This window comes from Salmo salar, chromosome ssa25 (genome assembly GCF_905237065.1).
Source record: "Salmo salar chromosome ssa25, Ssal_v3.1, whole genome shotgun sequence".
NCBI classification, from domain to species: Eukaryota; Metazoa; Chordata; class Actinopteri; order Salmoniformes; family Salmonidae; genus Salmo; species Salmo salar.
In genome coordinates, this window is record NC_059466.1 from 11,967,126 (window position 1) to 12,039,214 (window position 72,089).

At 41.0% G+C, this 72,089-nt stretch overlaps 1 protein-coding gene across 1 annotated transcript; it reads left to right on the forward strand.

Annotated features, from left to right (window-relative positions):
- The first annotated feature begins 5,169 nt into the window (after nucleotides 1-5,169).
- LOC106586167 (G protein-activated inward rectifier potassium channel 1) lies at nucleotides 5,170-42,424 on the forward strand. Its single transcript, XM_014173099.2, has 3 exons — nucleotides 5,170-6,817; nucleotides 7,384-7,600; nucleotides 39,252-42,424. Exons 1-3 carry the CDS (start codon nucleotides 5,978-5,980, stop codon nucleotides 39,887-39,889), a joined length of 1,695 nt encoding a protein of 564 aa, XP_014028574.1. The 5' UTR covers nucleotides 5,170-5,977; the 3' UTR covers nucleotides 39,890-42,424.
- Nucleotides 42,425-72,089: the final 29,665 nt, after the last annotated feature.

A 72,089-nucleotide genomic window follows, 5' to 3' on the forward strand; every position in this document is an offset into this window, starting at 1 on the left:
TGATGCTGCCACCCCCATGCTTCACGGTTGGGATGGTGTTCTTCGGCTTGCAAGCCTCCCCCTTTTTCCTCCAAACATAACGATGGTCATTATGGCCAAACCGTTCTATTTTTGTTTCATCAGACCAGAGGACATTTCTCCAAAAAGTACGGTCTTTGTCCCCATGTGCAGTTGCAAACCGTAGTCTGGCTTTTTTATGGCTTTTTTGGAGCAGTGGCTTCTTCCTTGCTGAGGGGCCTTTTAGGTTTTGTCAATATGGGACTCGTTTTACTGTGGATATAGATACTTTTGTACCTGTTTCCTCCAGCATCTTCACAAGGTCCTTTGCTGTTGTTTTGGGATTGATTTGCACTTTTCGCACCAAAGTGCGTTCCTCTCTAGGAGACAGAACGCTTCTCCTTCCTGAGCGGTATGACGGCAGCATGGATTTTCTGGAATTTTCCAAGCCGTTTAAAGGCACAGTCAGCTTAGTGTATGTAAACTTCTGACCCACTGGAATTGTGATACAGTGAATTATAAGTGAAATAATCTGTCTGTAAACAATTGTTGGAAAACTGACTTGTGTCATGCACAAAGTAGATGTCCTAACCGACTTGCCAAAACTATAGTTTGTTAACAAGAAATTTGTGGAGCGGTTAAAAAACGAGTTTTATTGACTCCAACCTAAGTGTATTTAAACTTCCGACTTCAACTGTATCTACTACTTGTTGCATTTACTGATTTGTTGTCAATTTTTACATGTTCCACTTTGTAGGATGGGGCCCTGCTTCAAGAAGTTTTATGACATGTTGTAGGCTAAATGCAAACACACAAGTGACAGTGTGACGTGAATTTGTCCTACAAATCTTTTAAGGAAATTGTCTCTGAACAATAGTTGTGTTTTTTATCTTCTCCCTTTATCTGTCTGTATAATACTTGTTGCATTCACTGAATTGTTGTCAAAGTAGGCTACTGTATCTTCATTTTGTTTCAGGCCAGGTCTGTACTAAATCTTATTGAGGTTATGTACATTTTTAAAGTCTCTGAATAGTTGTTTGCATTTTTACATGGTTACACATAAGAATCGTTGTTAATGAAACTTTGTGTGGAAATACTTTCTGAATATTGTTCTCCGGTCACATTTTTTATTATTTTAAAAATATTTATAAGTACAGTCGTGGCCAAAAGTTTTGAGAATGACACAAATATTAATTTCCACAAAGTTTGCTGCTTCAGTGTCTTTAGATATTTTTGTCAGATGTTACTATGGAATACTGAAGTATAATTACAAGCATTTCATAAGTGTCAAAGGCTTTTATTGACAATTACATGAAGTTGATGCAAAGAGTCATTATTTGCAGTGTTGACCCTTCTTTTTCAAGACCTCTGCAATCCACCCTGGCATGTTGTCAATTAACTTCTGGGCCACATCCTGACTGATGGCAGCCCATTCTTGCATAATCAATGTTTGGAGTTTGTCAGAATTTGTGGGGTTTTGTTTGTCCACCCGCCTCTTGAGGATTGACCACAAGTTCTCAATGGGATTAAGGTCTGGGGAGTTTCCTGGCCATGGACCCAAAATATCGATGTTTTGTTCCCTGAACCACTTAGTTATCACTTTGGCCTTATGGCAAGGTGCTCCATCATGCTAGAAAAGGCATTGTTCATCACCAAACTGTTCCTGGATGGTTGAGAGAAATTGCTCTCGGAGGATGTGTTGGTACCATTCTTTATTCATGGCGTGAGTGAGCCCACTCCCATGCCTGAGAAGCAACTCCACACATGAATGGTCTCAGGATGCTTTATTGTTGGCATGACACAGGACTGATGGTAGCGCTCACCTTGTATTCTCCGCTTTTTTCCGGATGCCCCAAACAATCGGAAAGTGGATTCATCAGAGAAAATGACTTAACCCCAGTCCTCAGCAGTCCAATCCCTGTACCTTTTGCAGAATATCAGTCTGTCCCTGAAGTTTTTCCTGGAGAGAAGTGGCTTCTTTGCTGCCCTTCTTGACACCAGGCCATCCTCCAAAAGTCTTCGCCTAACTGTGCGTGCAGATGCACTCACACCTGTCATTCCTGAGCAAGCTCTGTACTGGTGGTGCCCCGATCCCGCAGCTGAATCAACTTTAGGAGACGGTCCTGGCACTTGCTGGACTTTCTTGGGCGCCCTGAAGCCTTCTTCACAACAATTGAAACGCTCTCCTTGATGATCCGATAAATGGTTGATTTAGGTGCAATCTTACTGGCAGCAATATCCTTGCCTGTGAAGCCCTTTTTGTGCAAAACAATGATGACGGCACGAGTTTCCTTGCAGGTAACCATGTTTCAATAAGCATTTCTCAACGGCTGGCCATTCCTTCCTCCTGGCTACTCCAATCCCGGCCAACAGCTCCATCTATAAGTCTATGCTAGGTAAAGCTCCGCCTTATCTCAGTTCACTGGTCACGATAACAACACCCACCCGTAGCACACGTTCCAGCAGGTATATCTCACTGATCATCCCCAAAGCCAACACCTCATTTGGCCGCCTTTCCTTCCAGTTCTCTGCTGCCAGTGACTGGAACGAATTGCAAAAAAAAATCGCTGAAGCTGAAGACTTTTATTTCCCTCACCAACTTTAAACATCAGCTATCTGAGCAGCTAACCGATCGCTGCAGCTGTACATAGTCCATCTGTAAATAGCCCACCCAATCTACCTACCTCATCCCCATACTGTTTTTATTTACTTTTCTGCTCTTTTGCACACCAGTATCTCTACTTGCACATCATCATCTGCTCATTTATCACTCCAGTGTTAATCTGCTAAATTGTAATTATTCGCTCCTATGCAGGGGCGAAAATCTGATATCAACTTTGGAGGGGACAATTACATGACATTTTCTCAAGAGCAATTCCTGAGGGGGACACCAAAAGTAGTGCTGTAACACATAGCCTACATTGTAATATGGTAAATGTATATTGAGGAACCAAAGAAATAAGGTGTTTGCCGTACTCCTAACTACCGGTACCCAAAACTAATCACAACAGCAATACCATTGGCTTTAACAAATCTTAGTTCAGTCACCAGTTTAAGTTGAGAGTGGGGGTATCCATGGCATTTTCCAATTATGTTCCTATTTTACAAGTAAAAAAAATTGAGAACCTTTCATAATGTTGCCAAACAAAGACTCAACAAACTTACCTGAGACTCCCTGTCTCTGCCAGTCTGTCCCTACATATCTGTCCCCAACTCTGCTGTCTGTGTGCCATCTGTTGCCTGCTCTGCCTAATGACATCATTGTGAAACATTTCCATTAGAATTTCATTTCTTTCTTATGAACATTTTATCAACTAGTCTTTGAGATATTAGGCTACTAGGGTTCTTACTTTGCGTTTTGGTGTACTGAAAAATACTCTGATGTCCGTCTTTTATTTTTCTACCTGGCTGGCTGGCTACACACACACACAGTGTGTAGGTTATTTACAGTAGGAGATGGGCTTCTATCATCTTATCTTTTATCATTCTATTTGGGCTTCGATCTAAAAGGTAGCTAGCAAATGTGAAACGGATTAAAATGACAAGAGTTGACAGCTGTATGAGTTCACCATTTACACAACATATGCTGCAACCTTTTGTAATTTTAATAGTTTGTTTCATATTGGCTGACTTCCAACAATAGCTGAATTTGCAAAGCTAGCAAGCACCAATTCCGTTTCAGTGGTGTTTGCTATAATCTTTGCTACCCGGGTTAAATAAAGGTGAAATAAAATAAATAAATAAAAGTTCCCTTGCGACAATTTAGCTTTTGCAACGAGACCATTAAATATATTTAAGACAATGGTAGAAGAGAGTGTAGTTCTGTTCAGTTTGGACTCCAGTTTATCGCTAACCTTATCACAGGGACTTTGAAGCACTAACTTACATCATCTGCATGCTGATCTTGGAATAAATTGACGATGTCAAAGATGGAATCTTTGCTGAGGCCACATAAATGGAATAGGTACTAGCTAGCTTAATAGTTAATATTTGCGCGCTAGCTCTGCATATTCAGCTAGTGTGTGTGCGCGATTGACTGGATTAACCTCACGTCAGTTACGTTCATTGAGTGCCTTTCAGACAGTGGATACGGCCCCTCTGTTACCTTGCCAACTAAGGAACTGTCAGTGGATCGAACCATTGTGAGGCAAAGGGTGGGGGGTCGCAATCTTTTGAAACTTAAAAACGCGTGTCTATAATCAGCACAGTTGCTTTCATTGCGTATTATTAATATTATTTAAATTACATAGTTATGTTTCAGTGATATATTGGGGGGGACAAATCATATTTTTCCCAGGATGGGGGGGGGTCGTGTCCCCCCCGTCCCCCCCGGGATTTCCGCCCCTGCTCCTATGGCCTATTTATTGCCTACCTCCTCATGCCTTTTGCACACACTGTATATAGACTTTGTTTTTTTTCTACTGTGTCATTGACTTGTTTATTGTGTTATTGGCTGGTTTATTGTTTATTCCATGTGTAACTCTGTGTTGTTGTCTGTGTCACACTGCTTTGCTTTATCTTGGCCAGGTCGCAGTTGTAAATGAGAACTTGTTCTTAACTAGCCTACCTGGTTAAATAAAGGTGAAATAAAAATATATAAAAAAAGAGGAAGAACAATGATTCCAAGCACCACCCTCCTTTTGAAGCTTCCAGTCTGTTATTCGAACTCAATCAGCATGACAGAGTGATCACCAGCCTTGTCCTCATCAACACTCACACCTGTGTTAACAAGAGAATCACTGGCATGATGTCAGCTGGTCCTTTTGTGGTAGGGCTGAAATGCAGTGGACATTTTTTTGGTGATTCAGTTCATTTGCATGGCAAAGAGGGACTTTGCAATTAATTGCAATTCATCTGATCACTCTTAATAACCTTCTGGAGTATATCCAAATTGCCACCATACAAACTGAGGCAGCAGACGTTGTGAAAATTAATATTTGTGTCATTCTCAAAACTTTTGGCCACAACTGTATAATATATTATAGTTTGTACATTTTTAGTGAGTAATTTAGTCAAATCTACTACAATTGAAATACTCTAATTCTGTGTTGTTGTGTTGAGTGTTAATAGTTTTTCGATAGTGAGTGTCTTTACACAATGGTAGACAAAATTAGTGTTATTCCTATTGACATGAATGTGGTGTCATACCTGGGGCCTCTGCCTGGGGCCTGCAAATCACTAAGGCCGCCCCTGTTTGTAGTACCAGTAGGAAATAGTGAGTGCATCGTTGTATAAGGAACGTGCAGTGCGCAGGAGCCGTGAAGGGGAAAATCGAGAGAAAGAACGAAACAGCTACTGTTGGATTCTTAATACCTGCGTCCATAAGAACATCACAAGACAAATTCCACCAGAAGAGGAAAAGGGGACGCAGGAAATACAGCTTGCTGGCATCATCGGTAAGGGGAACCACATAAGTATGAGCGGACAGTAAATTGTTCCCCGAATCCTTAATTTTACATCATATTCCACTGTCATTGAACTGAATGCAGATCCTATGTGCGCCCGCAGTAGCACAAAGCGGAGGTTTGGGAACCAAATTGTGTCCAACACCAACGCTGAAATCGGATGTACAGTACGTATTGTGCCGTTTCATATTGACCACGGTTTCTAATCACATTTACCAACGATTAATTCATTACTTACCGAATCCTGATTGCTTGATGGGGCGTCGAAACATTTTCAACTTTTAACCCAAGGTGTGGACTTCACGGAGGAGGAAAGTGTTGAGCCAACCTGCATCAGTCTAACCTGGGAGGGCGATAGGTAATCAGCAGCGACTCACCAAAGAATAATCTGTTCAAAACCTGAAATGCAACGGACGCGTTTGGATAGCAGATGATCCTGTGCGTAATTGTTTTATAGCGGACTCCTTTTCGGATGAAGAGCTCTTTGTTGTGATTGAAGTGACATTAGCCCTCTCTTATTTTCATGGCTTTGGAGTGCAGTAGTAGGAACAGTATGTGGAGCGAGGGGACAGTGCATGATTAGTTCGTTACAGAACGCACTTTCCTCGCCTTATTTCCAATTCCAAGATATTGGACACAACATAAGGCCAATTGCTGCAACTACAACGAAGTCCTGTACAGAAATAGACTTTACATTAAACCCTTCAGATTATTTCTCTCGCTGCTGTCATCGTAGTATGTCTGCACTCCGAAAGAAATTTGGGGACGATTATCAGGTAGTGACCACCTCATCCAGCGGGTCTGGATTCAACCAGCCAGCACCAGAGAAGAAGAAGAAGAGGCAACGCTTCGTGGACAAGAACGGACGATGTAACGTTCAGCATGGAAACCTGGGTGGTGAAACCAGTAGATATCTTTCCGATTTATTCACAACACTGGTCGATTTGAAATGGCGCTGGAATTTATTCATCTTCATCCTTACATACACGGTGGCATGGCTCTTCATGGCCTTCATGTGGTGGATCATAGCCTACATAAGAGGAGACCTCCATCGAGCCCACGATGACAAGTATACGCCATGCGTTGCCAATGTCTACAACTTTCCCTCAGCGTTTTTATTCTTCATAGAAACGGAAGCCACGATAGGATATGGCTATAGGTATATCACGGACAAATGTCCCGAGGGGATCATTCTCTTTCTTTTCCAGTCAATCCTGGGATCAATCGTTGATGCTTTTTTGATTGGCTGCATGTTCATTAAGATGTCCCAGCCCAAAAAAAGGGCAGAGACTTTGATGTTCAGTGAACATGCAGCTATTTCGATGCGAGATGGAAAACTAACTCTCATGTTCAGAGTCGGCAACCTGCGTAATAGCCATATGGTCTCCGCACAGATCCGCTGCAAATTGCTGAAAGTAAGTGGCACTTCTATGCCTCCATATAGCTCAACAATATTTATGTATTAAAACGTTACTAAACACTTATTTCAGACGGTGTAATGCATTTGTTTTCTTATTGTTTATTTACGCACAATTAAATATTAAACACGGTTGGAAAAGATAATGAAATACATCGTTATTGGAATTAAGGTATTATTATAAAGTTTATTATTTTTACTTTCTTTGCAAATGGGCTCACCAATGTGAATTAAAAGCATAAAGCTATTCATTCCAGACACATTTAGTGGCAATGCTATGTTTACATTTTAATGAATCTAAACTATTTGATTAATAAACCCATAGACCCCCTTGAAGTTGGAGCGCTGTAGTGGTGGTGGTCACTGGGTTAACAACCTTTGATGTGGCTTGATGTGCCTGATTAGCTATAGCCCTCCTCATTCAATTTACTAACTCTGTCTATTTACTGATGATTGATCGCTTTGATTGCTCACAAATTGTGGATGGCTGTCAGTATGGCTCACTGGGTTGCAGTAGTTAAACTGTGTCTCTCTTTCAAACTCCATCTATGTACGCTTCCATAGTCTCGTCAGACGCCCGAAGGCGAGTTTCTTCCGCTGGATCAGTTGGAATTGGATGTGGGCTTTAGTACCGGAGCGGACCAGCTCTTCCTCGTCTCACCACTCACAATCTGCCATGTGATTGACACCAAAAGCCCATTCTACGAACTCTCCCAGAGATCCATGCAAACAGAACAGTTTGAAATTGTGGTCATATTGGAAGGAATAGTGGAAACCACTGGTAAGTTATCACAAATACATATTTTTTCTTTCTTGCAGTATTAGTAAAGACCATAGGCCTAGGCCTATTTCATGTCTATGCCCAGAGATAAAGTGGTGGGCTATGTTTGGCTCAGGCTAGAGTATATGATAGCAAAAATAAATGTGTGTTAGTATGAGTGTAATAATATGAGGATGAGTATAAAGTGAATCAGTACAATGTGAAGTTGCAGGGTTTTACTCTGAGTGGCCAATGTTGACCCAGATGGGCTTCTCCAATGACCCCTGGGATGTTAGTGAATGTCACTGATTGCATGTTATTGGTTTTATGTGACACAACTGGATAGGTTTATAAATAATATCTTCTGATATGATTTTATGTATGCAGTGGAAATGGCAAAAAAGAAATAGTAATTTGATATACAGTAAGTGAACATTGACAGTGGTCCTTGGTAAGAAATACAACTAAACAAGAATGCTGGTAAATTGAATTATTTTAGAAGTAATTTACTCTGTTTTTATGAGATCTCCTAAAACATATTCCAAGGAGTTGATGTCTAGGGAACATTATTGCTGTTTTACAATACAAACCTCAGTCTTCTGGGGGGTACACTGTAAATAAAACATATGGTGATTACAATTGTAAGGCAACCAGCTGCAATAGGATTGTGAGTTTGCTCAACATTTGGGCATATAGCTGAACCAACATGCATTCAATATGAGAATTTCTTGGACCTTGTTTGCTTACCTACCAGACTGCCTTGAGTTCCGAGTGAATGGTAGTTACCACCCATTACTGTATTTGTTAGCGACAGAGACATGGTTGTTGTATTCAATGGTTTTCAGTACTGCAGCCTTCACCAAGTGAGTGTCTAAGTGAATATGTTATCTTTAATATTCAACTCTTTATGACAATACTTTAGATTTATCATAAGGCCTTTTTTTGAGGCCCTATTTACACCCTAACACAATGGTCTCAAACTCCTGGTTTACAGGCCACAGCAAGTCTGCAAATCAGATTATGCTGGCTTGCAAAGTGCTGTGTAATTCCTATTGGAATCCAGCCAGAGTGAAGATATCCAACAACTGGAACTTTTAATATCCCGAAACCTGCATTCAGAATAACTGAAGATTGATTATTGAGACTACCTAAATCATATAAACTGGAACAGACATCTCAGTAATGGGTGCAATAAATCCAACTACTATATTGGATTAGTTTAGGAAAAAATGTATGCTATCTATGTTTGTGTAGGATAATATTAATCAACCAGTCAAAGTACATGCACAAACAGGTATTGAAACAAACAATTCAGAAAATCTACCTGCAAAAGAGCATGCTGAGCATGATGGGGAAGGTTGAGTTCTTTTGAGAAAACATGAATTTCTAATTTTACTCAACCGTTTTCAAATTCAGCTGACTTCGAGCAGAGTTTGTTGAGTAAACAGAATTCAGCACATTCACTCAAATTCTTGTCCTTTTGAAGCCCACTCAACTCGCATAATAACGCTGAATAAGCAATTGGTTGAATTTACTTTTTTTTTTTACAGTGTTGCCTTCCAAAGGCAAACATGAGCATGCTGAGCATGATGGGGAAGGTTTTGAGTTGTTTTGAGAAAACATGAATTAGGAATTTTACTCAACAACCGTTTTCAAATTTAGCTCACTTTGAGAAGACTTTGTTGAGTAAACAAACTTTAACACATGAGCTCTAATTCGTGTCCTTTTGAACTCCACTCAACTCACAGATTAACTCTGACTAAGCAATTGGTTAAATTGGCTTTTTTTTACAGTGTATACTTCGCATTCCCCTGTGCTTTTTGAAATTGGAAGCATAAATTCAGCAAGAACAGTATTGCCACATTTGATCATGGTGTGTAGGCATTTTCAAACTGTTCCCTTTGAGACAGTTAATAAAAGGTTTTCAGGGAGGGCCTTTAAGACTGTGGAGTGACATAACTTTGTAACAATCCAGTCTGACGCAGAACTGAACACTGCAGATTTACTTTGATCATGAAAAAGTTGGTCCTGTACTGTACGTATGTGGCAGTAGCATACTTTACAAGTCATGCCATTAGATATCCACAAAAAAAAGTCAAATTGTATATCAAATATGAAATATTTTCAGTCCTCAGATTTGATTCAGAATCCAAGCGGTTTTAAATATAGTTTTTATGTGTTGATGAAAAATCTGTAGCAAGTGACACAGAACTCGTATAGTATATGAACATTTCATGGGGCTATTTTATTTATGAGGGCTTACATAGGGATGTTATATAGAAAAAAAGGTGCAGAGAAATGACTGTATGATAAGTCTAACCTACAGGAGCTGCCTTTTAAGATTCATCCTAAGAATTAGACATGTCTACATCTTCTCCCAATGTTTGGATTCATCGGCCAGTCATTATTACAGAAGATTCTAGAATGGAGATAAGATTTCTTAAACTTTCACTTAGGAGGTAAAGGTTCACATGCATTCATATGCACTGGGTACAACAGCAAAATTCGACAGCACGTTTTACTATAATTGGATTTTAACATATTTATTAGATTTTCTCAATGTCAATGTTAAATCTAGATAGCACTGTAATCTTGACTGGGTCAATACGAACGTACCGTATGTGTGGTATAAGGTTAAAGAACAAGAAAGAGATGACGATGTGAAAATAATATGTGGTTAAAAATGTATGTACCGTGAAAGTCTAAGCCTCAGACGCTTTCATTTTGGTCCAATGTAACTCTGTTTCCATGGCAACCTCTCCTTGAGCATTCCGGATTGCAGCACTGCACCTAAACTTAGATTTTATTCCTATGGTATGGGGGAAACGGTTTTCTATCGCGTTCATAGACAAATCAGCTCTCTCACCCCGGAGTATTTCTTCATTATTAAGCTCATATTCACACAATGAGCTTCTCAAATCGTCGTCCCACCCGTTCATGATATCATCAACTCAAAGTCAGCAGCACATGACTTCCCATCTGTTAGATTATCAGAGTTTTGAACATAATCACTGCGCGCATGACTAATATACAGTGCATTCGGAAAGTATTCAGACCCCTTCACTTTTTCCACATTTTGTTACGTTACAGCCTTATAATAAAATAGATTGAATCGTTTTTTTCCCCTTAATAATTCACGCAATACACCATAATGACAAAGCAAAAACAGGTTTTTAGAAATGTTAGCAATTTTTTTACAAATAAAAAAACTGAAATTACATTTACATACAGTAGTACCAGTCAAAAGTTTGGACACACCTACTCATTCAAGGGTTTTTATTTATTTGTACTATTTTCTACATTGTAGAATATTAGTAAAGTCATCAAAATTATGAAATAACACATATGGAATCATGTAGTAACCATAAAAGTATTAAACAAATCAAAATATATTTTAGATTCTTCAAAGTAGCCACCCTTTGCCTTTGACAGCTTTGCACACTCTTGGCATTCTTTCAACCAGTTTCATGAGGTAATCACCTGGAATGCATTTCCAACAGTCTTGAAGGAGTTCCCACATATGCTGAGCACTTGTTGGCTGCTTTTCCTTCACTCTGCGGTCCAACTCATCCCAAACCATCTCAATTGGGTTGAAGTCGGGTGATTGTGGAGGCCAGGTCATCTGATGCAGCACTCCATCACTCTCCTTCTTGGTCAAATAGCCCTTACACAGACTGGAGGTGTGTTTTGGGTCATTGTCTTGTTGAAAAACAAATGATAGTCCCACTAAGCGCTAACCAGATGGGATGGCGTATCGCTGCAGAATGCTGTGGTAGCCATGCTGGTTAAGTGTGCCTTCAATTCAAAATAAATCACAGACAGTGTCACCAGCAAAGCACCCCCACACCATCACGCCTCCTCCTCCATGCTTCATGGTGGTAACCACACATGCGGAGATCATCCATTCACCTACTCTGCGTCTCACAAAGACACAGAGGTTGGAACCTAAAATCACAAATTGGGACATCAGACGAAAGGACAGATTTCCACCAGTCTAATGTCCATTGCTTGTGTTTCTTGGCCCAAGAAAATATCTTCTTCTTATTGGTGTCCTTTAGTAGTGGTTTCTTTGCAGCAATTCGAGCATGAAGGCCTGATTAACGCAGTCACATCTGAACAGTTGATGTTGAGATGTGTCTGTTATTGGAACTCTGAATTATTTATTTGGGCTGCAATTTCTGAGGCTGGTAACTGAAATGAACCTATCCTCTGCAGCAGAGGTTATTCTGGGTCCTTTCGTGTGGTGGTCCTCATGAGAGCCAGTTTCATAATAGCGCTTGATGGTTTTTGCGGCTGCGCTTGAAGAAACGTGGTCGAAGTTCATGAAATTCATCAAAGTTCTTGAAATGTTCCACATTGACTGACCTTCATGTCTTAAAGTAATGATGGACTGTCATTTCTCTTTGCTTATTTGAGCTGTTCTTGCCATAATATGGACTTGATCTTTTACCAAATAGGGCTATCTTAGGTATCCCACCCCTACGTTGTCACAGCACAGATCTAGGAAGAGTCTTGTTGGTTCCAAACTTATTCCATTTAAGAATGATGGAGGCCCCTGTGTTCTTGGGGACCTTCAATGCTGCAGACATTTTTTGGTACTCTTCAGCAGATCTGTGCCTCCACACAATACTATCTCTGCGCTCTATGGACAATTCCTTCGACCTCATGGCTTGCTCTGACATGCACTGTGAACTGTGGGACCTTATATAGCCAGGTCTGTGGCTTTCCAAATCATGTCTAAATCAATTGAATTTACCACAGGTGGACTCCAATCAAGTTGTTGAAACATGTCAAGAATGATGAATAGAAACAGGCTGCTGCTGAGCTAAATTTCGAGTCTCATAGCAAAGGCTCTGAATACTTACATTTTTAGAAATTTGAAGAAAAAACCCCACTGTTTTCACTTTGTCATTATGTGATACTGTGTGTAGATTGATGAGGGAAAAAAATACTTTAATTAATTTTAGAACAAGGCTGTAACTTAACAAAATGTGGAAAAAGTAAAGGGGTCTGAATACTTTCCAAATCCAGTATGAGAGTATTATGACAACAAAAACAACAACACCAACGAGCAAAGCACTTTTAGTTGAATTAAAATAAGTTTATTAGAATGGCCTGTTCAATAGAACAAAAATCAAACTCAGACACTTTTCGGCATATCCTCCGTGACGATGAGTAGAATGATACAAGAATTGTAAAATGTTTGTGTAAATATTTGAAATTAATATAACAGATATAATTGTTGACTCCAAATGGTTTAGGTTTAGTTAACTGTTCGTTCTATGAATGTCAAGAAAAGTAGACTTGAAAGGATTGAGAAACAGTCTGTACTTGGGTTGCAAAATTCCTCTTACTTTCCCACAAAATGTCCTGGTTTTCCAGAAATCCTGGTTGCAGGGTTCCCGGATTTCCTGCTTATTCCATCATAATACCAGAAATCTTCCAAACAGGATTTCTGGAGAATCAGGGAATTTTAGGAAAGTTACCAGAATTTTGCAACTCTAGTCTATACACAGCTATTGAGTCATCATTATCAATGTCATGCCAGGGAACACTATACTGAATCACTGAGGTGCAATCAAATTCACTTCACTGTATGTGCAGAAGTGAAATTGCTCAGACTGCAATTGCTTCACCACTCTTCTGTTCGAAATGGTACATGAATTATACATTGTAAATCTAACATGCAATTTTGTACTTTAGGCCAATTCTCTGTCTTAATTTGAGATCAGAAACAATGCAATATTTCTTTGATCAGCTCAGTTAAATGATAAAACAGGCTGTGATGTTAATTTCATGGCAAGCTGGCTTTGAATGTGCGATAGACTGGAGGAAGAATTCTGTCAGCAACAGAATTTCTCCCTGAGAAGTTGTATGGCACTTGATTACCACAACACTTTGCAGTTCTGCATTTAAAAAAATATGTGAAGCACTTCATTTGAGGTTTGTGTTCACTCATCAATTATGTTTAGAAAAACATTGGCACATCAGCAGGAAATTACCTTTATGAGAGGACTGCTATGTGACTATCATGTACAGTTGAAGTGGGATGTTTACATACACTTAGGTTGGAGTCATTAAAACTCGTTTTTCAACCACTCCACAAATTTCTTGTTAACAAACTATAGTTTTGGCAAGTCGGTTAGGACTTCTGATAGGCTAATTGACATCATTTGAGTCAATTGGAGGTGTACCTGTGGATGTATTTCAAGGCCTACCTTCAAACTCACTGCCTCCTTGCTTGACATCATTGGAAAATCAAAAGAAATCAGCCAAGACCTCAGCCCTGAAGGTACCATGTTCATCTATACAAACAATAGTACGCAAGTATAAACACCATGGGACCAAGCAGCCGTCATACCGCTCAGGAAGGAGACGCGTTCTGTCTCCTAGAGATGGACGTACTTTGGTGCGAAAAGTGCAAATCAATCCCAGAACAACAGCAAAGGACCTTGTGAAGATGCTGGAGGAAACAGGTATACAAGTATCTATATCCACAGTAAAACGAGTCATATATCGACATAACCTGAAAGGCTGCTCAGCAAGAAAGAAGCCACTGCTCCAAAACCGCCATAAAAAAGCCAGACTACGGTTTGCAACTGCACATGGGGACAAAGATCGTACTTTTTGGAGAAATGTCCTCTGGTCTGATGAAACAAAAATAGAACTGTTTGGCCATAATGACCATCGTTATGTTTGGATGAAAAGGGGGGATGCTTGCAACCAGAAGAACACCATCCCAACTGTGAAGCACGGGGGTGGCATCATCATGTTGTGGGGGTTGCTTTGCTGCAGGAGGGACTAGTGCACTTCACAAAATAGATGGCATTATGAGGCAGGAAAATGATGTGGATATATTGAAGCAACATCTCAAGACATCAGTCAGGAAGTTAAAGCTTGGTCGTAAATGGGTCTTCCAAGTGGACAATTACCCCAAGCATACTTCCAAAGTTGTGGCAAAATGGCTGAAGAACAACAAAGTCAAGATATTGGAGTGGCCATCACAAAGCCCTGACCTCAATCCCATAGAAAATGTGTGGGTAGAACTGAAAAAGCGTGTGAGCAAGGGGCCTACAAACCTGACTCAGTTACACCAGCTCTGTCAGGAGGAATGGGCCAAAATTCACCCAACTTATTGTGGGAAGCTTTTGGAAGGCTACCTGAAACGTTTGACTCAAATTAAACAATTTAAAGGCAATGCTACCAAATACTAATTGAGTGTATGTAAACTTCTGACCCACTGAGAATGTGATGAAAGAAATAAAAGCTGAAATAAATCATTCTCTCTACTATTATTCTGACATTTCACATTCTTAAAATAAAGTGGTGATTCTAACTGACCTAAAACAGGGAATTTTTACTAGGATTAAATGTCAGGAATTGTGAAAAACTGAGTTTAAATGTATTTGGCTAAGGTGTATGTAAACTTCTGACTAACTGTACATGCTAATGATTAATGGGCTAAAGAGGTATTTACTAATATTTTCTGAACAAGTCCAGCCGAAAGCTGCAGTGGAACATTTTGTTAGACTATTTTAAATGAGAAATTCCACGGGTTGTTGCATGGCAAGCTGACTTTGCACTATCCCCATCTAGGCCGCTCTGGAAAAGGTTATTCCGGTTTTGAATATTTTAATACACATTTTGTGATGTCTTGGCCTGCCCAGCATTTACCAACAAAAACCATTACTCTTGATTTTGTTATAAAAATAGTCATTTCTGGTACAGCTGATTGTAGGGTACTCCACAATGATGGAAAATCACTGAAAAAGAGAAAGTTTTGCTGTGGCAAGTGAAGCTTTTGAGTTGTACAGCAGTAGTGCCTCTGGAGGTGAGCTGGAGGAAGTCTTCTGGTCTTTCATTAATGCCTCTAAAATGGCACCCTATTCCCTATGCAGGGCCCATATGGCCCTGGTCAAATGTCGTGCACTACATAGGGAATAGGGTGCCATTTGGGACAAACACAGGCCATAAATAGTTAGTTGTGCATTGACGTGGCTAGTTGTCTTGGCTTCCTCTCTGCCCCCTCCATGGCAACCCCAAGCCTTTTTACAATTCACTGGTATTGGAGAACAAATTTCATCTTCCTTGTTATTGTGTTTCTGCTATGTGTTCATGCTAAGACGTGTGTGGGTGGCATGAGACTGTTATGAATTGATTTAAAGTGCACTTGATGTTTATTCATATGTATCTGTGAGAATATAAATACAGTTTGTCTGTCTTGTGGACATTCTAGCATTGGATAAAGAAAGTGTTTGAGTTATACGTAGTATCACAGTTTGGCTTATCCTTTCCCAAATAATTTGCCCATTGATTCACTCCTCTTATATATTACAATGCATTTGATATGGAAACCTTAGTAACTGTGTGTTTACCATGTTTCAATGTAAATCCTTATTTATGAGCTTCTTGAATTCTATTGCTGTACTTTCAATGGATTCTCCCATCGTTGGCTTAGTGTTGAATATTGAACAAAAATGCTACATTGGACAAGAAGTACGAAAAATGTAAACTTGTAATGCATAACCAAGACCTAGGGTGTATAAATATAGCTTTCTCATCTGAGATTTGGGGTTAGAGGAAGGGATTTGAGGTAGGTGCAGCAGCTTACAGATGAGCTTCAGGGGAGAATAATTAACATTTTATTAACAAGAGGAGAAATTACTTTTTTGGCCTAAAAGCAAACAATTTTGAGTCATTGTGTGTCTCTTTTCAATTCTATTTTAATTGTTGTAATTAGTTATACATTTTATACACAACCTTCACATACTGTATTATGAATACTATGCCCTTTTGAATATTGAAACTAAAATAAGCAGAGGAGTTTCTTACACAAAGAATAGCAGCAGCATAATAAATTCAGAGGAATTGATATATTTCATGTAGCAGATCAGCCAAGTAGTTGGGAGTGTGCATTGGTCTGTTTTTTATCATTCACTACAGCAATAGAAAAGGAAACGCACAACTCTCTGCTTAAACAGGTATAACAGCATAAGATAAATTAGTCACTCCAGCCTAGGGACTACAGTTTGTGTGCGGTGCCAGGGGTGGCGTAGCATAGGTAAACAGTGGCAGAATGGAGCTTGCGATAAGGCACACAGCTGTGAAAGGACAGACAGGCCCCTGGAGAAAGTGACCATAATTCATTCTGAATAATTACACTCAGAGCGTGTCCCGTGCTGTTCCCCCGCTCTCCATTCAGCCCGCACTCCAGCACTCTGCAGTTTCAAAGGGTTAATGTGGGTTCAGCCGAGGAAGTCAGCCTTCTGAGCAAGTGAGAGCAGGAGTCTCCAATTAAATCTAATGTGCCCAGGGATCAGAGCACGGAAGAGTCACGGCCCTCCCCACGGAGAGGAACCTGTGTCGCCAGGGCGCTCTGATAAGACATCTTTAATAGCTTCCTGTTCTCCGGTGAGTTAGTGTTTTTCATTCATTTGTTTCATTTAACTTCATTAACGGTGGCTCTTTCACTACATGCCTCACGCATTTCATTGCATTTAGAAACTGCTTTGCATCTTTGTGTTTTTAATTACATGTTAATTGTGATTTAGTCACCAAATGCAGTGCTAGAATAGATTTTCTCAGTTTATACACACCAAACAAATGCTATAGTGTCAAATAAGGGTTCTTTGGCTTGTAACGATAGTGGAACCTTTTTTGGTGCTATATGGGACCTTTTTTTTGAAGGTTCTATAAAGAACTATGCTCATCAGGTTATTAATGGAACCTGTATTGTGCTATAAAAGAATCCTTTCCTAAGGTTCCATGAAGAACCATTAAAAGGTTCTACTGTATATAGTCCCAGTCGGTAATCACTAAATACATTTTCTTTTTAAATTCACATAATAATTAATTAATTCCCCTCGACCACGCCCACAAATTGGGGAAAAAAAACATTATTTCCTATTGAGCCCCATTGTAAGAGACAAGTTCATTGTAGATTTTTTGTTATACAGAAATAACAAAATATGCCGAAAAGCTGCTGTGTTGTTAAATGTATTATGTAGCCAGATCAAAAATACCAACCTACGGTTCGCAATGCTTCCATGTAGGGAAATAGAGCCTGCGAGAAGAGCCATCAGGCTATTCCCTGTGGGAGAGTGGGAAATGTGGGGATGCATTGTCCAAGTAGACTGCACGTAGCTATGTGTGTGGAAAACATTTAAATCACAGGTAATACATTTCACTTGTTTAGTACAGGCCGTTTGTAACTTCACTCACTACTTGGGGTCGCTGAGGAGAGAATTGAGAAGTACTGAATTAGTCAAGCATTCTCAACTGACAGGCCATGTGTGAGTCTTTCACAAGACACGGTCACTGGCCATAATAATATATACAATGTAATAGCCTGACATAACAGATTAGATAAACTGGAATGAAACTCTCACTCAGGGTTGCACAAAAGAGCTGTGAGCAAACCACACCCCAAAATATTAGAATGGCCCACCACCCCTAGATTTTAACCTCTCTTGGGTATGCGGGACGCGACCGTCCCACCTGCGGGACACACTATTCAACAGCCAGTGAAATAGCAGGGCGCCAAATTCAAAACAAATCTCATAATTCAGATTTCTCACGCATACAAGTATTATACACCATTTTATAGATAAGACTCTTGTTAATCCAACCACGTTGTCCAATTTCAAAAAGGCTTTACAGCGAAAGCAAAACATTACATTATGTTAGGACAGCGCCTAAAAAATAAAAGCCACACAGCCATTTTCCAACCAAGGAGAGGCGTCACAAAAACAGAAATACAGCTAAAATGAAGCACTAACCTTTGATGATCTTCATCAGATGGCACTCATAGGACCTCATGTTACACAATACATGTACGTTTTGCTCGATAAAGTTCATATTTATATCCAAAAACCCCATTTTACAGTAAGCTACTCCAAATGTAGGAAGCACAACAAAAAGTTCTATTTACGTTCGTAGAAACATGTCAAACGATGTATAGCATCAATCTTTAGGGCCTTTTTAACATAAAACTTAACTTCTCTAGGGCCAGTGGGACGATTTCGTCCCACCTACGTAACAGCCAGTGGAATCCCGTGGAGCGTTATTCAAATACCTTACAAATGCTATTACTTCAATTTCTCAAACATATGACTATTTTACACCATTTTAAAGACAAGACTCTCGTTAATCTAACCACACTGTCCGATTTCAAAAAGGCTTTACAACGAAAGCAAAACATTAGATTATGTCAGCAGAGTACCCAGCCAGAAATAATCAGACACCCATTTTTCAAGCTAGCATATAATGGCACATAAACCCAAACCACAGCTAAATGCAGCACTAACCTTTGATGATCTTCATCAGATGACACACCTAGGACATTATGTTATACAATACATGCATGTTTTGTTCAATCAAGTTCATATTTATATCAAAAAACAGCTTTTTACATTAGCATGTGACGTTCAGAACTAGCATACTTCCGGTGAATTTACTAAATTACTCTCGATAAACGTTCACAAAAACTTAAATTATTTTAAGAATTATAGATACAGAACTCCTCTATGCACTCGCTATGTCCGATTTTAAAATAGCTTTTCGGTGAAAGCACATTTTGCAATATTCTGAGTAGATAGCCCGGCATCACAGGGCTAGCTATTTAGACACCCAGCAAGTTTAGCACTCACCAAAGTCAGATTTACTATAAGAAAAATGTTATTACCTTTGCTGTTCTTCGTCAGAATGCACTCCCAGGACTTCTACTTCAATAACAAATGTTGGTTTGGTTCAAAATAATCCATAGTTATATTCAAATAGCGGCGTTTTGTTCGTGCGTTCAAGACACTATCCGAAGTGTAAATAAGGGTCACGCGCACGACGCATTTCGTGACAAAAAAAATTCTAAATATTCCATTACCGTACTTCGAAGCATGTCAACCGCTGTTTAAAATCCATTTTTATGCCATTTTTCTCTTTAAAAAGCGATAATATTCCGACCGGGAAAGCGTGTTTACGTTCAAAGAGAGAGAAAATAAAAGCATGGGATCCCCTCGTGCACGAGCCTGAGTCTCATAGTACTCTGACCGGCCACTATCCAAACGCGCTAATGTTTTTCAGCCAGGGGCTGCCTCGATATCATTCAGCTTTTTCCCGGGTTCTGAGAGCCTATGGGAGCCGTAGGAAGTGTCACGTTACAGCAAAGATCCTCAGTTTTCAATAAACAGAGCCAAGAAGAACAAGAACTTGTCAGAGAGGGCACTTCCTGTAAGGAATCTTCTCAGGTTTTTGCCTGCCATATGAGTTCTGTTATACTCACAGACACCATTCAAACAGTTTTAGAAACTTTAGGGTGTTTTCTATCCAAAGCCAATAATTATATGCATATTCTAGTTACTGGGCAGGAGTAGTAACCAGATTAAATCGGGTATGTTTTTTATCCGGCCGTGTCAATACTGCCCCCTAGCCCTAACAGGTTAAATAATATTCCAAACGGACGATTCCAATGTCTTGAAAAATGTAATGGAACACAGCTACCGCTCACGTGAACGCCTGCCCAAACTCATGTTCTTTCCTGAGTCAACAACTTCCAACTTCCTTTGTTCACTCTCTGTTCAGCAGAAGCCACAAACAACTTTCTAAGACTGTTGACATCTAGTGGAAGCCTTAGGAAGTGCAAAATGAACCCTAAGTCACTGTGTGTTAGATAGGCAATCACTTGAAAAAAACTACAAGCCTCAGATTTCCCACTTCCTGGTTGGATTTTTTCTCAGGTTTTTGCCTGCCATATGAGTTGTTATACTCACAGACATCATTCAAACGGTTTTAGAAACTTCAGAGTGTTTTCTATCCAAATCTACTAATAATATGCATATCCTACATTCTGGGTCTGGGTAGCAGGCAGTTTACTACGGGCACACTTTTCATCCGGACGTCAAAATTCTGCCCCCTACCCTAGAGAAGTTAATTATCACTTAAGAGTTTTTGGAACTGCAAAGAACCATTGAAGGGCTCAAAGGGTTCTTTGGGTCAGTATGGTTTCACATAGAACCATCACCCTTCCCAAACAACCATTGAGGAACCCTTTTTTGTTAGTGTGTAGTGTAGCACATGCACTCTGTAGTGTACATGTCTCATGTTGGATTTTTTTGTTCAGCTCAGTTCAGATACTTACTGTAATAGACTAAATCTAGATCTTGTTGAATTCCTCATGCACATGACCAGTTTGCATTAAGAGACTCCCACTGGGTGACAGCTTGCTTTGTCTAAAGTCCCACTGTGACAGAAAGTTTTGATTCAGACAATCAATCAAGTTTATTTATAAAGCTCTTTTTACATCAGCCAATGTCACAAAGTGTTATACAGAAACCCAGCCTAAAATCCCAAACGGCAAGCAATGCAGATGTAGAAGCACGGTGACTAGGAAAAACTCCCTAGAAAGACAGGAACCTAGGAAGAAACCTAGTGAGGAAACAGGCTCTGAGTAGTGGCCAGTCCTCTTCTGGCTGTGCCGGGTTGAGATTATAACAGTACATGGCCAAGATGTTCAAACGTTCATAGATGACCAGCAGGGTCAAATAATAATAATCACAGTGGTTGTAGACGGTGCAACAGGTCAGCACCTCGGGAATAAATGTCAGTCGACTTCATAGCCGAGCATTCAGAGTTAGAGAGAGCAGGTGAGTGAGTGAGTGAGTGAGTGAGTGAGTGAGTGAGTGAGTGAGTGAGTGAGAGTCTAAAACAGCAGGTCCGGACCAAGGTAGCACGTTCGGTGAACAGGTCAGGGTTCCATAGCCGCAGGCAGAACAGTTGAAACTGGAGCAGCTGCACGACCAGCTGGACTGGGACAGCCAGGAGTCATCAGGCCAGGTAGTCCTGAGGCATGGTCCCAGAGCTCAGGTCCTCCGGAAGGGGAGGGAGAGAATTAGAGGGAGCATACTTAATTCACACAGGACACCAGATAAGTAAGACAGGAGAAATACTACAGACATAAGACTGACAATAGCCCCCCAACACAAACTATTGCAGCATAAATACTGGAGGCTGAGACAGGAGGGGTCGGGAGACACTGTGGCCCCCGAACAGGGCCATCCAGGCAGGATATAACCCCACCCACTTTGCCAAAGCACAGCCCCCTCACCACTAGAGGGATATCGTCAAACCGCAAACTTACTACACTTAGACAAGGCTGAGTATAGCCCACAAAGATCTCCCCCACGGCACGAACCCGAGAGTGGCGCCAAACCCGGACAGGAAGATCACGTCAGTGACTCAACCCACTCAAATGACGCACCCCTCCTAGGGACGGGATGGAAGAGCATCAGTAAGCCAGTGACTCAGCCCCCGTAATAGGGTTAGAGGCAGAGAATCCCAGTGGCGAGAGGGGAACCTGCCAGTCAGAGACAGCAAGAGCGGTTCGTTGCTCCAGTGCCTTTCCGTTCACCTTCACACCCCTGGGCCATACTACACTCAATCATAGGACCTACTGAAGAGATGAGTCTTCATTAAAAACTTAAAGGTTGAGACCGAGTCTGCGTCTCTCACATGGATAGGCAGACCATTCCATAAAAATAGAGCTCTATAGGAGAAAGCCCTGCCTCCAGCTGTTTACTTGGAAATTCTAGGGACAATAAGGAGGCCTGCGTCTTGTGATCATAGCGTACGTGTAGGTATGTACGGCAGGACCAAATCGGAGAGATTGGTAGGAGCAAGCCCATGTAATGCTTTGAAGGTTAGTAGTAAAACCTTCAAAATCAGCCCTAGCCTTTACAGGAAACCAGTGTAGAGAGGCTAGCACTGAAGCACTGGAGACAACACACTAGAGAGCTTTACATTTCCTGACTATATAGTAATTTCACCAGGGATGAACTCCACATAATGGACATTTTGTTGAACAAGCTATGACATGGAGTATTCATTATCCCCTTCAGATGAACTGTGTTTGCTTCCCAAGGGAAAACAAGGTAATTGTGTCTTTGGGGATTTGTCAGGTCTCAGTTGAACTGTAATAAATCATGGGATGGAGGAAGGGGTGTGGCGGTTGCAGACCTGAGCTGAACTCATTTGGTGATGCCGCTACATCCAAAGTAACTTGTAATGGTCAGGCCATGATGTGTGGAACAGAGTCGTCATCACGCTACTTAGAGTTGGAAATAATTGTATCTTGCATGTGTTTTGGACTTAATATGCAAGTCTAAAACAAATGTATTGTGTATAGTAGTATTGCAAATGTTACTGGATATAGTGCCTACATAAAGTGTCACTTAGATTGTTGATAGAGGTATCATGTTGCGACTTTCACCATCCAGAACTAAATGGAACCAGACAAGGATCTTGGTTATATTAAATAATCACTAAGGAAGGATGGGTAGCCTAGAGCTTGGTCAAAACTGACTGAAGATTGTGGCTCCTCATTAACTGTCTGTTATCGCAAAGTAATAAAGGTTGTGCTCTGCTTTTATTTTTGTTGGTCACTGTGCAGTATTGATCGCTAGCGTCTGAGTGTCCCTGAAGTCCACGTTAATCGATCTCGGTCTAAACACACATAGCCACATTTACATTTTGTTCTTTGGAGTTTGGAGGCGCTTCTAGCAAGACAATCTTTGGGGGATGTCTGCTTTCTATTTCTGTCTTATTGACATGCTGTGGGGTACTGGATCTCACTCAACCCATAGTAAGAAAACACAAGCATAACTGAATATGCAATATCCCGTTTTGAACGACTCCCGGCTAGGGTTAAATAGAGGGAAGTGGGTTACTGAGATTTACTTCCCAAACCCACTCCCTTGTCCATTGTGTTATCCTGCTTCTCTTTATAGCAGCTTTTTGCCCATCCTCCCCATCTCCTATTCCTCACCCACCAACACACGTTTTTCCTTGATAATGTCAGTTTTTTTCCCCCTGCTTGTTAGTGGTCTTGCTGTTGTGTACAGCCTTATGTTCCTGCGCCTGGTCTGTCACCTCACCCTGTGTAGAGGCTTGGCAGGCGATGGCAATCTCCTCTCTCTCTCACAGCCCCTGCTCTGCTCCTCTCTGCTCTGCTGTTTACCTCCACACTGATGTTATTGCCTGAGCATTTTGGCTCCCTCAACACCCATCCCCCATAGCAGTACATTTCAACACCATTTTATTCTCAGCCAGTGAATTTCCTTCTCTGTGTTTTTCTTGCACACATTTTGCCTGGCGCATGTTGTACAGCACATGTGGAATAAACATCTGAGCTGAAAGCTCGAGACGCAACCTTAATTGATTAAATACTAAAACAGTATTACAACAGATTTAGATTCATCTACGAAGAATGAAAGGAAAAACCACATCCCTAAAAGCTACATTTTTTTTCCTTCTCAGCATACAGTATATTTTGATGGTGGTCACCATAGAAACAGATTTGTCTAACAGATCGGAATTGTTCCCATAATAGATGTATCCGTTTCATAATTTGATTTATTTTTCATCCTCAAATAGTCACCATGTGTTGTGTCCTTTCAGGCGTTTTGTTAAAAAAAGGGTGACCATTCAGTTGTTAGGAACCCAAAGTACTGTACTGGGCAGAGTATTGTTACTGTATGTCCTGTGAATTCAACTGTTCCTTCTCCATTAAAAGCCAGGTAGCAGATAATGGACCCTATCAGATATGTATGTAGTTGGTGCTGTACATTATTGAAAATACATGGGTTCTAATTATTTGTTAGTATACAATTTATGCTCCCCGCAAATAAAAACCACAAAGACTGATGGAAAGGCCCGAGCACAAGATCGGAATTTCTGTAGCCTACTGTACATGGTAAGCTGGCGCCTAACGAAAATGACCAACACTGACAATATTGATTCTAAATGTTATTTGTGTAACGACAATGAAATGTGAAATAGAAAATAAACTGCTAAAACTATTGATTTTGCATTAAATATAGCTAACCTTCAAATGGTACAGCTAACATAAGCTGGCTTTTATCTATCGTGATTGCTGGCAAACGAAATAGAAACGGACAATTATAGCTAAAGTACACTGAACAAAAATATAAAATGCACCATGTAATGTGTTTGTTTCATGAGCTGAAATAAAAAAATCCCTGAAATTTTCCATACGCACAAAAAGCTTGTTTCTCTCAAATTTTGGCCACAAATTTGTTTACATCCCTGTTAATGACCATTTATCCTTTGCCAAGATAATTCCTCCACCTGACAGATGTGGTATATCAATAAGTTGATTAAACAGCATGATCATTACACAGGTGCATCTTGTTCTGGGGACAATAAAAAGGCCACTTTAGAATGTGCAGTTTTGTCACACAACACAATGCCACAGATGTCTCAAGTTTTTAGGGAGTGTTCAATAGGCATGCTGACTGCAGGAATGTCCTCAGCTGTTGTCAGAGGGGTGCTGAGGAGTATTTCTGTCTGTAATAAAGCCTTTTATGGGGAAAAACTCCTTCTGATTGGCTAGGCCTGGCTCCCAAGTGGGTGGGACTATGCCCTCCAAGGCCCACCCATGGCTGCACCCCTGCCCAGTCATGTGAAATCCATAGATTGGGGCCTAATTCATTAATTTCAATTGACTGATGTCCTTATATGAACTAACTCAGTAAAACCTTTGAGATTGTTGTGTATATATTTTTGTTTAGTATAATATGTCGAAAATAGCAGTGATTCGTCGAAAGAAACCAGGTAGATCTTTTGTAATGATCAGCTTTATATAGCTTGCTAACAAAGCCAGTAAACTGCACAGGTTCAGGGCTTTATATAGCTGGTCGTGCTATCAGACAGTCCTGTGTTATCCTGTTTGGGGCGTTAGTACTTAACCCATTCATATACGCTAACCATCTTTAGCGTCTTGACTATAGTATCTTCTGGCCGGGGGAGTTAAGAGGCCCGACGCTCATTCTGAACATTAAAACGCGTCGCTTGCGGCATGGTTTTGGAAACATAAGGAACGTATCTTTCATATGAGATAAATAAATATATATTTTAAATAGCTACAATTACTACACACCTTTATAGTGTTAGGGTTCCCACAAAGCCATATTTCCATGTTACAGTGCTTGTTTACGAAAAAAACTAACGGCAGATAGCTAAATAGCACAGGTACACCTAGGAGTAACGTTAGTCCATTATTGGGCTCGTTAAGACGGTACTCATAGGCTTGTATATTACTATCAGCAGAGGCTATATGGCCCACATTGTGGACATCAAGCTATAATGACCAGCATTTAGCTACCAACAACTGGCAGACATGTTTTGCATTTCTTTAGTTTCATCAGTTATTTAGATGGAAGACGTTAACTTAATGCGCCATATAACGTTAGCATAGAGGTAGCAAGCTAGCTCTTTCGCTTACCCGGTTCACCTCCATGCTCACATAAGCCCATGATAATGCTCAGTGCTGCTGATTGAGATGCTTTAGAAGTCACATTGGTGGTAGGGACAGCATCCACCGAAGCACTCCTTCGATTGTTGACAGCAGTTGAAATTCTCAGGGATGAAATGTCCGCCTCATTCTCACAAATGTATCCCACTTCATAAAAAGTTTTAAATTGAATGGTCTAAAACTTTGACAAAAAAAAAAGATGATGGATAAAAATGCAATTGCTAGCTTGATTCTGTTACTGTTTTTTACGCTTACGGAGAAACCCACACGTATTCAAACTAGTTATGCGTTCGGAACCAAGTGGGAGCTGGGAATTTAGCAGTTGTGATGTCGTAAATACCAGTTGTGATGTCGTAAATACCAGTTGGATGCGTTTGTGCTTTGAACTAGTTGAGAAACGCTGATAGGCCAATGGCAGACAAGCTGCGTAAATCAGACTAAAAATACAGCTATCATGCTTGTAAACAAATCATAGTGTTCAGAAACCATCGGAAATTGATACTTTCTCAATTCCTGACTAGCAAGACAATTTATAAAGTCAAACGAACCGCCTGTAACTAGACATGGACGTTTCGAAGACGTGTTGTCTTCCAAGTGGGGGAATTGAATAGGTATCGCCAAGTATAGCTCGGTCTAAAATTCTCTGTGCTATGCTTTAAACTACCTACTGTGTAATGGCTGTATGGAAGCGTTCACATATCACCACCATTTCTAAGTGTAGTTTAGGGTGAGCATGTGTAGCGTGGTTCGTTCTGCGTTGTGTACTTTTAATCAGGACACTGCCACAACTGGAATTATGATGGTTGAATCATGTTTATTGGTCCTGCACACGAAGAGACAACACACAATATGTTAGCCCTCGGTGCAGTCACAGCTCTCGGGCACCTTGCTAGCTGAAGGTCCGGCCAAAAGAGAACGATAAAAGGGTCCGTAAGTACGGATAACCCGCGATGGACCAAACCAAAATATACAAACTTTTACAATTAGGTGTATTTACAATATAGATATCAAAAAATGTTTGTACACCGAAAAATAACATTAACTATGCTGCTGTAATTAAATAAAGAAAACACATTGAATTATTATTATTGTTATTAACTTATTAACATCCCCTCTTGACCTGGCCTACTTGAACTGTCCTTGCGTGCAACTTGGTGCATAATCTAGGGGAACAACATCACTCTACTACACATGGATTTGTATTTCCCAAATGTGTGACACAGACCATAGGACGTTATGGGGTTGTTTCCAAAGTTGAGAGCTGATTTGGAGAAAACCTCAAACCCAACTTTAAGAACCACATTACAATATTATAAACGTTGATTTAAGAGTTTGTTAACATTTGGGAATGTTTTCTTGGGGTGATCAAAGTTACTATTATATGTGTTTTTGGCATTGAGAAATAGGTGCTACACTCTTTAAAGAGGGCATCTATTGGATGCCGATTCCCTCTGTCAGTTTGCTTCTCCATACTGCTCTAGCTTAGTGCATCTCTTTAATAAAAAAGTAGTCAAGCAGGGATGTATTCTTCTGCTTTCCAGCAACAACCTTCAACATGATGAATTGGTATTTAATTGTTGCCGCTCACTGTTTTGTAAATATTAAAGCATTCGTATGTTAATGTCATTTATTCCCAAAATGATCTGAACAGTGCTCCGATACAAGGACAAGAGGGTTGAGTCGTGATTCTCTATTCACGGTCCAGATTCCCATTCTTGCTTCTGCTAGCGTTTTTTTCTCATACAAAACACTTCAGTTGCCTCTAAAGCCCTGCTACTATGTCAGGGGACTGTGCTGACAGCCATATACTGGTGAGTGAGGGTGGGTGGATGAGTGCGTGCGTGTGTGTGTGTGTGTGTGTGTGTGTGTGGCTGTGTGCATGTGTGTGTTTGTGAGAGGTTGTCTTACATCTGCAGATCCTTGTCTGTGATATAATTTAGAGGTCGGGGAGGACTCCTTACGCCCACCTTTCTCTCACTGACTTGGGCTGTGGGTGTCGAAGTGCAGAAACATGCTAATCTGAATAACAAACAATCCTCTATTTGCATAAATATGACAATTCGTAGCACCATTTGCATTTCATCGTTTTCCCCAAAAATGCAGGTTGTTGTGGGTGTTTTGTAAAACAAGCTCAGAAAAGCACTTTTTGTCTTTCTGAAGTCAAATTATGTGTATGGATTTTTTGATATGTAAGAACTGGGAGAATGAAACAGGTATCTATCTACAGCCAGGATGCAGGACTCTGGTCCCCGAGGTCTGGGGACAATGGAGTTGTGCACCCCTGATATCCAGCATATGACTGAGCCATGCAGCAAACAGAAAACAGCTCCTGTGGCTTCTATATTCTGGATAAGCTTATGTTAGAGACTCTGCTCCATGAATGCCAGTAAGCTTAGTGAGCCACCATCAAGCAGAAACTACTGGCAAGCTTTCTGCTAGTCCACTTTCCATTCTCGGCACCCAAAGAATCCGTTTTATCTCCCTGTCACTTTAGTGACTTGGCTGCTGTTCAACTTTGTTATATGACAAAAGCTAACTCAGTATTATCCAGCAGGACTGCATCTATTCCTCTGACACTTTGATAGACTCCCAAACACACAACCTCAGAGAGATCAACGTCCTCTGCCCTTCATACTCTCTCAATAGCAACACATTATTGCATCAGAAAGATACCGTATATTCAATTTGAAGAGCAACATTCCCCTGGCTTCTTGTAGATTCACCAATTGGAAAAAGAAGGGAGTTTTAGTGGGTTTTTTTCACAGCTCCGTTTTCTTGCCTAATAATCTTAGATATGAAAACAGTACTGTGTTTTGCAGGACTTTTCACGTTTCAAATCCAGTCTGGAATTATAACAGTCCCTGGAATTATCGCCCTCTAATTTCACCATCTAATTAAAGGTCAATATTCTTTACATTAATGAATAATCTTGCAGTAACATTGATGGGGCCATATCCAATTTATACAGAGAAGGCATTACTGGGGTAGGTGTAGCTGGGTTTCTCAACTCCACAATATGTACAGTACATCTTGGTGGAGTTGGGTTGAGACGACTGGGGGCGGAGTGTACCTCGGAGGTACACAGCACGGGTTTAAGAAATTACTTCTTTACAAGTATTGACTGACAGCGACTCGATGTAGTAGGAGGTTCAGTCCGCCCAAAGTCGTCCGCTCTCAACTCCATTGATGTGATGTACATTGTGGAGTTGAGAAAAACTTGGCTAGGGTAGGTGTAAAGTGATATTACCCAATATGCTGAGATGGCTCTAAAACAAGCTGACCCTACCATTGGTATATTTCTTTGGGACTTTGAAGAAGTGTTTGGACTTGGGACAGACGGTCTATCCAGCAGTGCACATTACAGGGTATAAATTGGAAAATCAAAGAGAGGTCTGTACACAGAGCACAGTCGGTGTCCGTGAGGATGAAAGAGCAAGACAGATGGTAATAGAGATGTATGAGAATAAAGGAACCTTTCAATGTGCTTATTAAAGATGCTATTTGTAATATGAGATCACATCACTGATAAGTCAATATAAGGTTTGACCAAAACAAACACACTTTGAGGAGAAGTGATGTGCTGGGACAGATCAGGGGCATACAGGCAATCAAACCAGGTCAGAGTGGTCAGGAACTAGAGACGTGATGCATCATCCAGTACTGAGTGATATAACCAGTGGTTTTAAGGATGTTTGTTTCGCTTGGGATGGTCAAAGACAATAAATATACTTTTGTGTTGGATATTGTATGTACGCCACATTTGCCTCGAGTTGGACTCAAAGGTGACGATCCAAATAGCCTTTATATAGTGTGTTTATGCTCACGTATCGTTGGTAGATTTGGTTTCCATAGAAACACGCAGTTCCAGGTAGGTATGACGATTACGTAAGGTTTTATTAAAACAAAAACAACCACACTTGTTTTCTATACAGATGTAGCACAATTTCTGATGTTTTTCTTGTCATTGTTACAATTGCTTTCTCTACTCTTCTAAAGCTCACAATAAAAATGTTTTGCAGTGTTTAATTGTACTCATATCACCTCCCTGTTTCCAAATGGTTATGATAGCAATTTGTCTGTAATTGTTTCTTTTTCCCAACGGAAGGGAAATCACAGAGCAGCCTCTTCACTGAGATTGTTGATGACTTTTAGTATATGGATGCAGGAAGGTACCTACTTACACAACACCAAATTACCTTCTTGTGATACTGTCGATGGTGCTTTTACACAATAGCTAGGCTCTCCTCCAATATGAAGCCACTCAATAGGATGCAGGTTAGAAAACAGAGAGTTACCCAACAGTGAATCATCCCAAGTTCGATTATCTGATCTGAGATAAGCAGTGTGATTATCCTTATTGTGTGCCAATCACTATAGATTACTGAGTATTATTATGTTACAGAATAAATGGAGGAAACATAATTATTTATTTGTGGCTTCAATAACTCCTGTCACACCCTCCGGGCCAGTTCCGTTGAACTTTATCACAATATTTTAATATCCTCTACTGATTATGTTCCATTAAGTGGTGTGTTATATTGATTTTTAATATGTTCTGTGTCTCTGGCAGTCTTTGGGATGTGACTTTTAGCTTACAGTGTTGTTGACTAATATAGCAGAGAGGCTCAGTTGGTTGAGCATGGTGCTTCCTATGCCAGGGTTGTGGGTTCAATTCCCGCTGGGTCCACACACATGTAAATGTATGCACTCATTGATGTAAGTCGCCTTGACAAAAAATGTCTGCTAAATGGCATATGTTATTATATTAGAAGAAAAGTGTCATATCTGGATAATGTAGGCAAGCTGTTATTGGTGGTAAAATTATGCAGGAATAACTGAGGGTTCAAGCAAAATACCAGTGTTGAAGAAGCATGTTTTGGCATGTCTACACAAATGCTAGAGGGTTGAGCTTATATGTGACTGACTGGCTCGATTCGGTCTTGTGTAGCAAAATTTGAAATTGTGTTTTTTACGTTGGATAAAAGTAGAGACTCGGAGCTAGAAAATCATACATTTAATCTAGTGTGCCAGAGTGTGCTCTGGGTGTTCGTAAATTCAGAGCTTTGTCAGATTGGCCGTTCGTAAATTCAGAGCGTTTCAGTCTCGGAGTGTCCAGAAGGCACACTGGACGCTCTGGCCAAAAAGTAGGGTTGATTCAAGCGTTCTGACCTAACAACAGCAGTCAAGCACCCAAACTAACTGGCTAACGTTGGCTAGCTTGCTAACTACTTCCAGACACAAATGAGAGAACAGCTCACTCTGACCATTTTGCTCGCCCTAGCAGAGCTGCTTAGGCTGTTTTTATGTTATCTTGAGCTTTGGTGACTGCAACTGTGCTGCTTGCAACAATTTAATTATGTTTTTTTGCCAACGTTTACTGACGCCGGCCCTATTCAACGGGTATTGAGTGTTTGTAAATTCGTCAGTTATTCTGTGCTCTGGCACACTCAGACGAGAGTGCTCTGAAATCGGAGTAGATAGCCAGAGCGAATTTACCAGCTACGTCTATCGACAGTTGTCGCAGTGACATCATAAACATTCTATTGAAATAGTTATTTGCATAGCGGAGTCTTTTGTTTAGACATATAACTAGCTAGCTAAACAATTAATTATAATCCCAACTCCTAATGTTACTACCCTGCATGAATCTGCAGGTAGCTAACCAACCAGGTTCAATGTTAGTTAGCTAAGATTAGGCTATAACTAGCAATGCAAATGGCTGAGATACGAATAATATTATTACACATATCATACACGTAACCTTAGCTAGCCAGCCAGCCAGCTAACATTAGCTAGCTAGCTAACAGTACACTTTAACTTGAAATGAAAACGACTTTCTGACAAAATTAGAAACGTGTAATATCTGAAAATGTAGCAAGCTAGACTCCCTTACTTGTATACATGGATGTATGCTTCTCTCTCTCTGTCACGGATGCCATGGTTGCCATTCATTTCAAGATGTAATCCGGAGACAGGTGTTTTACAACAGCCTTCTGTGTGTTCTCTTTTCGACTCCATATGCATATTTGTAATCAAACGCCAGAATTTTCTCCATCTACCTAAGCTATCATAACTCAGTCCTCCAGAAAGTGGAGCGCAACTCTTATGCAGTTCTACTACGTGATATCTTAAAAAAAAAACGTGTTCAAAAGGATTACCTACACATACTGACCAGCTCATATTATAGACAGAAGCGTGCTACATTATCTCAGCCAATCATGGCTAACGGGAAGGTTGCTGACTTTTTCTGTGGCTAAACCAACTAGGCTCGTAATTTAACAATTTTAGTCATATTTACAAATGGCATACAAGTTTGTTATTAATGCACATGAAAGTTCACATGTTCCAGAAGGCATTTCTGCCAAAAAAACGCATTTTGATAAAAAAAAATAAAGTTTACATTCAAATGGCTCTCCTGTGAAGTGGTTTCCTGAAATGAGTCAGGCTGCACACACAGTTCTGATCATCTTGTAATCTTTACAAATATGTAGAATTAGTTTAGATTTAGAATGGCCCATTATCAAATGGGCAAGAACAAGGGCAGGGGAAAAAAAGACATCGGTATAACTCAAAAAGCGAATGGAGGCCTCTTTCCCGCCCGTAGGCTACTCCGGTTATTTCACTCCATGCATCAACCACTGTTTGAGGAACATGCAGCCTCTCGCTGTGCGAAAAGTGATATTCCTCCCAAACTCTGTATGCCATGGGCTCTCCAACCAGCTACCCAGTGCTTAACTTGGGAAACCAAGTGAAATCTATCCGGATATACATCTATAGTAACATGTTTTCACAACGAAACATATTTAATTCAACTGTTGACAGCCCCTATCTCTGTGCGCTCGAGAAGGAATGAAGGAGAGAGAGGAGGAGATGAAAACGCATGGTGGTGAGATATTCTGTAGCTAAAAAGGTCAAGTGTCAGCCTATTAATTATGAAAATATTTAAAAAATGCCCTACTTTTCAAAATCAAATTCACTAAAATTGTAGGCTAAACTCTGTAAGCTGCCCTGCACAATCAATGAAAAAACATCGCCTAGGCCTATATGTTCTCTCCCAGACGAATGGATAGAAAGTTTAGAGCGCAGCATAAGGTAACCAGTCCATCCAGCATGCATAAAAATACAGTCCACACTCAAAGGCGGTTAATTTTGGAGTATAGGCTAGACCAATTATGTAGTACCAAAGACAGTTTAATTCCGATTTTGGGGGGCTTGTGCTCATACAGTTCAAGTCGGAAGTTTACATACACTTTAGCCAAATACATTTAAACTAAATTCCTGACATTTAATCATAGTAAAAATTCCCTGTCTTAGGTGAGTTAGGATCACCACTTCATTTTAAGAATGTGAAATGTCAGAATAATAGTAGAGAGAATGATCTATTTCAGCTTTTATTTCTTTCATCACATTCCCAGTGGGTCAGAAGTTTACATACACTCAATTAGTATTTGGTAGCATTGCCTTTTAAATTGTTTAATTTGGGTCAAACGTTTCGGGTAGCCTTCCACAAGCTTCCACAATAAGTTGGGTGAATTTTGGCCCATTCCTCGTGACAGAGCTGGTGTAACAGAGTCACGTTTGTAGGCCTCCTTGCTCGCACACGCTTTTTCAGTTCTGCCCACACATTTTCTATGGGTATGAGGTCAGGGCTTTGTGATGGCCACTCCAATACCTTGACTTTGTTGTCCTTAAGCCATTTTGCCACAACTTTGGAAGTATGCTTGGGGTCACTGTCCATTTGGAAGATCCATTAGCGACCAAGCTTTAACTTCCTGACTGATGTCTTGAGATGTTGCTTCAATATATCCACATCATTTTCCTGCCTCATGATGCAATCTATTTTGTGAAGTGCACCAGTCCCTCCTGCAGCAAAGCACCCCACAACATGATTCTGCCACCCCTGTGCTTCACGGTTAGGATGGGGTTCTTCAGCTTGCAAGCCCCTTTTTCATCCAAACATAATGATGGTCATTATGGCCAAATAGTTCTATTTTTGTTTCATCAGACCAGAGGACATTTCTCCAAAAAGTATGATCTTTGTGCAGTTGCAACCCGAAGTCTGGCTTTTTTATGGCGGTTTTGGAGCAGTGGCTTCTTTCTTGCTGAGCGGCCTTTCAGGTTATGTCGATATAGGACTCGTTTTACTGTGGATATAAATACTTTTGTACCTGTTTACTCCAGCATCTTCACAAGGTCCTTTGATGTTGTTCTGGGATTGATTTGCACTTTTCGCACCAAAGTATGTTCATCTCTAGGAGACAGAACGCATCTCCTTCCTGAGCGGTATGACGGCTGCGTGGTCCCATGGTGTTTATACTTGCGTACTATTGTTTGTACAGATGAACATGGTAACTTCAGGCATTTGTAAATTGCTCCCAAGGATGAACCAGACTTGTGGATGCCTACAATTTGTTTTCTGAGGTCTTGGCTGATTTCTTTTGATTTTCCCATGATGTCAAGCAAAGAGGCACTGAGTTTGAAGGTAGGCCTTGAAATACATCCACAGGCACCATTCCAATTGACTCAAATGATGTCAATTAGCCTATCAGAAGCTTCTAAAGCCATGACATCATGTTCTGGAATTTTCCAAGCTGTTTAAAGGCACAGTCAACTTAATGTATGTAAACTTCTGACCCACTGGAATTGTGATACAGTGAATTATAAGTGAAATAATCTCTCTGTAAACAATTGTTGGAAAAAAACATTTGTGTCATGCACAAAGTAGATGTCCTCACCAACTTGCCAAAACTATAGTTTGTTATCAAGAAATTTGTGGAGTGGTTGAAAACGAGTTTTAATGACTCCAACCTAAGTTTATGTAAACTTCCAACTTCAACTGTAGGCCTATGGGTATGCATAAGCTCTAACATGCATATAGGGTGTTTTGAATTAATCATCACCTTAGAAAGCACTGTCCATTTCGTTCTTTTAGGCTTTGAAACAACATCCACTAGGATCATGTATTCCACTCAGTTTCAACCTGTTGTTGAACTTCTTACTTCAAATTGATCAATCACAGTCCGGTGAGTTTTAAAAGGAAGATACTATTTAAATGATAAGTGTTTGATTTGATTTTCGAATCCATTTGCATCGATGGCAGAGTGGTTAGAGGGACGATAGAGCACTCGACACGAAAGCACTCAGAACTGCAGAGCGATGGGGCAGAAATAATACTCAGAATACCCTGACCGTACTCAATGTACCCTTGGGCACATCTGTGACTTGACTGTGACTGTTAAAAGCTGTTATCAGCGGTTATTGCATGGACCGTGGAAACAGTGGCAGAAACACAGATGATCATAGCTTCAATTAAAGATAAACAATACCTACTGTAACATGATCTTTCGTTTCTTTGAACGCTTATTAATTAATTCCTTAAGAGTTCTGATTCATTTATTGCGGCATGAACATTTTTAAACTATTAGGCTAGTAGTTAATATACAATGTGTGATATTTATATCAGGGCAACCACTCAGCTTCTAATGGACTTGAACAAGGCTCCAAGAACACAAGTGGTTCCAGTATTTTTATAGCTTGCGTACTTAGTTAAAAGGAAATGTAAGAAGTGGCTCAGTTCAATGTTCTGGACTGAAAAATGTTAAGATGTTGATCTCATCTCTGTTATAATTCGTTTTTGTTAATGAATTCATGAAATTAATTATGGGGCGGCTGTGTAAAATACTGCCTTCCGTAGCCATGTTTTCCTAGACATCCAAATGTACAAAAGGTTGTTGCATGGAGCTCTGCTCAGGGTGAATTGATACAATGCAAAGTAATCAGATCATGTAACAGTAATTACGATAGCATCTGCCGAATAACAGGGACGAGAGGGTTATCCTGAAGATGAACCCGTAGCTTTATGTAAAACAAATTCATGTTGCGGCTCATTAATTCAAACCTCATCATTCAACCCTCATTATATTCATTTGTTTACGGGGATATGAGTGGATTGTTTATTAAGCATTCATGATGCCTGGTGCTCATGATCGAGTATATCTTAAATCTATGGAACTGAACCTTTAAACTTTAAACTTTCCTTCACTGAGCCTTGATGGCAGCATGGCTGACCACACTGAGCTTGCTAAAAGATTATAGCAGAAACCTGTCTCATATGACCTATCTTATCTACACCACATGGCCAAAAGTATCTAATTCCAAAATCATGGGCATTAATATGGATTTGGTCCTCCCTTTGCTGCAAAAACAGCCTCCACTCTTCTGGGAAGGCTTTCCACTAGATGTTGGAACATTGCTGCGGAGACTTGCTTCCATTCAGCCACGAGCATTAGTGAGGTCGGCCACTGATGTAGGGCGATTAGGCCTGGCTCGCAGTCGGCTTTCCAATTCATCCCAAGGGTGTTCGGTGGGGTTGAGGTCAGACCTCTGTGCAGGCCAGTCAAGTTCTTCCACACCGATCTCGACAAACCATTTCTATATGGACCTCACTTTGTGCACGAGGGCATTGTCATGCTGAAGCAAGAAAGGGCCTTCCCCAAAGTGTTGCCACAAAGTTGGAAGTACAGAACGGTCTAGAATGTCAGTGTATGCAGTAGCATTAAGATTTCTCTTCACTGTAACTAAGGGGCCTAGCCCGAACCATGAAAAACAGCCCCAAACCATTATACCTCCTCCACCAAACTTTACAGTTGGCACCATGCATTTGGGCAGGTAGCATTCTCCTGGCATCTGCCAAACCCAGATTCGTCTGTCAGACTGCCAGATGGTGAAGCGTGATTCAACACTCAAATCAAATCAAAACACATTTATTTATATAGCCCTTCTTACATCAGCTGATATCTCAAAGTGCTGTACAGAAACCCAGCCTAAAACCCCAAACAGCAAGCAATGCAGGTGTAGAAGCACGGTGGCTAGGAAAAACTCCCTAGAAAGGCAAAAACCTAGGAAGAAACCTAGAGAGGAACCAGACTATGAGGGGTGGCCAGTCCTCTTCTGGCTGTGCTGGGTGTAGATTATAACAGAACATGGCCAAGATGTTCAAATGTTCATAAATGACCAGTATGGTCAAATAATAATAATCACAGTAGTTGTCGAGGGTGCAACAAGTCAGCACCTCAAGAGTAAATGTTAGTTGGCTTTTCATAGCCGATCATTGAGAGTATCTCTACCGATCCTGCTGTCTCTAGAGAGTTAAAAACAGCAGGTCTGGGACAGGTAGCACGTCCAGTGAACAGGTCAGGGTTCCATAGCCGCAGGCAGAACAGTTGAAACTGGAGCAGCAGACCGGCCAGGTGGACTGGGGACAGCAAGGAGTCATCATGCCAGGTAGTCCTGAAGAATGGTCCTAGGGCTCAGGTCCTCCGAGAGAGAGAAAGAAAGAAAGAGAGAGAATTAGAGAGAGCATACTTAAATTCACACAGGACACCGGATAAGACAGGAGAAATACTCCAGATATAACAGACTGACCCTAGCCCCCCGACACATAAACTACTGCAGCATAAATACTGGAGGCTGAGACAGGAGGGGTCAGGAGACACTGTGGCCCAATCCGATGATACCCCCGGACAGGGCCAAACAGGCAGGATATAACCCCATCCACTCTGCCAAAGCACAGCCCCCACACCACTAGAGGGATATCTTCAACCACCAACTTACCATCCTGAGACAAGGCCGAGTATAGCCCACAAAGATCTCCGCCACGGCACAACCCAAGGAGGGGCGCCAACCCAGACAGGAAGACCACGTCAGTGACTCAACCCACTCAAGTGACGCACCCATCCTAGGGACGGCATGGAAGAGCACCAGTAAGCCAGTGACTCAGCCCCTGTAATAGGGTTAGAGGCAGAGAATCCCAGTGGAGAGAGGGGAACCAGCCAGGCAGAGACAGCAAGAGCGGCTCACTCCACTGTTCCAGAGTCCAATGGAGGCGAGCTTTACACCACGCGAGCTTTACACCACAATGGCGGCTGTGTGCGGCTGCTCAGCCATGGAAACCCATTTCATGAAGCTCCCGATGAACAGTTATTGTGCTACGTTGCTAACAGAGGCAGATTGGAACTCGGTACTGAGTGTTGCAACCGAGGACTGACGATTTTTACACGCTACGCGCTATAGCACTCGTGGTCCCGTTCTATGTTCTATGAGCTTGTGTGGCCTACCACTTCGCGGGTGAGCCGTTGTTGCTCCTAGATGTTTCCACTTCACAATAACAGCACTTACAGTTGACCTGGGCAGCTCTAGCAGGGCAGAAATTGGCTGAAATAGCCGAATCCACACATTTGAAGGGGTGTCCACATAGTTGAATTTTGGAATTTGAAGTCTCATGAATGGTAATACATCTTTTAACTTCCCAAAGAGATATGAGTTGTCAGGAAAGTCCATTGGACCCATTGCACCCTTGTCTTTGCTAAGCTTCCTGTGGTCCAGCACTTAGATAGAAGACATCTACTCATTTCGGGAAACTGTTTTAAAGTGTCAACACGATTCACTGCCTCTGAAATAGCAATTGTTTCCCTGTCAATGAAAGGCAAAATGAAAACAGTCTTTTAGGAATAAAGATGTAGAGTCATTTTAATGTTGTACTCCGCCAAAGACAATGAATCCCGCTCGGGTGCACTGTACTGTATGCATTATGTATTAGATGAATGCTTGTAGTTGCTTATTTTCAGGCTCCCGGTATTGCTGCTCAAACATGAATGAGAGCAAGAAGATACGCGTTACAAATGTGCATAAAAGTGACACCTTTAGTAGTGCATCATTTTAGCACTAATATAGCGAATGACCAATAACAGATGATGACCAATTAAGAAATTGGGTTGTGTGTTTTTTAAATTACGTTAGAGTTATTGGGGAGAAAGAATGGTTTAGTTATTTCCTTGTCAGACAGGAGAAAATATCTGAAAGCAAACATTGTTATATGGGAGTGCTTTTCATCTAATAAGTCATTACTGGATGTCCTCTAGGCCAATACTGAGTCAGCTATTCTCTGCTTCTTTCTCAAATTACTGAGGAATTAGTGTTGTATGGATCCTGAGCATCAAATAAGTGTTATTTTGTAGGAAAAGTCCTCTGTTATACGTACTAATTAATCAAGTTCATTTTGTGAGTGATATTGTTTGTTGAATGAAAACAATCTTTTATGAACACTTAATTGGCACTGCGCCAGGCATGTAATTGAGTAAGGGTTGCTCTTTGATTCTGAAGTGTTTGTTTAATGCTGTGCTAGTCAGATATTTCATCTCCACAGTGTTAGCCTTGTGTGCCTTGTGCACAGACAATCTGACATAATTCTCTGCATAGAGTCGAAGTCATCAAGTTCATTTCCTGCAATAATGATAATCAGTCCAATTAACCATGATCTTTTTGTTTCCCTGTTTTGTCTGTGTTTGACAGGGATGACTTGCCAAGCGAGGACTTCTTACACTGAGGACGAGGTTCTATGGGGACATCGTTTCTTCCCAGTCATCTCCCTGGAGGAGGGGTTCTTCAAGGTGGACTACTCCCAGTTCCACGCCACGTTTGAGGTCAACACTCCCCCATACAGCGTGAAGGAGCAGGAGGAAAACCTGCTCATGTCCTCTCCACTCATGGCCCCGTCCCTGTGCAACAGCGGCGAGGGAGGGAAGAACAGCTCCATGGACTGCCTGGAGAACCTGGAGGACAAGGAGAGCACCACCACCAAGCTGCCGTCCAAGCTGCAGAAGATGCAAGGGGGCGGCTGCGGACGGGACGGGCTGCCCATGCCTAGGAAGCTGCTGAGGATGAGCTCCACCACTTCGGAGATGATCTACCCCGGGAGCATGGGGGAGCTGCCCATGAAGCTGCAGCGCATCAGCTCCGTCCCCGGCGTCTCCGATGAGAAACAGATGAACAAGATGGTCTCCAAGATCAGCTCCGATCCCATCAGCCAATCCGTGGCAGACTTGCCCCCCAAGCTGCTAAGGATGCAGGGGGGAGGGGGGGTAGGGGGCCGAATGGACGGACACCTGCCCCCGAAACTCAGAAAGATGAATTCCGACCGTTTCACGTAGAATGGGCAACCCGTTTTAACTTATTACACCCCTACCCTTATTCCAACCCTTGTATTATTTCAGATTTATTAAAAGACATGATTCTTATACTCAAGAAAATGTAGTGTATAAATTCGTACAGATATACCTTATATAAAGGGGGGTGATGGAATACAGAACATTTGTTCCAGGATGGAAGCATACGTGCTATGATGAAAGACCTCTGATTTTTTCAGGACAATGTATGATTAGCACAATCTGGCATGTACAATACACTAACCGCATGCAAAACAGATTCGCTCTAATTTCTGGCATGACATTTACTGCTGTGTTATTTTACAGAGATGATTTGAACAGTGACATTACTTACAATGGGTCCGAACATTTGCACAAAGCCATATGGTTTACAAAATGGAAAACCTATATTACATGGGTCTAATTTACGGCAGAGAAGGCTACATACATTTGATTTGAGTTGGCTGCTTTTGTTGTTTAATGTAAAATTGTGTGGCAACATTCTGTTAAATGCATGCTACTATTATTGTCTTAGCTAGACAAAGGTAATAGACACAGATGTTTAGCCTTTACTATATTACCTTGTTTCCATTTCCACGTTTGTTCACGGCGGTATTTTTGGTATTTCATGTATAGGAGGATATCTTACCATGTGAGATTTTACAAATGTCTTAGTTCAGCAAGCATACTGTATGTTGCTGGACGATGCAATCTATATTTGCAAATGCATGGTCCACATCATATGACAGATTGGAACTGGGCACAATCTTATTAAGCAACGTGAACTTACTTTTCAAGGTAACGCTTATGTTGAAAGGGCCAATACTACCGCCTTATAAGCACAACATAACCATTACACAACACACAGTACACTATTAAAGGCACTATTCATGGCAGTAAGCATTTATGGCATTTCAGGCAAATGTCCTGAGCAGTACTGTCCAATGCCTCTTTTACATGGAAGTAAAACAACTGAACACATGGTCATGTATGCCTTCTCAAACAGTCGTTTTGAAGTTCAAATGATTATTTATTCGACATTTCATTTCAAACATGTGCACCAAAATTTCGAGTTAACTGTCACCGCATAGATATAGATTTAGAGGTGGACCTATATTTAGGAAAAAGTAACCACCTTTGTCTTAAGAGTCTATTATGCTCCCTCTTTAAAGCAATAATGTTATTATTAATGACTATAATCTTTATATACCCACAGGGTCTGCAGCAGCCCCATTACCAGTATATTTACTGAATCAATGCCATGGAACCTGGTCCTACTAAAACCATCAATGACATTGTATGATACTCAAACTCTTCAGGAATAAAGATCTAAGAGCAATTCTTGACACGTTGATTTAATGGGACACGGGTAGCTTGCTTTTTGCAGACACTGTCAAACAAATAAAAAAAGGCTTGTGTAGAAGACCAAAATGTATTAAAAAGGCCCAGTTGTTATGGGATATTACATAATATGTTACAATATCTATTGAATGTACTATATGAATAAGTTTGATTGGGCTTTATAGAGTTACCTAAAGTAGTTTATTATATAATTCAATGCAGTATCATATCAAGCTTGCTGTTAGTTAATTCTATTCTCTATCCAGAGATAAGCCTTTGTTCAGAATCTTAATAAGCTATTTATAATATATGAGATAGATATGAATATGAGAGCTCCTGATGCCATTATCCTCAGTGGATCTGGAGTAGAGTCTAAATCCTCATTATGCCCCTTAAATCAGCACTTACCGCTACTGAGCCAATTTCACTTTATCACCAAGGAGATCTTTGCAGCCGGTTGCCATTTGCCTTTATCATCTGCCCTGAGAACGGCGGTGTCGCTGAGATCTCTATCCATTAAAGGTTTCATAACCGCACCCCCACAGAAAAACTGCACCCACACTGCATTCATTGACTTATGTGAACTTTGAAGACGTCGAATCTTTGTCATATGTTCTATATCCCCCATAATTCCTGGAACAAGACAGGGAATAACAGAAACTCTGACTTGCGATGCTGCTCAGACGTGTTGGTTGAATTAGAATTAGCAGAGCAGTTTCATTGAATTCAATTCCAGGGCTCTGCTGATGTGGCTCTCTTTGTTTCATTGGCTGTCGAGGGTTTTATAAAGTGTAAGGGAACTTCACCACAATAAAAGGCAAAAATGCATGTTGATATCTGAAGAGTTAAACATGTGAAGGAGTTATGAAAATGTTCATGCTTTTTCATACTAATATCCAGGAAAGTGAGGCTGCCTATTGCAAGGGAACTGCAGTCATTGGCAGGTGATTAGGCAAATAAATTCCATTTAGAGCTGGCTAGTCACTTAAAATGACTCAATTCTCCGTTTGCGTCCATCAGCGGTTCCATAGAATCCAAACGGTTCTAAAATAAACACCCTCTCTCCATCGATTTGTTTTCTAAATAACAGAAATGTTCTTCCATTCAGCAATTTGCAATTATAATGCCACTTTGTTTTCATATCACGACAACAGTGGCACTGAGTTAAATATTAAATGCTAAATATAGCCTGTTGACTTACGACACTGACTGTTTGCGCCTCTCTCTCTCTCTCTCTCTCTCTGACTCTCTCACTCTCTCTCGGTGAGTGACAGCCGAGAAGACACTTTAGGAATTCTACATTTAAATCATCTGCAACAGAGTTATGTTGTCCCTAAATAGCTTTATGGAGTAGTTGGTTTATGTCTGACACATCTTAGATTCAATTATAGGAAAGTGATTCCATCATCATCAAATTCAATTAGGGACGTACCGTACAGAGAAAATTAAGTGCCAGTTGTTGCATGTAAGGGGATTGTTTGAGATCAGAGTGGATATGTCCTTCATGTTATTGGAACGATACTCTCAGATTCACATCAAAACTGTAATGGGGTTCCACTATAATAAGGAAACATAGTATTGCAGTGCTGTAGTTGCATTTATGCCCCATCTGTAATATTGCATGTGTCAGTGGTTTCATAGAACTTAAAACCAACATGGTACGGCTACTAGAGTGAAGTTGGAACTTAGGTCCCGGACACACAATACTGGAGGATAATCTCACATGGTATAAAGTGATGACCTGCTTCTATCCAGGGACACTGAAAGCCATTTGCCTTGAGGATGAGTTTACAGAACTGTATGGGGATTTCCCATTTATTTTGACGTTTATGTGGTACCTCTGCATTTGGACTCATGACTCATGTGAGCACAAAGGTGCTAGTTGGGTCAACAAAACTAGCGTTTGGGTGTTTGTTGATGCTCAAGGCATCATTGAATAGCATACAGGTTCATGGTACCCCGACACACTGACGAAAGCAGGAGGAGTTGCCTTTGTTTGTCATTTTATACTGTAGCTATTGCTATTATACGTCTAGACATTAACAAATGTTGAGCTCATTGTTAGTATGTGATGGGAGAAAGATGTTGCTATTCAAATTTCACCCCATTTCTCCTGCTGGAACATGACAGTCATAACAATTGAGTCTTACGTCATTGAAACCGACGTTGCCTTGGGATTCATCCAATGTTTTGTTGACGATGCCTCTGATGCTGTAACTCAGATTTACCCTTTCAAATCCATATGTTACATGTGCCATAATGACTTCATTCAACAAAGGCCAAGACTGACAGGAGAGATGAGAGAAGTGCATTGCCGACTGAAGCTGAGGGGGCATAAATGGGTTGTGTAGGATGAACAATGTTTTTGTCACAATCCCTACAATCCAGTAAATTTGCAGAATTTCAGTGCTCAAAGTTGAGTCAGAAAGGCAGGATATTACTGTGAGGGTAAGATTAAGATGGTAGGAGAGAGTGAGAAGAGAGAGAGAGGGACAAGGAGAGAGTGAAAGAGAGAGAGAGGGACAGGGAGAGAGTGAAAGAGAGGAAGAGGGAGAGAGTGAGAAGAGAGAGAGAGGGACAGGGAGAGAGTGAAAGAGAGAGAGAGAGAGAGGGGGGGACAGGGAGAGAGTGAGAAGAGGGAGAGAGGGGGGGACAGGGAGAGAGTGAGAAGAGGGAGAGAGAGACAAGGAGAGAGTGAGAAGAGGGAGAGAGAGGGACAGGGAGAGAGTGAGAACAGGGAGAGAGGGGACAGGGAGAGAGTGAGAACAGGGAGAGAGAGAGACAGGGAGAGAGATACTTTCCTGTATTCTTGTCTGATTCTGTCAAGGCTTGTTTCACGGATTCACACTTCTCCGAATTCCTGTAACACAAACAAAGCCAGCGAGGCTGAATTGCTATTTTTAGTTTATTGACGAACAAAACCTTAAGAACGATGATACATTTGGTGTGGTGCCAGAGACTGTTCTACAGTCTGTATAAAAAAAGATCAAATCAAGTCAAAACAGTCCATATCCAAACCTTTACTATTCAACCAGTTTGGGAAGTATGGTAAATTGTAAGAAAAATCTCATGAACCCACGTGAAAGACACAGACAATTAGACACACAGTTCACAAGATCAATGGGAGAGAGAGAACCCCCCCCCCGCACACACACACACACACACACACACACACACACACACACACACACACACACACACACACACACACACACACACCCAAGCACTCTTTTATTCTCTCTCTATTTTTTCTCTTTCTATCTTTTTGCTCGCTCTCCAATATGTGCCCCCCCCCCCCGACTCCCTCCACACATACACACAGGCACGCATACGCACAAACATATGCAGCCTAACAGATGCCTCGTCTCTGGTGTATTGTATTTGTAAGAGAACTCTGGTGTAGGCGTCGGCAAAACAGCTCTGCACCTGAGTCAGAATCCATCTCAGCTCGAGTCGCCAGCAGCGAACGCACTGGAAAAGAGCTGAGGGGGAATCGCACCAGGCCCACTCTCTCTGGAATACTGTGTCTCTGTCCCAAATGGTACCCTCCTTTTGACCAGGGCCCATATGACTCTGATCAAAATAGTGCACTATATGGAATAGGGTGCCATTTCAGACACAGCCTGTTGACACTCTCCTTATTTACTTTCCCCATCTCATGTTTGATGTAAGATCCCCGTACAACTGTTGCCCTCCTTCTCTGCCAATATGATTTTGTTTACAGTGTGAGCACAGCCAGCAATAAACAAAATTGGTTCTGTGAAAGTTCCCAGAACATTAGTTGCTGCAAATGTTCTCATAACACAGAAACTGTCCAGTCGTGCTGATGATTATATAATGTTTGTATAAAACATTTACCGGATGTTGCATGAACGTTCTCAGAACACAAGTTGTCCGTTGTTTAAAGGTTCCCAGAATGTTTCATTACATCATGGGAACAGTCTAATGAGAACATTGTGGGGACTTCACAAAATATATGTTCCCAAAACACAAACTGTCCAGTTGTGTGGATGAATCTACAATGTTTATTTTAAGGTGCAAAAAACATTGACCTGATGTTACAAGTAAGTTCCCAGAACACATTTGGTCTGTTCTTTAATACCAGCATATTTCTTTAGCTTGTGGGATCATTGTGGGGATATGACAAGAGCTAGGTTCCCAAAACACAAAATATGACATTCATACAATGTTTAAATTAGGTTGCACAGGACATTCCTATAATGTTGTAAGAATGTTGACAGAACACCTGGTCTAAGTTGTTTAAAGGTTGCCAGAACATTTTATTAAGTTATGGGAGTTTTCTGGGATGTCGCAAGAATATTCTTGTCATATTCACATAGGTTCCACAGAACATTCCCAGAATGTTGCACAATGTTCCACAATTTCCAAATAAGTGGCTTTTTATGACATTCATAGCATATTCGTTTTAGGTTTAACACAATATTCCATTGATGTTCACGCAATATGCATTTTACCTTGTCTTGGAGGTTGTCAGAACATTTCAAGAACATTTAGAAAATGTTATATTTACATTTTACCTAATACTACCACAACATTCACAGCATGCAAATGTGAAGCTTCTTAAAGCATAAGAATCAGGTTGGAATACAATTATGTTTCTATCCAGAGTTAATTCATGTCAATTCACATTTGAAGGTGGTACAGAGACACATGGAATTTTCATTTCATCGGACATTTGAACAGCATTTAATTATACAAACACAACCATATTTTTTTTACACTTCATACGTTGACAAGCCTGCAATGTTTTCTTCCCAAGACAGGTATTTTATCCTCTAGACCACAAGGGAAGCTCTGTTACACTTCATTTTTGTCAGTATATAGCCATGACAGTATGGCCAATCAGGAATTCTATGCTTCCTTTTTAGCCTTCTTAGAAATATCTAACCCAGGGAAATACTGTTAACTGGGTTATCCACCATCACTTCAACCATCGTATTTATATGCTGCGTACTTCTGGGCCCATATTTACAAGGTAACCAAGACTATGAGTGCTGATCTAGGATCACTTTTGTTTTTTCAGATCATGGAAAATAAGATGTGGGGTATCATATCAAGCATCTCAAAGTAGGAATGATATCGGATTCGTTTTTTAAACAGTAAAACGGTTGATTTATTCACAATGTTTTATTTCTTACAGCCTAAATTCTGCATTTCTGACTGGATTTCTTCATCTGGATGAAATATAGATAAATGCTGTTTAAATGTCCTATGAATGGGGGGGGGTGAAATGTGAAATGCCTACGAGATAATAAAAAAAGTCAAGGGAAGCACTGAAAACAGATCAAGAAACGATGGAGAAAGAACCTTTGACCATGGCCTCCTCGGAAACCAAAAAATGTCACCATGACACCCCAGGAAGTAGCTAGGCTAGGTCACATCCTCAAAGTGATCAAAGAAGGCAATGACTCCCTCACAACACAATTTATCTTTAAAACGGCTGAGATCAGCTGCTCCATCTCATCACAGATGGCTGAAATCAAAAACTCCGTCTCAGTCTCCGCGGACTGCAGGCGACAGGCTCAGGACATGGTTGATTGGCTAGCGGACCGGGTTAATGTCACTGCTAGCTGTGCTATGTCCCACTAGCCTGGCTTATTATTTGCATAACCAGCAGGACTGCTTTGCTGGATTATACTATAGCTTACTGACAGATCGATGAGGTTAGATCCCAATATCCATGTAAACAAACTTTGTTTTAACCAGACTGACATGGTTTTTACGTTGTTATTTGGGACAGGCATGGTCCTCACAGACGTCAATATGATTTGTCAGACCTTTTTATATGGCTAAGCCATGAAGTTTTATATTTGTATTTTGCTTCCTGTCATGGTAGGTGTGTTGGGATCAGGACACCCGTTATTGGTTTTGTTTTTAACTTGCATCATATGAGGATGGGTGAAGAATTCTCTATTTTGGTTCATTTACTGGGCTCGAGGTCCAGGTTCACATTGGCCTTCATCTCAGAAATTGAATTTAGGAATACCGACGCTGGGAGCGTAGCTCCACTACAGGTTGGATTTGTGCTGGGCGCGTTCAAGAACAGCACAGAGGGGAATTGTTTGTTTTGTTTACTTTATATTACAGTACAGTTTTGTGAGAGACCTTTGATTTATAATATGTGTTTGACTACAGGATCACCGAAAATGGACAATAGAATATCCGACACCCTTATTGGACATGCTTCTGACATTTTCATTTATGTATTGAGTGAACAATTTGGCTAAGATAGTAAAGCATACATCATTGAACGTTAATGGACTGAATAGACCTGTTAAATGAAAACGAGTGCTCATATATTTGAAAAAGCTAAAGACTGATGTTGCATTTATACAAGAAACACATCTAACAGGGGCAGAACATAAAAAGTTAAAGAGGGAACGGGTAGGATAGGTCTTTGCCTCTTCATATAACACAAAGACACAGGGAGTAGCTGTGTTGATAAATAATAATCTGTGTATCAAAAACAATTATTGATCCACTGGGATGTTATGTAGTGGTCCATGGCAGAATGTTTTCTGAATCTTGGACCTTGGTAAATGTATATGCACCTAATTATGATGATCATATTTTTAATCAATATATATTCCTCAAGGTAGCGGATTTTCAGGGAACACTCTTAGATGGGGTTGGCTTTCATTTTTGAATAATTCCGATTCTCAGTGTGAGGAAAGCAACCTCAATTGACTAAGTCAGCCAAATGCGCCCGATCGTTTTTGAAAGACACATGGAGACAGCTCCTTCTAATACCCGGATTGATTATTTTGTCCTATCAGCACAGTTAACTCCTTGAGTTGTGGAAACTGAGTGTTTATCCAGAACTATCTCAGGTCATTCTTCCCTCACACTTCCTGGATGGAGATCAAGGAACTATAGATGGCGCCGAAACCCAACTCTTTTGAAACAGGCATAATTTTGTCAATTTTTCAGAGACCAAATTATTTTTTTCTGTCAAAGAAACTGTCTGTCCTCTCCCAATAGTTTTGTACTCCGGGATACATTAAAGGCCTTTCTAAGGGGTCAAATAATTTTCTATACCAAAGGTCTCAAAAAGAAATGTACTGCTGAATTTAATAAATGAGAGAATTAAATCCTATTGCTACAAAAAGAACACCAAAAATCTGTCTCTGAAGAAACATACCGCTCATTGGTGAGTAAAAAACAAAAATATAATACCCTAAGTACTCACAAAACTGAAAAAATTATTCTTAAAACTAGGCAAAGATATTATGTATTGGGGGAGAAAACACACAAAGTCTTGGCCTGGCAGATAAAAGCTGAGGAGAATTCGAGAACCGTTGAAACACAGAACAGTCAAGTGTTTCACAACCGGAAGAGATGAATTATTTATTTAAACAATACTATTCTAAGTTATACACTTCTGATGGAACGGAACCAGCAATGATAGACCCATTTTTGTCTACTATTGAACTACAGCACCTCACACAGGAAGACCAAAACGAACTAGAACGCAATTTCCTCTCTACAATCCGGCAAATCACCAGGAGCCGATGGCTTTACCCCAGAGTTTTATAAGGAGTTTAAGGATTTGCTTATTCCTCTCTTGATGGATGTTCTAAATTTAGCTGCTGAGATGCAGAGTCTACCGGATTCCTTTTCCACGGCTATTATAGCAGTTATGCATAAAAAAATAAAGATCCTCTACAATGCTCTACCTATAGGCTGATCTCGCTCCTCAATGCTGACAATAAATCAATTTCTAAGGTGATGGCTAATAGATTAGGACAATATTTGCCAAACCTGATTAACACCTATCAAACAGGCTTTATACGGAAAAGATCCTCCACCAATAAGTTGTACAGGTTATTCAACGTAATTCCCATGGCCAGTGTGTGGAGTGATCCAAGTATAGCAGTATCTCTAGACGCTGAAAAGGCCTTTGAAAGGCTGGAGTGGCCATACCTATTCAAGATCCTTGCTAAATTTAACTTTGGTCCTTGGTTTGTCGAATGGGTTAAGACTTTATACCATGAAGCACAAGCCAAGATCACCACTAATGGCATGATGTCAGACACATTCCCACTCTTTAGAGCTAGTAGACAGGGCTGTTCACTTTCTCCACTCCTTTTTGTGCTAGCCATAGAACCCGTGGTGGAGGCCAGATAACGCACAAGATCTAATTGTTCACAGACAACATTATTTTGTTCCTCTCTGACCTGACCCGATCCCTCTCAAAACTACAGACGCTTTTGGGTACATACAGCTCTGTATCAGGTTGCAAAGTCAACATAGAAAAAAGTTAAATACTTCCACTGACTCGCTTTGACTATAGCATCTGTGAACGAACAGGTCCCTTCAGATGGCCTCCACAGGCGTTCAAATATCTAGGACTCACAGTTGATAATGACTTAAGTAATGTGTACAAGCTTAACTACTCTGTTTTGGTTCAGAAGGTAGTGAATGGACTTGAATACATGGATAGATCTGCCTCTTACATTATTTGGGAGAATTAGCTGTATTAAGATGCATGTTCTGCCTAAGATGATGCACATATTTCAATCTTTACCCATAATCCTTACCCAAGTTTCTTTTAAGGCCCCTTAACAAGACCATAAGATCATTTGTATGGAACCGTAAAACTCCAAGGGTGAGTTTGGACAAATTAACGTGGGATTATAGTCTAGGAGGTCTCCGCCTACCAAATTTCAAGATGTATTACTGGACAGCGCAAATGAGATTCATTTCATTCTCATTTTAAACTGAACTGGCCCCTTCTTGGACCCAGATGGAAATGCTTGCTCTTAATGAAGGGATTGGGAGTAATATTATCTATCTGTGGAACCACAAGGCTATATAAACAAAAAAACGAGCAATCCCTGTACCATCAATTTAGTAAAATCTTGGCATGAAATGTGTAAGTTATTTGGTCTGAAACAACACTTGTCACCCAAAACACCCCTGTGGCAAAACAGCAACATGATTCAACATTGGCATGAGAAGGGAAAAAGCATTGAGAACATTGTTATATAGATGGGGTACTTATGTCATTTGAGCACCTAAAAGAGAAATAATCATTTATTTTGTTATTTACAGTTAAGAAACTTGCTCAGAATCGCTCTTGGAGAAATTACTTTACCAAATCTATGAAGTATTGAACAACTACTCCATGATAACCATGACTTGTTTACATTTATATCCGGAGTTGCATATTACAATTGATAGTCGGGCTATGGTCGGACATATGCCAAGATACAAGATGGCTCTCTGAAATGAATAAGTGTATTCCTATGGAGAAGATTACCTATACTTTAAGAAATAAATTCAACTACTTTGTGAAAACATGGCAGCCATTCCTGGACTATATGGAAAAACTTCCATTGGGGTTGGTGGGTGTGGGCTTGTAGATAGATGTAGCTATTGTCTTTCTGTAATGTACTGTTTGTATTGGTTTGAGTATGTGTTGGTCTCTCTTGTCTTTTGTCTTGTTTAGTCACTATTAGAATTATTACTATTCTAATTTAATCAATTCATTATTTTCATTTTGTCATTGGTAATTGTTTTCATGTTTTTTATTTTGGGGGGTTGGGAGGTGTTAGTGTACCTTTTGTTGTAGTACTTACTCTTGCTGTATTGTATTGTTCTGTTGAAAAATAAAATATATATTTTTTAAATCCAACAAATGAAATTAAAAATACTGTCTGTATATATCACCTTGTAGTGGACCTCAAATGTAAATTGCCGTTACATCTGGAGAGAAACATAATAGGATGTATTGCAACCTGCTTTAAGGAGCTACACATGTGCATGCTGAGAATGTTGTGGTAACATTTGGTAAAATGTAATATTACATTTTCTAATTGACCTCCAAGACAAGATACAATGTATATTGCGTGAACATCAACGGAACATTGTTAAACCTAAAACAAGTAGGCTATGAATGTCATAAAAACTACATTATTTGGAAATGGTGGAACATTGTGGGAATGTTCTGTGCAACCTAACTTTAAAAAAAATTGTATGAATGTCATCACAACTGAGCATATTTTGTTTGTTGGGAACTTATCTCTTGAAATGTATCCACACTGTTCCCACAACCGAATTAAATGTTCTGGGAACCTTTAAATAACAAAAAAAAATGCTGTTCTCTCAACAGGATACAAAAATGATCCGTATGTCAGCACATCTGGACAGTTTTAGTGTTTTGGGAACCTATCTCTTGTCATATCCTCACAATGTTCCCACAACCTAAAGAAATATTCTGGGACACTGTTCTGTAAAGTAACACATCACAATATAGAACATGAACAAAAAAGGGAAGATGATGATGTAAACAGTTGTTTATTATCATTGTTCCATTCAGGCATTTTTCCACACAGCAGACAGGATGATGATGACTGCTGATGATGGGAAATAAGGACATTAAGTGATATCGGAAATGCATGCCATATTTACCAATAAAGTATGTGCTGCAGCCATGTACAAATGATTGTTTTGCTGTTTAATTGGGATGATACACTATTACTTCATGCTCCTGCATCTTCATACCGGCACAAAGTAGCATACAAGGACGAGTAGATTGAGTGATTTGATTTCAATTGAATTAAATATAATCATTCTAAGAATGGGGGCTGCGTTTCCAGGAATCTCATATTACCTTCCATTACGGAAGCCACTCAAGTGATTTGTCAGAATAAGCAAAACCAGGACATCATGCTTATCAAACACATTGTCATGAGAAATCCTCTTCTGCAGGCTGCTTGAGAACCAATAAATCAGTGTTGTTCACCCATCTGTTGGATAGATACCAAATGGAGGGAAATGGACTTGTGCAGAGGGGTGGACTGGGACAAGAATTCAGCCCTGGCATTTTATCCACACCAGTCCACATCACAGCACACGCCGCCAACTAGCCAACCCACTCACCCAGTCTGTCTGTGTTAAGCCTTATATGTTATAAAAGTCCAAGCTAACGACTTCTTAGACTATATTGCAAATCAGTGCCCGTCATGTCTTCCCCTGAATCAACACCTATCCTAAGTATTCATTACGGTTACAGGGCTCCAGACTAACATGTCCCCTTGGTGTCACTTGTGCCACTAACTTCTACAATTGGTGGCACCTGCCCTTGATTTAGACAGCGAGTAGTCATCTTAAAGTCATTCATAGTGCTTTATTAAGAAGTATAATAAATAGACTACTGAGCTTTTTAAGAAATAAATAGATAACACCTCCAAGCAGGAATGCATGATTCAAGATATTTTGATGTGCAACCTAATCCAGTGATTGTAATGAATTTTGGGTTGACAATTAGACTATAGTTGATATTTTACTGTCAAAATAGGACTCCAGAATGTCATCTTTTTTTCAATAAAGATGATTAACATGTATCTGTATGTGCACTAACTAATATCATAGGCTAATTCATTTGGGGAAGAGGAAGTAGAAGTTTCATTAGTCGTATGTGCAGAATACACATGGTATACACTGTCCAACGAAATTCTTACTTGCAGTTTCCTTCTCGATAATGCTACAACAATAAGAAGTAATACAATAAAAGAATACCAACATAAAGTAAATGGCTCAGTAGAATAGAATAAGATGTTTAGCATAAGTATAATACAAGGAGGCACAATTTATAGAACAATATTTACACATGTATCAGGGAAGGGGGGATTGGGGGCAAGTGTTTAAATTGTGCAATGTTAGCAATAGTTAATAAGAGTCTGGTATCAGCAGTTGTGATGTGTGTGTAGCATGAATGTATGTGTGTGTGTGTGTGTGTGTGTCAGTGCAGGTGGTCAGTCCAGTTCAATTGTTCAGCAGTCTGATGGCTTGCAGATAGAAACTGTCTCTGAGCCTGTTGGTATCAGACCTTATGCACCGATACCGTCTGTCCAACTGTAAGGGAGTAAACAGCTCATGGTTGGGGTGTGTGGAGTCTTTGATGATGCTGCGGGACTTCCTCGGGCACCGTTTCTGGTAGATGTCCTGGATGGGTGGGAACACGGCCCCAGTGATGTATTGGGCCGTCTTCATCACTCGCTACTGGGCCTTGCGGTCGTGGACAGGAGCAATTCCTGTACCAGGCCGTGATGCAACCGGTCAAGAAGCTCTCGATGGTGCAACGGTAGAATTAGGAGAGGACCTGGGGTGGCATGGCTTAGGAAGTAGAGGTGCTGTTGCGTCTCTCTTGACATGAGTTGTGGTGTTGGTGGTCCATGTCAAAACACATGAACTAGATCGCTAACTATAAATATAATACCCACTGCTAGTAGCCATGTATTCATCCAACATTAAATGTAATGTCCTAAAAAAACTTGGCAGTTGTAGGCTACTACCAAAGAGAACTATACTCCTATGCCCTTGCAGTAACCATTGCGCATTTCACGCGAGCGCTGCTCCATATCTCAAAGCCATATCAAATATTGTTTGTACAATAATTGCTATTGAGTTGAGAAAAAATATACATACCTTCAGAAAGCTGAGTCCCTCTCTTCGACAGAGGATGAAGCATCCAAAATTGTATTTTGTGTAATGTTATTACGGTCAGAACACATTTTTATCTCAAGCTCAAGGGGAGAGAGGACAGTGGCTCGCTCATTACAGCAGCAGGCCCCAGCGAGGGCATAGGCACAGGAGCAGGGCAGACTTTCATTACATTAGCCCTGTGCGGGGGTATCGTCGAAAGGGACCACAGTGTCCCCCGACCCACTCCTGTCTCTCTCTCCAGTATCTACGGTGGTCTATGTGCTGGGGGGCTAGGGTTAGTCTGTTATATCTGGTGTAATTCTCCTGTCTTATCTGGGGTCCTGTGTGAATTTATGTATGCTTCCTCTAATTCTCTCTCTCTCTCTCTCTCTCTCTCTCTCTCTCTCTCTCTCTCTCTCTCTCTCTCTCTCTCTCTCTCTCTCTCTCTCTCTCTCTCTCTCTCTCTCTCTCTCTCTCTCTCTCTCTCTCTCTCTCTCGCACCTGCTGTCTCGCCCTCTGAATGCTCGGCTATGTAAAGCCAACTGACATTTACTCCTGAGGTACTGACCTGTTGTACCCTCTAGAACCACTGATTATTATTTGACCCTGCTGGTCATCTATGAACATCTTGAAGAACAATCTGGCCTTAAAAGGCCATGTACTCTTATAATCTCCATCCAGCAGAGCCATAAGAGGACTGGCCACCCCTCAGAGCCTGGTTCCTCTCTAGGTTTCTTCCTAGGTTCCTACCTTTCTAGTGAGTTTTTCCTATCCCCCGTTCTTCTACATCTGCATTGCTTGCCGTTTGGGGTTTTAGGCTGGGTTTCTGTACAGCACTTTGTGACATCTGCTGATGTAAAAAGGGCTTTATAAATAAATAAATAAATAAATAAATGTGATTGATTGATACATGAATCATAAGGATACTGCACTTCACTGTTCGACCATGTTTTTTGTTTTATTAGTCGTGGATAATCATGGTTTTAGCTGCCCAAAAAATAGGACGTTTTAAGTGAGGTGACAATGTAGAATGTGCTCTTTCTATGTTTAAAGGCATACTTTCTGTTTTTTACAATACATTATCTTCGCTGTCTAACTGATGGCAGAGTCATAGCAGGTCTCTTTGCTGATGCCGCGTTTGCCTCTGAATGTGGGTTTGCGTAAACTCAGCTTTGCCAGAAAACTAGTGGTTGGCCGTTGCCCACTGACCAGCCAATGACTCATTATGGGTTTGTATAAAAAATTAAAAAATACATTATTTTATTTTTTATAAATATTTACAGGCTCACGGGTCACCATTTTCGTGGTTATATTTTTATACAATATACATATATATTTTATGTGTCTCAATTTTGACCAGCCTGCCCAACTACAAAATGGTCCAGCCCATCTCGCATTTGCCAGAGTTGCCAGAGGGCTAATCAGCCCCTGCTTGAACATAATTGAAGTGTCCTAATGATTGTGGCGCTTTAAACAGAACAACTATGACTGAAATAAAACAAGTGGTCTCAGATAATCCATGCTTGCTGAAAATAAGCATTTTCATATGCGGGTGGGACTCCACTGCATATTCTGCTGCTCTATGCACTGCTGCTATGGAAGCACCATGGTTTCATAAGCCAGTCCCTAGTTGCATGTGTCACGTTCTTTAAAGTTCCATGCACATATGTACAGTCATTCACACATACAGTACATACACAGAAATAACAAATGATCCGAGGAAGAATCCCATACTGTGAGTGTACTACGGTAACTTTACATTAACAAGAATAATCCTATTTTTCATGACACATGGAAACAAGTCTGTGATGAAATTAAGGCAAACAAGTTCAAATACATTCTTATAGAATATAATATTGACGAGGAATGCTCAATGTCTTTGTGTGAGAATTAGTTTTTAATGATGCAATCTAAATACCTCATGATGAGGGTTTTTCCCATATACTTGTTTCCTAGCAACAGCAAATGGCCTCCAAATTAAATTGTGTTCTCAAAGTAATGCAAGGACTCTGAATTATAGACCTCTATTGGAATTCAACTATTACTATTACAGAAATATTAATTTAGAAGGGTTCCATTTCTAGCCGCTTGAAAATGTTCCTTGCTATAGCGATTCACTGCATCCAAGTAACACTGCAATTCAATCTCCCCAGTCTCTGCATACATGGTACGTCATTTCATATGAGAAAACATTGAATTTGTCATGAAATATGATTATGTTGACTTATGTGTTTACCTTTACCATGATTGTGCTCTTGATCTCAGGCGGTCAATGTTGAAGCTGGATTGTACACCTAAAACATATTAATAAGTATATCATTTTTTTATACATATAGTTCATATTTATACATATCTCCCCTCCTTTATCTGTCTCTGGTTGAAATGGCCTGGTAAAATGCTGTTGAGGCATTTTTTGGTCTGTTTCTGTCAACAAGTCCCCCAGTCCTTGTACTGTTACTCTATAATGAATTGAGTTATCTGCTCTGTATTGTGTTTAATTAGATCCACTAGTTGTAAGGTGTAGTGCATTCTTCACCAGAATATCCTCCTGGGATATTCTACTGCTCAACACAGCTTAGTACATTTTCCCTGGGCACTTGACTTCACTTATACACATTCTCTCTCTCTCTCTCTCTCTCTCTCTCTCTCTCTCTCTCTCTCTCTCTCTCTCTCTCTCTCTCTCTCTCTCTCTCTCTCTCTCTCTCTCTCTCTCTCTCTCTCTCTCTCTCTCTCTCTCTCTCTCTCTCTCTCTCTCTCTCTCTCTCTCTCTCTCTCTCTCTCTCTCTCTCTCTCTCTCTCTCTCTCTCTCTCTCTCTCTCTCTCTCTCTCTCTCTCTCACTCACTCACTCACTCACTCACTCACTCACTCACTCACTCACTCACTCACTCAACCTGTCCCTCATTTTAAGGTGAACCCTGATTCGCAAACTGAATTCTCATTTGAATATGGTGAAACTATTCCTTTTTGATTAAAAAAAAACAAGACATTGAACATCTAATAGTCAAATCACAGTGTAAAAGCAGGTGAGCTGGTTCTAATCTTTTTGGCCATTTTCTGGTGTTTTGTGGTGGAAAACTGAGCAGGTCGAGCATAACCCTGTCACCCCATAGACAGGCTGGACATGTTTTGCATTCAATTGACCCTCCCTCTTGAGATGGTAAAAAGTTTTTTTTTTTTATTAAGTTGAACATGTTCTTTTTATGACAGAATGTTAAAATGAAAATGTAAAAACATTCTGACCAAGTTATACTACCCAAAAGGCACCTAATTGGTGGAATGACCCCTTTAGCTCAGTGGGCTAACACAGTCTTGTGGCCCAGGAGAAGACCGTGGGTTCAAACCGGTTGGTTACAGACAGTCCATGCATTGTTGTCACATAAAGTTCAACTTGACATGACTAGTCAGACTCCTGAGGCCCTCTGTCTTTCCCAAAAATGTTCATGCAACACAAGTACCTCATAAATAATATAGTAGATGAATGACGGTTTAGTTTGAGTCCAGTTCTATACTGAGATGGAAGATGGGGTAGCTTCTTCCACTTCAGGGCTAAAGCACTTATAAGACAGACCTAGCACTCTGTGTGTAGAAACCTTAATGCACCTCACTTCTATGTATTTTTTAACGCTATTAAAAGAGAAAGAAGAAGCAGCATTCACTTTGGTTAACTGCTTTAGCCTTAACCTCCCTAAGCTTTTATCCACAGGGAGCTAATTTATCAAAGTCTGTGTCCCTACTGGCACCCTATTCCCTAGGGCCTACATAGTAAGGTCCCTCAGTCGAGAAGTACATTTCAAGCACAGATTAAACCACAAAGACCAGGGAGGTTTTCCAATGCCACTCAAAGAATGGCACCTATTGGTAGATGGGTAGAAATAAAAGAAGAAGACAATGATTATCCCTTCGAGCATGATGAAGTTATCAATTATGCTTTGGAGGATGCATAAATATACCCAGTCACTAGAAAGATACAGCCCACTGGGCAAAGAAAATGGTTGAATCAACGTTTTCTACATCATTTCAACCCCCAAAAATGAATGTGATGATGTTGAATCAATGTGGAAAACTGAAGAACGTGGGTTCAAACCGGTTGGTTACAGACAGTCCATGCATTGTCCATGTCAACTCAACCTAATGTAAATCAAAACGAGACGTTGAACTGAAGTCTGTGCCCAGTGGGAGGTGTCCTTCCTAACTCAGTTGCCAGAGAGGAAGGAGACCGCTCATGTATTCACCATGAGGGCAATGGTGATTTAAATTATTATTTAACATTTTTTCCTTTATTTTAGCAGGGAGTCACCATTGAGACCAGTGTCTCTTTTTCAAGGGAGCCCTGCATATAACATTTCATAGAACCAAAAAATGGAATACAATATTAAACAAGTAAAATACAGCATGACACAAATTGCACAGACAAACATAAATGTACGCAATATGCTCAAACACAATCAACTAAAACAAACACATTCTTTATTTTAACATTCCTCTGTCCACACTCTAAACTGCCCCAGGCACTAAGGCATCTCTCTAAACTGCCCCAGGCACTAAGGCATCTCTCTAAACTGCCCCAGGGCACTAAGGCATCTCTCTAAACTGCCCCAGGGGCACTAAGGCATCACTCTAAACTGCCCCAGGGGCACTAAGGCATCTCTCTAAACTGCCCCAGGGGCACTAAGGCATCTCTCTAAACTGCCCCAGGGGCACTAAGGCATCTCTCTAAACTGCCCCAGGGGCACTAAGGGATCTCTCTAAACTGCCCCAGGGGCACTAAGGCATCTCTCTGAACTGCCCCAGGGACACTAAGACATCTCTCTAAACTGCCCCAGGGACACTAAGGCATCTCTCTAAACTGCCCCAGGGACACTAAGGCATCTCTCTAAACAGCCCCAGGGACACTAAGGCATCTCTCTAAACTGCCCCAGGGGCACTAAGGCATCTCTCTAAACTGCCCCAGGGACACTTAGGCATCTCTCTAAACTGCCCCAGGGACACTAAGGCATCTCTCTGAACTGCCCCAGGGACACTAAGGCATCTATCTAAACTGCCCCAGGGGCACTAAGGCATCTCTCTAAACTGCCCCAGGGGCACTAAGGCATTTCTCTAAACTGCCCCAGGGACACTAAGGGATCTCTCTAAACTGCCCCAGGGGCACTAAGGCATCTCTCTGAACTGCCCCAGGGACACTAAGGCATCTATCTAAACTGCCCCAGGGGCACTAAGGCATCTCTCTAAACTGCCCCAGGGGCACTAAGGCATCTCTCTAAACTGCCCCAGGGGCACTAAGGCATCTCTCTAAACTGCCCCAGGGGCACTAAGGCATCTCTCTAAACTGCCCCAGGGGCACTAAGGCATCTCTCTAAACTGCCCCAGGGACACTAAGGCATCTCTCTAAACTGCCCCAGGGGCACTAAGGCATCTCTCTAAACTGCCCCAGGGGCACTAAGGCATCTCTCTAAACTGCCCCAGGGACACTAAGGCATCTCTCTAAACTGCCCCAGGGGCACTAAGGCATCTCTCTAAACTGCCCCAGGGACACTAAGGCATCTCTCTAAACTGCCCCAGGGACACTAAGGCATCTCTCTAAACTGCCCCAGGGACACTAAGGCATCTCTCTAAACTGCCCCAGGGACACTAAGGCATCTCTCTAAACTGCCCCAGGGACACTAAGGCATCTCTCTAAACTGCCCCAGGGACACTAAGGCTACTTAGTGTACTGCTTTTTGGAGATTATTCCAAACAAATGGAGCTACACAAAGTGTACAAAACATGAAGGGGACACCTTCCTGATATTGAGTTGCACCACCCGCTTTTGCCCTCAGAATAGTTTTAATTCATCGGGGCATGGACTCTACAAGGTGTCGAAAGGTTGGATACAGACAGTCCATGCATTGTTGTCACATAAAGTTCAACTTGACATGAATAGTCAGACTCCTGAGGCCCTCTGTCTCGCCCAACAATGTTCATGCAACACAAGTACCTCATAAATAATACAGGAGATGAATGATGGTTTAGTTTGAGTCCACAGGGATGCTGGCCCATGCTGACTCCAATGCTTCCCGTAGTTGTGTCAAGTTGGCTGGATGTCCTTTGGGTGGTGGACCATTCTTGATACACACAGAAAACCCAGCAGTGTTGCAATTCTTGACACAAACTGGTGAGCCTGGCACCTACTACCATACCCCGTCCAAAGGCACTTAAATCTTTTGTCTTGCTCATTCACCCTCTGAATGGCACACATACACAATCTATGTCTCAATTGTCTCAAGGCTTAAAAATCCTTCTTTAACCTGTCTCCTGCCCTTCATCTACACTGATTGAAGTGGATTTAACAAGTGACATCAATAAGGGATCATAGCTTTCATCTAGATTCACCTGGTCAGTCTATGTCATGGAAAGAGCAGGTGTCCTTAATGTTTTTGTACACTCAGTGTACGTGACTTCAAAGAGGTCCAGCCAACCTTTTGGTAAAGAATACAGTGATGAGTCATAAAACTGTCTTGTGAGATAAAACAAAGGGTGCTTTGATAAACGGCATCCAGTGGTTTAAGAGTTTAGAGTAGAGGCAGCTGCACTTTGATAAATAGTATCACCATAATAAAGAACAGGTGGAAAGGTTGTCTGGACAATCTGCTGACCAATAGCATTTATAGCATTTATATTATATAGCATTTATATAAATAGTGAAAAGAACAGGTCCTAGAATCGACCACTGCGGAACACCATTATGTACTTCAAGAAATTTGGACTTAACCCCATCAATCACGATGGCCTGATTTCTGTCACTTACTATAGATCAGGTATTCCCTAACTGGGGTACTCGCAATGCCGTCGGGGGTACTTCAAATAAAAATGTGATTCACATTAAAAAAAAATATATATATATATATATATTTAATAATAATTCTTCACATTTTCAAACAGTCCATTTTATATTTTCCAACAGGGCTATACATTTGGGTGAGGTTTTTTTCTCGCCTGAGTAGCCTCGTTTCACTGCAAAAAAATAAATATATTAAACCAGCGAAATAACAACACAATGTCAAATACAGGTAGCCTAGACAAATAATTAACATCCAATCACATTAACTGCTACTACCAGCAGTACTACACCTGCACCTGTCGACGACACAAGTTGTTCTACTTCCACGAGCACATCCAATGCTAGCATCAGTAATTCTACAATCGTTGTTAGCCCAGCTAGCATTGACACTGACCATTGTGAATCTGTTGCAGCTGAAGAGCTACTGCCCCCTTACTCAGGAAAGCACAGACCAACAGACAGGGACGTTGAACCATCGAAGAGGCGCAAATATGATGAGAACTACATTGATTTGGTATTCACTTATATTGGGAGTAGTGTGTTATATGTGCAAAAGTACTATCTCACAACTCGATGAAACCTTCACTCTTGCACAGACATTTAGAAACAAAACATACCAATTTTTTTTTAAATAAGCCAAGGGAGTTTTTTGAGCGAGAATTAAGACGACTTTTGAGTAGTAAGACATGTATAAAAGCAACAGATACCATTCATAAGAAGGGGCTAGAAGTGTCTTATATGGTGAGCTACCGAGAGGCTAGGACAGGCAAGCCCCATATTATTGTGGAGGACTTAATTCTTCCTGCTGCCGCGGACATGGCTGGGACAATGCTGGGGGAAAAGGCCCAAAAAACGATACAGACAATGTCTTCATCAAACAACACCGTTTCACAACACATCAGTGACATGGCAGGAGATGTTTTGAAACAATTACTGCTTCGCATACAAGCCAGTGAATTCTATGCGTTACAGCTGGATGAGTCAACAGACGTGGCGGGCCTGGCACAGCTCCTGTTATATGTCGGTTACGTTTATGGGGGGTAAATTAAGGAAGACATCCTCTTCTGCAAACCACTGGAAACCAGGACATCGGGAGAGGATATTTTTAAAGTACTGGACAGCTTTGTGACATCAAATGGACTTTGGTGGTCAAGATGTGTTGGTATCTGTACTGATGGCGCAAAAGCCATGACAGGGAGACATAGTGGAGCGGTAATGCGCGTGCAAGCAGTTGCTCCCGACACCACTTGGGTACACTGCAGCATCCACTGAGAGGCTCTTGCTGCTAAAGGAATGCCTGGCAGCTTGAAAGACGTTTTGGACACTACAGTGAAAATGGTTAACTTTGTTAAAGCGAGGCCCCTGAACTCTCGTGTATTTTCTGCACAATGCAATGATATGGGCAGCGACCATGTAACGCTTTTACAATATACAGAAGTGCGCTGGTTAAGTATTGGCACGTTTTTTTTTTAAATTGAGAAACGAGCTCAAAGTTTTCTTTACTGACCATAATTTTCACTTGTCTGACCGTTTGCATGATGACGAGTTTCTCATACGACTGGCCTATCTGGGTAATGTTTTTTCTCACCTGAATGATCTGAATCTAGGATTGGAGGGACTCTCCGCAACTACATTCAATGTGCGGGACAAAATTGAGGCTATGATTAAGAAGTTGGAGTTCTTCTCTGTCTGCATTAACAAGGACCTTTCTCCATGCCCTGCCTCCAGTCCACTTACCGATATTTGAACAAGAGAGCCTCATCGAAATTGCAACAAGTGGTTCTGTGAAAATTGAATTCAATCAGAAGCTTTGTAGTTGTCCAGTATCCAGTGACTTGTTGTGTAATCCTGAACAAAACTACAGAGTTGATTCTACTTCCATTCACTCAGGAAGATAATTATTTGAAGATAGGCTAGCCAGCCGTGTCGATGGTTCCCAGTGGGGTGATGAGAACAGCGTATTACGGTGAATTGAACAGAGTAATAGAATGGTCCCACTTAAATTCGCTTTTCTAGATAATTTACTTAGCACAGCTAATCAGCCGTACCAGCGATTGTCCAGGAGGTGACTTTATCTTCTCTATCTCGTGTTGAGATTCAGAGTTCAAACCACTTTAAACGTGAGCTGCAGCTCTACGTTTCTCTGGTCTAATATGTTCATTCTTAACCCATTATTTCATACAGTTCGTTCAAAAGGGGCGGTTCCGTCAGGCTGACATGCTCTCTGACCTCACTCAAGGGAGCGATGACTACTTACTTGTACAAAGTTATACAGTTGAAATTGGAAGTTTACATACACATAGGCTTCAAAGCCTAAAACAACGAAATGGATCCATATGCATATTAGAGCTAATGCATATGCATAGGCCTATACACAGTTGAAGTCGGACGTTTACATACACTTAGGTTGGAGTCATTAAAACTCGTTTTTCAACCACTCCACAAATGTCTTGTTAACAAACTATAGTTTTGGTAAGTTGGTGAGGACAAGTACTTTGTGCATGGCATAAGTAATCTTTCCAACAATTGTTTACAGACAGATTATTTCACTTATAATTCACAGTATCACAATTCCAGTGGGTCAGAAGTTTACATACACTAAGTTGACTGTGCCTTTAAACAGCTTGGAAAATTCCAGAACATGATGTCATGGCTTTAGAAGCTTCTGATAGGCTAATTGACATCATTTGAGTCAATTGTAGATGTACCTGTGGATGTATTTCAAGGCCTACCTTCAAACTGAGTGCCTCTTTGCTTGACATCATGGGAAAATCAAAAGAAATCAGCCAAGACCTCAGAAAAAGAATTGTAGACCTCCACAGGTCTGGTTCATCCTTGGGAGCAAATGCCTGAAGGTACCACATTCATCTGTACAAACAATAGTATGCAAGTATAAACATCATGGGACCACGCAGCCATCATACCGCTCAGGAAGGAGACGCGTTCTGTCTCCTAGATATGAACGTACTGTCACGACTTCCGCCAAAGTCTGTTCCTCTCCTTGTTCGGGCGGCGCTCGGCGGTCGACGTTGCCGGTCTTATAGCCATCGCCGATCCACATTTCATTTTCCATTGGTTTTGTCTTTGTTTCCCACACACCTGGTTTTCATTTCCCAATTACTCGTCATGTATTTAACCCTCTGTTTCCCCCATTTCTTTGGGTGTGATTGTTTTTTTGTTCAGGTCGGTACGTTTCTGGCTGGTTTATTCCGGGTGCTGTTTTTACCCGTGCTTTGTGGCAACTGGTATTGTTCGCACATTGATATTGTTACTTGGTGCTATTTCATAAGTAAAGTGCGTTGTTCACTCATCTCTGCTCTCCTGCGCCTGACTTCATGCACCAGCTACACCCACCGCCTGACACGTACTTTGGTGCGAAAAGTGCAAATCAATCCCAGAACAACAGCAAAGGACCTTGTAAAGATGCTGGAGGAAACAGGTACAAAATTATCTATTTCCACAGTAAAACGAGTCCTATATCGGCCTGAAATGCCGCTCAGCAAGGAAGAACTCACTGCTCCAAACAGCCATAAAAAAGCCAGACTACGGTTTGCAACTGCACATGGGGACAAAGATCGTACTTTTTGGAGAAATGTCCTCTGGTCTGATGAAACAAAAATAGAACTGTTTGGCCATAATGACCATCGTTATGTTTGGAGGAAAAAGGGGGAAGCTTGCAAGCCGAAGAACACCATCCCAACCGTGAAGCACGGGGTGGCAGCATCATGTTGAGGGGACGCTTTTCTGCAGGAGGGACTGGTGCACTTCACAAAATAGATGGCATCATGAGACAGGAAAATTATGTGGATATATTGAAGCAACATCTCAAGACATCAGTCAGGAAGTTAAAGCTTGGTCGCAAATGGATCTTCCAAATGGACAATGACCCCAAGCATGCTTCCAAAGTTGTGACAAAATGGCTTAAGGACAGCAAAGTCAATGTATTGGAGTGGCCATCACAAAGCCCTGACCTCAATCCCATAGAACATTTGTAGGGAGAACTGAAAAAGTGTGTGCGAGCAAGGAGGCCTAGAAACCTGACTCAGTTACACCAGCTCTGTCAGGAGGAATGGGCCAAAATTCACCCAACTTATTGTGGGAAGCTTGTGGAAGGCTACCCGAAACGTTGTACAAAATAAGGCACTAAGTAAGATTAAAAAAAATGTGGTAAAGAAATGAAATATTTTTCCTGAATACAAAGCATTATGTTTGGGGCAAATCCAACATGACATATCACATCATAGTTTCAAGCATGGTTGTGGCTGCATCATGTTATGGGTATTCTTGTCATCAGACTAGGGAGTTTTTTGGGATAAGAATAAAGGTAAAAACACAGCAAAATCCTAGAGGAAAACCTGTTTAAGTCTGCTTAAACAGACACTGGAAGACAAATTCAACTTTCAGCAGGGCAATAACCTAAAACACAAGGCCAAATATACACTGGAGTTGAATACCAAGACAACATTAAATGTCTCTGAGTGGCCTAGTTACAGTTTTGACTTAAATCGGCTTGAAAATCGATGGCAAGACTTCAAAATGGCTATCTAGAAAGGATCATCAACCAACTTGACAGAACATGAAGATTAAAAAAAAAAACACTGGCAATTATTGTTCAATCCAGGTGTGATAATCTCTTAGGACATTTACACAGGCAGCCCAATTCTGATCTTTTTCCACTAATTAGTCTTTTTACCGATTACATCAGATATTTTCACATCAGGTATTTTTCACAGCTGATCTGATTGATCAAAAGACCAATTAGTGAAAAAATATACTGCTCAAAAAAAGAAAGGGAACACTTAAACAACACATCCTAGATCTGAATGAAAGAAATAATCTTATTAAATACTTTATTCTTTACATAGTTGAATGTGCTGACAACAAAATCACACAAAAATAATCAATGGAAATCTAATTTATCAACCCATGGAGGTCTGGATATGGAGTCACACTCAAAATTAAAGTGGAAAACCACACTACAGGCTGATCCAACTTTGATGTAATGTCCTTAAAACAAGTCAAAATGAGGCTCAGTAGTGTGTGTGGCCTCCACGTGCCTGTATGACCGCCCTACAGCGCCTGGGCATGCTCCTGATGAGGTGGTGGATGGTCTCCTGAGGGATCTCCTCCCAGACCTGGACTAAAGCATCCGCCAACTCCTGGACAGTCTGTGGTGCAACGTGGCGTTGGTGGATGGAGCGAGACTTGATGTCCCTGATGTGCTCAATTGGATTCAGGTCTGGGGAACGGGCTGGAACTGCTGACACACTCCAGCCACATGATGTCTAGCCTTGTCTTGCATTAGGAGGAACCCAGGGCCAACCGCACCAGCATATGGTCTCACAAGGGGTCTGAGGATCTCATCTCGGTACCTAATGGCAGTCAGGCTACCTCTGGCGAGCACATGGAGGGCTGTGCGGCCCCCCAAAGAAATGCCACCCTACACCATGACTGACCCACCGCCAAACCAGTCATGCTGGAGGATGTTGCAGGCAGCAGAACGTTCTCCACGGCGTCTCCAGACTCTGTCACGTCTGTCACGTGCTCAGTGTGAACCTGCTTTCATCTGTGAAGAGCACAGGGCGCCAGTGGTGAATTTGCCAATTGGTTTTCTCTGGCAAATGCCAAACGTCCTGCACGGTGTTGGGCTGTAAGCACAACCCCCACCTGTGGACGTCGGGCCCTCATACCACCCTCATGGAGTCTGTTTCTGACTGTTTGAGCAGACACATGCACATTTGTGGCCTGCTGGAGGTCATTTTGCAGGGCTCTGGCAGTGCTTCTCCTGCTCCTCCTTGCACAAAGGCGGAGGTAGCGGTCCTGCTGCTGGGTTGTTGCCCTCCTACGGCCTCCTCCACGTCTCCTGATGTACTGGCCTGTCTCCTGTTAGCGCCTCCATGCTTTGGACACTACGCTGACAGACACAGCAAACCTTCTTGCCATAGCTCGCATTGATGTGCCATCCTGGATGAGCTGCACTACCTGAGCCACTTGTGTGGGTTGTAGACTCCATCTCATGCCACCACTAGAGTGAAAGCACCGCCAGCATTCAAAAGTGACCAAAACATCAGCCAGGAAGCATAGGAACTGAGAAGTGGTCTGTGGTCCCCACCTGCAGAACCACTCCTTTATTGGGGGTGTCTTGCTAATTGCCTATAATTTCCACCTGTTGTCTATTCCATTTGCACAACAGCATGTGAAATTTATTGTCAATCAGTGTTGCTTCCTAAGTGGACAGTTTGATTTCACAGAAGTGTGATTGACTTGGAGTTACATTGTGTTGTTTAAGTGTTCCCTTTATTTTTTTGAGCAGTGTATATATATTGTGTTTTACATAAAAAATAAAAAAAAGGACAATTAAGTCCGTTTTAATCCCACATTGTAACAACAAAATGTGGAAAAAGTCAAGGGGTGTAAATATTTTCTGAATGCACTACTTGGTCCTATGGGCTAGGAATAGGGTGCCATTTCGGATTCAGTCATAGTCTGTCTATAATTGCCACACTTCATTTCAGTGGTCCCCCTCTGAGTGTTGATTTTCAAACACATCCAGCAAACTGAGCCAAACCAATCTTTTTAATTTATCGTCTGATTGCCACTCTCATCAGAACATATTTGAATACATATTTCACTTGGGTCTGATGCACTGTAAAAAAAATTCAACTTACAATTGTAAGGCAACCAGCTGCAATAGGATTGTGATTTTGCTCAACAAAATAGTGTTGGTGTTGATTCAGCGTACAACTGTACAACTGTAAGGCAACCAGTAGCAGACCATGGTACTTGCCTACGGTACTTTCCTATGGAGCAGCATGATCCAGCATTAATCACCTGCAACCTGCACTCACAATGTTAGTTTAGAAAAATGAGTTATTTATGTTCGTGTAGCATAAGATGCTGGGAAATATGATAATGATGGGCGTGGATTTTAGTTTTTTTTTGCAAACATGAATTTGTACTTTACTCAACAAGCTTTTTCAAATTCAGCTCACTTCTAGAAGAGTCTGTTGAGTAAATACTTTAAAACATTCGCTCTAATTCTTGTCCTTTTGAAGACCACTCAACTCACATAATAACACTGATTAAGCAATTGGTTAAGTTGGCTTTTTTACAGTGTGGCTTGAAATGGGAAGTTGACTTGGTTGTAGATGAGCCAGGAGACCAAATCAAAAATGGGTTTTGACTTTGAGAGAGACGAGAGAGTGACATCTTCTTAATTTCCTCCTGCCAGACAGCCAGGGCCTTCACGGCTACCTTTAATCACATGCCTGTGATTTCAAACTGCCATGCTACCAGAAATAGAACAGTCTGCTCTGTCCTGGAAATAGGCTAATAACCACATCAGACCAGATCATGACTCGCTAAATATACTGCCTTATATCCACGTTTTCAAGAACACTGCTGGTTTAAGTTAGATATTCATTACGATACATTTAACTATTCCAAAATGTATTATTTTCAACTCAAAATGGAAACTAAATCAGGAAATGTATTATGGAATAGTAAAACATGCGTTCAGGGCCGGGAGAGAGATCAAGTATGTGTCCTCTGACAAGGAATTATGTGTTGTATGTAGGAAATGGGGTGCAATTTGGGACACAGCCATAGATTTCGGTGGCTTCATGAAACTGAGAAGATGGCCTGTGCTGTGGAAGAAGGTCAACAAATTTAAATATAGTTCCCAGATCTTAAGAGAATCTTATCTCAGTGGGATGGTTTCGGTGTCAGATTTCCCCCCTGCGGCAGTTTGACGTTAAGGAGCGATTATGCATTTGGGATGGCTCTCTCCAAAACTGCAAAACGGAATAATTTCCATACTGCATAGTCAATCATGTCCTTGTACTACCCCAGAGGCAAAACAAAACAGATAATGACCTTTGTTGATGTTCTTTCTGTAACATACATTGTGAATTCTATGTTGAATGCTTAACAGTCATTGGTGATCATTACAGTAATATTCTAGACGAGAGTAGATTTAGCATATTATAACAAATCCAGAGTAGTTTACTGTTGTACATGAATTCACACGAAGAGGGAAAGAATTGCAGCTGTTGGATTTAACTAAGCACCACCAATTCCTGTAAAATGGTGAAATTAATTCAGAGCGAGCTTCTGGTAGTTGGAATAACAGCGGAGTAGGCTGTACAGAGCAGCAGGTCACAGGAGAGTTGCAAACAGACTGGAGTCAGCCAGATGGGAGACATCTCTCTCACCTCGAGGGAAAAGAACAGGGCAGCAGTGAAAAGAGGCAGAATTGCAAACGCATACACTGGGCTAGACGTTTAGGAGTTTGACGCTGCACTCAAGCGGCTATCATCTGCGAGCTCCTGAAATAGGAGCGGAAAAGAGAGGAAGTTCGATATGATGCATGGATAAAACAATATGTGACAAAAAGATGGTGGCGTCTAAGTGCTAAAAGCAGGATGTTGTTGGAAAATATGTTTGGCATCCCAAGCAGCCTGCGTGCTGTGGGTTTGGAAGCAGCTCATCTCAATGTTTGTATTTGTTTGAGTCAGATACTGTATGGGATTTTGATGCCTAGGGAAACACTTGGGAATTCTTATCAGTCAATCTCAGTGCAGGCCCGGATAGGCTGACGATTTTGATTAACACTGGAATTTCAAATGTCCTATATAAATATAATCAGAAAACAAGTCAATGAAAACCCTTCCTTCATCATGAAGAATGCATACAAACCCACATAAAAACAATAGTCGACAACGGCTGATGATTCAAATCTCAGAGGCAATGTACCAGGACAACAGGAGTCATGATGCCCTGTCAGGGAGAATATATACTGTCTGTCAAGCACATGATGAGGTGGCTTTATATCCGCCATAAATTTCCCACCTTGACTCTGGCAACAACAATGCATGTCACACCAGCAGAATTCATCACCTACAGTACACACAGATATCCTTTCTCAATTCTTATCGCTACCAACACACTGCTGTCGAGTATGGACTCCAATGCAAACTAAATGCCGCCTGTTTCCTAAGCAGAATAACCAGTGAGAGCCAAACTATAATTTGTGGTTGTTTCATGAATCATTTGATGTGTTTCTTTTTTTTCTATCAGTAGCTCTGACACAGTTGAGGTGAAGACAATGCTACCAGCCTGGGATGTGTGATGTCATGGCACCTTTGGCTGTGGATCAAAGAATCATGGTGACAGCCAGGTTCCAGAAGGACATCAGTGCAATTATCTCCATTTATTAAACCTGTCCTCCTGGAGCATGGCACAACTAATGAAACACCAAGATCAAAGTCATTCATCAACCTTACATTATCACACAGGGTCAGACAATTGTCTTCACACTATTCAAACTGAAATTGAGAGATCGTTGTTTTCCCAAATGCTCATCCAGGCTTGGGGTGCGTCTCAATAATATATCCTTTTTGTACACGAGTTCACTACTACCCACACATCTAAAAGCATTGGATTAGTGGAGGCATGGGCTAGTTTCCACCATACCCTTTGTATCTGTGCGATGTATGGGTACAGCGAAAGAACAGCATTCGGAAATGCACAGTTGTAGATGCATCATAAATCTTTTAACAAAGCTTACATGTAAATAGCTGCTCAGATTATTAAAGGCGCCCACGAGATGTAGACATACAGTACATTCAAGAGGCGTTGCTAGGAGACGCAACTGCTGGGTGAGTCAATGAGCAATCCACCGGCTCTCAGCGGCTACAATGGAAGACAAGCAACCGCACAATAATCTCAGGCCGCATGGTCATTGCAATTATGCTAATTCGTATCATCCTCACTGCCACTCAAGTGAAAAATGGTGTTTTGCTCAGAGACACACCTCACATTTTATTTTAATCAGAGAGATGACAGATGGAGAGGCATGGGTCACTCCATGAAAGAATTATACAGGTTCAAGCTGAGGCAGATCTATACCTAGGAAACTGCTGTGGGCTGGAGATGGATTTTTGTATGAGGTTTGCAGAGGATTTGTTGATGTATTAAATGCATATCACATGCGTAATAGTCACAGTATTACTGCAGTTATTGAACGATGTATCATATCATGTGACAGGCATGATTTGCCCCTGTATATTTTAGCCTCTACCCCATATACTGTATCTGTAATAGTTAGGTGTTTGTACAAATGTGCACTCTGTTCAGAAGGAAAATCACTTCAAAAATATGCTATTTCAACACTTTGAGACACGCGTACATGTACATATGCACATATGCACACACACAAGCACACACACACACAAATGCATACACTCACACACATACAGCCTAAGCAAATAATGAGGTGCATTTAATAAGACAATGTTCCTCCCCTGTGTGACAGGTACAAAATATGTCCCCCGCAGAGCCATATATATGTATAGAGAGAGTAAGGCCAGGTTTTAGAACGCCTTCCATGTTAGCGCCCATATCCAGTGCGTTCGGAAAGTATTCAGAGGCCTTGACTTATTACACATTTTGTTAGGTTACAGCCTTACTCTAAAATTGATTAAATTGTTTTTATCCCCTTATCAATCTACACACAAGACCCCATAATGACAAAGCAAAAACAGGATTTAATTTTTTTTTGCTAATTTATTAAAATTAAAAAACGGAAATATCACATTAACATACAGTGGCAAGAAAAAGTATGTGAACCCTTTGGAATTACCTGGATTTCATCATAAATTGGTCATCAAATTTCATCTGATCTTCATCTAAGTCACAACAATAGACAAACGTAGTGTGCTTAAACTAATAAAACACAAATTATTGTATTTTTCTTGTCTATATTGATTACATCATTTAAACATTCACAGTGTAGTTTGGGAAAAAGTATGTGAACCCCTAGGCTAATGACTTTTCCAAAAGCTAATTGGAGTCATGAGTCAGCTAACCTGGAGTCCAATCAATGAGATGAGATTGGAGATGTTGGTTAGAGCTGCCTTGCCCTATAAAAAACACTCACAAAATTTGAGTTTGCTATTTACAAGAAGCATTGCCTGATGTGTACCATGCCTCGAAACAAAAGAGATCTCAGAAGAACTAAGATTAAGAATTGTTGACTTGCTGAAAGCTGGAAAGGGTTACAAAAGTATCTCTAAAAGCCTTGATGTTCATCAGTCCATGGTAAGACAAATGGTCTATAAATGGAGAAAGTTCGGTACTGTTGCTACTCTCCCTAAGAGTGGCCGTCCTCCAAAGATGACTGCAAGAGCACAGCGCAGAATGCTCAGTGAGGTTAAGAAGAATCCTACAGTGTCAGCTAAAGACTTACAGAAATCTCTGGAACATACTAACATCTCTGTTGACGAGTCTACGATACGTAAATCACTAAACAAGAATGGTGTTCATGGGAGGACACCACGGAAGAAGCGACTGCTGTCCAAAAAAAACATTTCTGTACGTCTGAAGTTTGCAAAAGTGCACCTGGATGTTCCACAGCGCGACTGGCAAAATATTCTGTGAAACTACAGTTGAGTGGTTTGGAAGGAACACACAACACTATGTTTGGAGAAAAAAAGGCTCAGCATCAAAACCTCATCCCAAATGTTAAGTATGGTGGAGGGAGCATCATGGTTTGGGGTTGCTTTGCTGCCTCAGGGCCTGGACAGCTTGCTGTCATC

Bases quoted from the DNA above. Each gene is read 5' to 3' on its own strand.
- LOC106586167 (XM_014173099.2), top strand. From the start codon at position 5,978: ATGATTAGTTCGTTACAGAACGCACTTTCCTCGCCTTATTTCCAATTC. The intron at 6,818-7,383 runs GTAAGTGGCACT...ACGCTTCCATAG, and splicing joins TCCGCTGCAAATTGCTGAAA to TCTCGTCAGACGCCCGAAGG. The intron at 7,601-39,251 runs GTAAGTTATCAC...TGTGTTTGACAG, and splicing joins AGGAATAGTGGAAACCACTG to GGATGACTTGCCAAGCGAGG.